At 46.2% G+C, this 72,089-nt stretch overlaps 1 protein-coding gene across 1 annotated transcript; it reads right to left on the reverse strand.

The window, feature by feature from the left end:
• Nucleotides 1-27,201: 27,201 nt before the first annotated feature.
• On the reverse strand, nucleotides 27,202-47,486 carry LOC144143380 (uncharacterized). The gene is made up of 5 exons (XM_077675145.1): nucleotides 47,324-47,486; nucleotides 40,796-40,935; nucleotides 40,651-40,730; nucleotides 28,677-28,766; nucleotides 27,202-27,347 (listed from the first exon to the last, which is right to left on the reverse strand). The coding sequence occupies exons 1-5, from the start codon at nucleotides 47,426-47,428 to the stop codon at nucleotides 27,202-27,204; spliced, it is 561 nt and encodes a 186-aa protein (XP_077531271.1). The 5' UTR covers nucleotides 47,429-47,486.
• Between the last annotated feature and the right edge of the window lie 24,603 nt (nucleotides 47,487-72,089).

Consider the following 72,089-nt stretch of genomic DNA (forward strand, 5'->3'; position numbering starts at 1 on the left):
TCTCTCGCGTGTGCCCTTCTTTCACGAGCAGCGTTTGACTCTATTTCCAACCATTTTCCCAGCTCAGCACCCGCCAGTCCTAGCCCTTTCCCGATATTCAGCAAATATTCTAATTCCATGTCGGCCGCCAAATGCTCGCCTTTCCGACACACCTTGCCTCCTCAACTCTCTGATAATATTTCAGAGGGTCCTGTCGCGGACGCCATTTTTGTGATGCAGGTTGTTTTTCTGAATGAGGAGGATAAAGTTTATCGGGCGGAGAAGAAGCGAGGCCGTTGGCTGCGGACAAGGACAACGTGTACTCACGGGACAAATAACTGACAAAAAAGATAAATCAACATTAACCTAATCAAGACAAGACAGTGAATGTCCTACGCAACCAAGTTCACGCCCCAAAATAGTTCGCGCTCACGTGTTGGTCTCTGTCGGTGAGCGGTCCCGGTGCGCCGGGCTCGGTGCGCTGCTACGGTGTTCCTGTTGAGGTCGGTACTCCGGCCGATAGAAGACACGTCGGCTTCGGTTGAAAGTTTCTGGTAGTCAACGGGGAAGGTGCGGCTCGAAGCGGAGTTCCCCCGAACGTTAGCGTCCGGCAGGTCGCTCCCCGAACCTCGTTCTTCATACTCGTTCGTACCACAACCGTCTTCTTCTTCACTCCCAAATGATGACACGGCGCTGTTGCCGGTGCGCTGCCAGTCCACAAGGCCAGGAGGGAAATGTGGCTTGGCTCTGAGTCTCCTGGGCGTTCGCGTCCAGCAGAGAACTCGCCGAGAGCCGCGTTCCTCCTGCCTTCAACTTGCTATCTCCGTTCCGCCTTCTGTTCCTCTTCTTTCTCCTCCTTCCCGCCGTGCTCTTTTTTTCTTTCGAAGCGCCCCCAGCACGAGCGCTTCGTTGTCTTCACTTCTCATTCCGGCTCCTGGCTCTTAAACGCGCCTCCTCACAGCTGGCTTTTATGGATTGATTAAGCTGCCGAGAATGTGAATACACCATGCGAGAGACTAGGAGTTGTTTAATAAGGCAGAAAATGTCAAAAACGTAAAAAACAGGTGACGACGCCTCTTTCACTTTTGAAACTACAGCTTGTGATGTTATAAAAGTTGTGAACAGAGAGAGCCTAAAATAAATTTAAATGGAAACTTGAAAACAACAAATGGAAATTTAAACTTTTATGAGGTGGTCGTATTTACAAAACACAGAATACTGATTGATAATGGCGAGACTGTCTTCTTTATTCATGCTTGAAAGTCGGCCATCATGGTTTTATGCTCGTTTTGGAAAAGCAGGTGTGTACGATTAGCGAAGTACATAAAATTCCGCGGTATACGCTCGAGCTTCTGCAAGCAATAAGGCCCACAGGAAGCGCAACAAAAAGGCAAGATCTAGCATGGATGGTTTCCGATATGTCTGAGCTTCTAATCCGTTCTTCACACGCGGATGTTGCTATCGGTAAAGCATGACCGCGCCTCCTTCGAACCTTATCGCATCTAAAAGGCCAGGGTACTTACTGCGGTGGTTATACGATCGAGACCAAAATTGCGCTGTTTCGTTAGCGACGACCATTGCCCATCCGTAAGTGTCGCGTCGCCTGCCTGTATCCTGTAACGTTGTTGCTCGGAACACGTCGGCCATGATGGGTCCTCGGGAGGACTGGCGGAACGGAAATTTAAATTTCAAGCAAGGATCGCGCGAGAGAAAAAAATATGAGATAGACGTTCACGCCGGATGACGGGAAATGAGGGTTTCCGGATGCGCGACGCATAGTTCAGCGTTTATTCGATTGCCTACCAGGACAGGCGAGGTTTGACAGGGCACTTGTCGCTTCTGAAACGGAGTTCGCTCGCGGCTGTGGCTTGATAGGATTAGGGTGCCCCGTGCAAGTGGGCACACCGAAACCTCGGACGTTTAAAACAATTTCTCTTCGAATCGGCCAAAGACCAAGCCAGCCTCCTGGTCCAAGGATACTTCCTTGGCGTTGACATAGCTTGGACACGTACAAGGTACCGCTGCCACCGTGAGAGCGAATAGGGCCCACCCCTTACACTCTCTCCCGTGCCGGTCCTCGCTCCTACCTTGCTCTTACCTAAGTCGCAAAAAATGAAAAGCAGACAATAGAAAGAAATGGCTAATTTTTCAACAAAAATGCATCGTTGCTCCTCAAACAAGAGCTGGGAGTGCTACAAAGAGTAGTATCGTTCAGTAAAAACCAAATTTCGTTGAGCCTTTACTGTCCCTTTAAAGGGATATACGTTGCCGACAATGCTTTGCTCGAAACGCTGCTGGTGATATACGTTGGTACGCTTCTTATTATTTTTCTATGTGTGTGTTTTTAAAACTTTTGTGTCTTATTTTGGTCTTAAATTGTTTTTTCGGTTAATGGTATTTTCGTATCGTAATTTAGGGTTTCTCTTACCCATGCCATTGTGTTTTAGGTCTTCTGCCTTTTATTATTTGCCATCAGTGCAAAAAGTCTTGGCAAATCACTGTTTTTATCTCTACATACGAGGAACTACTGTAAACGTCCTTTTAAGCTTGTGTGATGAGAGCGCTGAAACTGCTCTTGTAGGCCGCAGCTAGCTAAATTGTGTCCAATCAATAGCGTTCACAAGGTCGGTTGTATTTGCGTTATTTTTTCGTTTTTTATTCAACTTGGTTCGTTTCTCCATTAGGCATTAGTGAGTGTGAAGAGGGTGACAGTTGTCTTTTCTTTTGTTTTGTTTAGTCTTGCAGGCGTCAACGCACGTCTAAAACGCGTCTCCCCTTTTGCGGTCACCACAAATTTACTTGGTTTACATGTTAGTTAAAGCCACCACTATACGATGTGGCGGAAAGGTCTTGTTTAACTTTCATTTTTAGTACCTGGACTTGAACTAAAATTCCAAATTGTTTTTTTTTCTGAGCTTCTGTTTATGTTTTCGCGCAGTCTAAAACCGTAATTCAGTATTTTCTTCACTGTATTTCGGTATTTGATTCACATATAATTTCAATTACATTGCATTGAACTTTATTTGTAGGTGATCTCTTACTATTCCCTCTGGGGATGTCTCAAGTAGAAAGGAAGTTAATTACGCGCTTTTATTTTTTTATCTGTATGTAAGCGAGCCATTTTCTAGCAGTGTTACAGACGTCTTCAGAGCCTACACAAAAAACGCAGTATGGGTGGTGGCGGATTTTTTTACACGTCATCTGTGCAGGGCCGGATAAATATATACTCTTGGTGTGTAGAATAAAATTCCTGAGTGCCCCTTGGCAGATACAATTTCTTGCAAAAATTTCTACCTCACTTTGCAGCATCCGTCCAAAAAAAAGCCATAAGTTTGCAGTTCATCAAACAGCGTTTTATTTGGGTGCAATACCTCTAAATCTACATGCAGCATTCCTTGGATGTAGCAATGCAGCCCTGTATATGTGTTTTCTAATGATTCCAGTATATGCAAAAACCAGTGTTGTGCTTTTTGAACCACGTGGTACGATCGAAAGTGCATCACTTGTGGTTACCAAGCCAGAGCCGAATTGTGAGCCCTACTATTTTCCTGTTGTAATTTTGTAGTTTTGTTCGCGAATGTCGTTTGTGCCCGAATCCCCGAAAGACATAAGAAAGCATTAGTATTATTCTCCAAAAGTGTCTAAATTCCGACATTGTTAGCGGGAGCCGCTTTAACTGGCTACGATTATGTACGGGCATACGTATCTTTTCCTTTTGTCCAGTTTAATGTGGAACCTCATTAAAGAAAGCTTGTTAGCGACTTCGCGCTCTTTGCAATCTAATAAACGAAGTTGGCACAGTGAAGTATTACACATAATAAACCTTGACATTCAGTATCTTTTCACCTCGCTTTTTTACACTGTTCTGTGAAATGCTGGTTTACGGTGTCGTTTTCAAAAAACAATTTATTAAGTGCGCTATCACAACTTTCTTTGTAACGAAAGCCCCTCAGTTTGTCAACGTGTTCAAGAATGCTGTGCTTTTCTCGCACAGAACTTTCGGTAAGTTCAGTTTAACCCTCGTCCTTACCCCAATTATCTACAACAGTCCATTATCAGAATAAAAACCGTCAAAGAGCGCTGATTTGGCCAGCACGGCGCTTCGAATATAGGTTTTTTTAGTAGTTGACAGTTCGGCGAGACCCTTTATGGATGATTTTATTTAACCGAAAATTTAGTGCGAAAACCAAAACACATACTTAAATGGGCTATTTCACCGTTGACACAATGGTAAATATGAGCTTCCTTTAAACAAAATAGACTCCCAGAAAACTAATTGAAGTCTCGTGTGTAGGGGCACGTATAAGGAAGCTTCAAAGAAAGAGATCATTTTGCTGCAGGTGCCTTGTAAGTTGGCTGTAAACGACCTCCTAAAATTTCAAGAAAACGGCCTTCTCAAACCTACCAAATTGATTAGTTGCATTGTGTAATCAGCTCTTGTCGTTGTAAACCATCACGACATGCTAGTATGTTCCTATTGTCAGACAGAAGTAATGGTTTTGAAGGGCCCGTATCTTGGCTTATAAGCAACCTGCGCACTGAGCAGGGAGCCAGAAAGATGGACTCTTTCCATTTTTTTTAATGTTGCTTGGGCTTTTGCAGGTTTTAGCAACTGTATAAAACCGTCTGAATAAACCTTTGCTCGTCATTGCGTTACAACTTCAGGCCTTACTCCAGACTTTGAAAAGTGTAAGGTCGATGCCAAAGAACTGTCTCAAAAGGGAAGAGAAAAGGCCCAGAAGCCAAAACTATGGTAAAACAGTAGTTACAACCCTGACTCGAGAAGCTAGCGTCTATTTTACTATGAAAATTTGCTTGAAATGTATGCAGCTAGAAAACTAGGTGGTTTAATTCATACTGGCTTCACCCCTGAACGTGAATTGAACGGGTAATATAAAGCCTCAGGGACACTTGCAGTATGGGGCGGTTTGTCTCTCTGAGAGTTTGAACTAATACCGAGTAAGGGGTATATCGCGCAATCGAGGTGGCTGTGGCAAAGAGAACATTATTAGGGTCTTCATGATTTTTTGTCACATTGCATCAAATGTACGTTTACCTGCCCCTTCCTCTTTACGATTGCAGTTTGGTTTAGATTAGGTACACATGTGACTTATCTTCACATATTTACGTAGAGCTGAAATTTATTACTCGATGCAGGGGTCACTCCTCTGCATTCATGATGATGATCAAGCACTAGTGTAGGCTACATTCTTTAAGCATCATGTGGACAATGAGGCTGAGTTTGTTTACAGAACTTCACCGAAGATTTCTTCTGTTCGGAAGAAGGTTAAACTTCTGGGCTTTGTGCGTGAGCGATTGTGTAGTACATGCACAATAAATCTCGTCAAAGCCGTACGGGAACAGGGACACTGCAGACCAGCCCACACACCACTCATCAGTCACTCCGTGTGGTGAAACAGCACATAGCCGGCAGAGAGTCAGCAAGACACAAGAAATGGACATGCAGTACGCGTATTAGCTACTGGTGATACGCCATAACCTGGCACGAAAGGAGTGGTCGCTTTGGCTCCGACAGAGAGCGGAACTTTTGCATAAGTCCTGTATGAAAGGCATGCGCACACCCTTGGCTGCAGTAATTAAGAGACATACGGCTATATATATGGTGATATCTTACCACAAAAGAGAAACATTCCAAATATTTTGTAGGTATTTAAATAAAAATTCCAGGACATTTTTAATTCCAGGAAATGTATTTAGGAGAAAGCTGGATAACGAATAAAGTGTGAATTTCTGAGTAGCCTGAAGTTTTGGACCACAATAGTTCCAGGACAAACCACTATATACTTCCTACATACAGTCGGAAAGCTTGGCCGCTTGAATGGTAAGTCACAAATACACTTGTAATGAAAACACGGGGCACCCTTTTCAGCCAAGGTAGAATATAACTAGCTTAGAATATCAGTAGCTTACACGCGTTGCCAGCGCTGGTATCAAACACACATGGGAATTAGGCTGTGGTATAGGCATCGGCTGAGGTGCACTCAGAAAGAACTAGAAATGATAAACATTTGCTGGGGTCACCCTGGTTACATAGGTCACCCTGCACTGTTTGATGAGAAAGCCTTGCTGGGGGTCAATATTATCATATCTGCACGAATGACAAGCGAAGAAGGCATATTCGAGGCGAACTTGGGCTCAATACAAGACTTCACAAACAAGCGTACAAGCGTACCGTTCATGTTGCGAAACGCTGGCAACTACGACCGCGTGATCTTGTTTTTTTTCTTTTAGGAGAAGATAATGATGATACCCTCAAATTTTTTGGTTCCTACCGAAAGCATCACTGGTTAGTGCTAAATATCTTAGCATTTAACATCTATAGCATTGAACAGCTATTTGCATCACACAGGAGCTCAAGCAACATGGAGCAGAAACTTAGGCTTGAATATAAATAAATACATACACACATATATATATATATACTTATATATACATAAATATATATGTATTATATATATTATTTTTTCCATACCCCATATTTGTTGCGCCAAGAGATCATATGAGTAGAAGCGATAGGCTCAGCCCAAACCTATCAAATAAGTCCTTCAAAAGCAGTTGTCTAGCTGCCGCGAAGCGGCTACCTTCGACATAATGACTTTGATTGTTTCTAGGACCTGGCACTGCACACAGCTCCGAAGGGAAAATTCGCGTTCAAAAAAGATATAAATTAGCTATACAATCCTGCAGCGCAGCTCGTTGAAGGTCAGTTTGCACTGCCGCGAACCACAAAATTGAACAGCGCACCTGAACACTATATGGTGGTACTCTTTAAACCTTAGCAGTGCTTGTGTAAGAGCAGCGTCTTAATGCCAATATCGTCTTAATTGTGACGATGCAAAAAAAGACAGTTTAGGTATACCGAGTTGCAAGGGCGCTGTGATAGCGGGAGTAGCTAAATGGACCGCTATCTTGTTGCGCCTGATGTTCGTATGTCCAGAGACCGGGGCCAAACGTATTTCATTCACGTGCCTTGGACCAAAAGCAATAAGGTACACTTGCAAGAAGTTTATGCCAATACAACTGACATTCATTCCAATAATATGATGATGTCTCGTATACGCTGCACTACTTCCCGCCGAGCAAGAGCTATTGCTAAAAAATGAGCCATAAATTAGGTCTGTAGTCCTTGTTTAGTAGCAAATAACTCTAATCTAGATATTGCAAAACAAAAAAATTACACCATCTTCCTGTGGGAAACCCTGATGAGGATGCCAACCATCGTGAGGGTTCCGTGTGGTTCCATTGTGTTGCCGTTATGTTGAGTGGTCTGATTTTCACTAGCGCCAGAGGGAATTCCGCGTCCGGGTCCACACCGGTGGCAAAGGCACGCAAGTGCTGTTGTGTTACGGTGAGTAGGCGGTGGTTCTCGAGGCGCCGAAACTTGTTCATCATGTTCTTGTCGATGTTGTCTCTATGGTATTATGGGTAGTCTCCGTCGGTGTTCATGAGATAAAGGTGTTTGACATTGGTGCACCGGCTGAGAGCAATGTACACGCCCTCCTTTCCGCAGCTTTGTCTTTTCCTTCTTCTTCTTCGGTGGTTGCCCTACGGGAAGATGGCGACGGTGGTTGAACGCGAACCGATCTCGTGATGGATTCTTTGGTTGGCCAATCCCTACGGGCATCCTGCCACAATCAGCATCAGAGGCGCTGTGTACGGCGCAGGTTGAGCTGCAAGGCGCATAGCGCTTCTCGCCACAGCTTTCCCACGGGAAATTCAACATCCTCCTTTTAAAGTTTTCACTTCGTCGTTTCTATTGACGTTCACCTTCGCGTGCCTTCGTTCCATCACTAGCTTCTTGACGTAGCTTGAATGAGTCAAGGACATAAGGCGAGTTCGTAACACTTGCTCCTGTCCCGGATTGGTAGCGTAGTGGGAAGATCACCGTGTACCTCCCATTGCGGCCAGAATCGTGGGATCGAAACGGGGCGCCGCTAACTATTTCTTTTTTTAAAACTGTAGCCTCGCGCAGGTGTGGGTGTAAGGAGGAAAGTTGCGCATACGGGAGTGTAAGTGTGGACGCGGGACATGCCGAGACTATAAGATGCTTTCGCATCTAAAAAATTTATCTTTCTCAACGTTTTTCAACAAAACGGCACACTATCCGTGCTCGCGCGACCCCCTTCGTCTGATATCGCTTGCGAACCTGCTTCCAGAGTACGGGTGAACGTACCGACTCCACTCGCATTGCACAAGTGCACGTGTCAATATGACAAATATTTGGCTGCTGCAGGGTAATTGGTGGTCTTTCTTTAAATAAGAAAAGTTACCCTTTTATTTGGGGTCCGGAGCAGTACTCTGTACTTTGAAAACTGCACTTCGCAAACACTACCCAGCTAGAGCTGCCTTTCTTAAATGGGAGTTGTAAAATAAACGGATGCATGTGACTTGGGCTTGGGAGCACCTCGGGTTAGGAACACAAAGGTGCAGTTTGTCGGTTTGTTCGTTCCCGGCGGAAGAGCGTAACTAGCCGGTGAGAGAGATAGAGTGTCTTGCGATGGTTGTTGCTCTGCGGTTTTGACTACTATGTCGCCAGAGCGCCCTTTGTTATCGAAACGAATCGCACTCCGTTCACCTCAACAACAAGCGGCGTTGCTAATTAGCGGGTTGGGTGTTGTTTAGGGCATAAGGGCATGTAAAGAACCCTCGTTCTTTACAGCATGCTCGAGACCCTGCTTAATATACTTCGTACGTCAGCTTTCCTATGGCCATTGATTAACTTGCAAAGCTTTGAATAGTTCTATTCTATCAGCTGGGCTGGAATTTGTTGTGCTTTGCAATATCTTAAATAAATCTAAGGTCTCCTGGCAAAGTTTACAGAATCCTGTCGTGGCAATCTCGCCGGCGATTTCTACTGCATACTCCGTGATAATGCGCATAAGATTATTTCTGGCTTCCTGTGTTGTAAACTCCGCTTCCTCGGTGAGAGCGCAATATCGGTTCTGCAGCGCAATCTGTATTTCCTCAACTATGCGTGTTACAGTCAGTTCAGTGACCGGCTTCTTCTCTACTAGCTTGCAACGGTCCCTCCTCTAATGTAGCCCAATTCCAGATCTTGCCATAGGATGGTCACACAGCTTAGCTTTCCGAGCGCTTCCACATTGTGCGTGAGGCAAGGGTTATTGCATAAAATAAAGTATCTGTCATTTTTATGCTTCCCATTTGGGACCCTCCACGTCCACTTTCGGCTCTCCCGTTTAAGAAAAAAGGTATTATAAAGCGTACATTATTCCGTTCTGTGAATTCCCCCTGTTACTTCTGCAGCCCAGATCATAGTTCCCAACTGCGTTGTCTCAAGCTTGATTCTCGTCCACTTTAGCATTGAAGTCTCTGTATACTCTGTATGCTCTGCATATACTGTTTGCAACGATATACTGTGTTTTTACTTTAGTCATTGCCGAATAAACATTTTCATAGAAGTGTTCAGCTAGCTGGTTGTCGCCGCTCAATGTAGGCGCGTAGCCCTGTACCACTTGGAATTTGCAACTCTTATGAAGCCTAAATTCAAGACCGGCTACCCATTCGTTTTTTTCTTTAGTATTCGTCTATGTTTCGAGCTATGCTTTGACTAGAACTCCCATTCCCAGTTCTCCTCTCTCCACTAGACCACGGCAACATAGGTCGGGTCACTTTTTCAGCACCGAAAAGCATTCAACTTTCCTCCTGACCTCACAAACCTAAGAAAATAAATAATGACACCTAATTCCTCGAACAACACCTCCATACTCGCCTCGCTAAATAAAGTTCTCGTGTTAAAGATTGCCTTGTTCCGATTCCAATGATGGTCTCTCCGGCTCCAGGTATTCTCAGTACCCTCTGCTACGTCGCAGGTCTGACCGACGTCGTGGTCAGTGCTTCGCAGCCACTGGAGACTGAGCGCCGTGGGTTAATTGACGTTCTCATGGGAGACTGCGGCCATTACTACACCAGGGCGGCCGATGCTGCCCTATATAAATGAAAATGAATTGGTAGCTAATCAGGTTCCACCTGATAGCAAAAAAGTCGTGCTTACATTGGCAATTGGCCTAACAATAAAATCAAAGTGACTAATTGAGGTTGAGTATGACGCCAAAAAATAGCAATGATAAAAAGAGCCACTCAAAACATGCACCGTAGGTGCCATTTTGCTGTTATCGTGCTGAAAAAGGACAGGCTGCCCGCAACGGAAAAGTGCAAATTTAATCAATGCTTGTATGTCACGAATGGCTCCCAAGAATCTAGAACAACAATATCTGTGAAGTTTTGTGACCGACATAAGTTTTGCATATATGTTCGAAAATAAACCCATGCTTTCGTATTCAGTTATTTGTAGGGATCGCTTGTTTTTGTGCAATCATTGCACTTTTTACTGTTTGATTTGCCCATATTCAGAACAATTACACTTGTTTTTTCGAACTACATCTAGCATTTTTACACAAACTCTATAAGTGCAATAAAAAGAGAGGATACCGATAATGGTTTGTCAACTTTAGACTTGAGGTACCTTCCAGTTGGGCGTCCGCTTTTTTTTCTTCTCAAAATGGACAATGAATTTCTCGTAATACCTGTAACAAACACACCGGCTCCGTAAATCATTATCATATTGAACAACTACTTTTTTTCACACGGGTTCGTACTTCTGTGGGTGGTTCTGCTACCAGCGGTGGAAGACACGTATAGTCCCCTGTACCATCTTACGGAAAAAGATATCTGCATCGGGAGAGGATTTGTAAAGCTTGTAAATGGGTGCACCCTCGTCTTGCTCACCAATTTCTCCAACGAGCGCCGACATCTCGCTAAAAATACCGCCATTGCATTCATCGAAGAGGTCGCCAACGTAACGCATCTGACTCCATTCTGCATGACAGCGGCAGATTCTCATACCCAAGGCGTCATTCCGCCTGTCGAAGTTAAAAATAACCTTCCCGCAAAAGGATGAAAGCTTGAGTGAGTCTCGTTCCAGAATTTTCTGACAGCGTCTTCACGACGTCCATAGTCCGCCAGACTATGTGACTAAGCGCCGCATCCTAACTGACAAATACGCCCGACCTGTTCGCTACCACCCTTACAGAGTGTCCCCGAAGGAGTGTGAAGCAAGAAAACAGCAAGACAAAGAAATGCTAAGCGATGATGTCATTCAGCCTTCAAATAGCGCATGGGCCTCTCCCGTCGTACTTGTGCAAAAGAAAGACAACACGTTTGCTTCTGCATTGACTACCGCCGATTAAACAGCATGACGAAGTGCAATATTTATCCGCTCCCAAATATTGACGACACGTTGTACCGGTTTCATGATACCAAATTCTTCTCGTCCCTAGATGAGAAATAGGGATATTGGCAGATCGAAGACGACGAGCGCGACCGCGAGAAGACAGCATTCGTGACATCGAACGGTCTTTATGAATTCAAGGTTCTACCCTTCGGCCTATGCTCTGCGCCGGCTACATGCCTGCACATTATGGATACTGTCTTCGCTGGGCTAAAATGGCAGACCTGTCTTGTGTTCCTGGAGGACGTGGTCGTTTTCTCCAGTTCATTTGACGAGCACTTGCCACGGCTCAGAAGTGTCAAGGAGGCTATTCGCTATGCAGATTAAACCATTCAACCAGAAAAGTGTCCTCTGGGGTTTGAAGAACTCAAATTTCTTGGTCATATTCTAAGTGCTGCTGGGATTAGTCCGGATCCAGGGAAAACGACTGCCTTCGCGTCATTTCCACGCCCGAACGACAAGAAGGCTGTGCGACGCTATCTGGGCCTCTGTGTCTATTATAGACTATTTATGGAGGGATTTTTGAATATCGCCGATCCTCTGACCTAACTTATGAAAGATGTGCCGTTCTCCTGAAGCAACGAAAAACATCAGGCCTTAAAACATTGCGTAGACGCCTAGAAAGTGCTCCATTTCTAGTCCACTTCAATAACGCCGCCGACACAGAAATCCACACGGAACACAGATGCCAGCAATGTGGGGACTAGCGCTATTGCACAATGGCTGGCTTGAGGTATAAAAGGTTAAAGCCTACGCTGGTCGCTTCCTTTCCAAAGCGGAAAGCAATTATTTGGCGACAGAAAAAGAATCCCTTGCCGTCATCTAGGCCATCAGAATGTTCCGTCCATACCTGTATGGTAGGCCATCCACAGCAGTCAGCGACCACCATGCGCTCTGCTGGCTCACGAACCTCATGGACCCTTCGGGACGGCTTGCTTGATGGAGTGTAAGGCGACCAGAGTACGACGTTACGGTCGTGTACAAGTCGGGCAGCAAGCGCAGCGATGCTGATTGTTTGTCCTGAACACCAATTTCCACCGATTTCCCTGAAGCCGGCGAGGAGGACTTCCCGTTTGTCGGGATTATCCAAGCTGCAGATATGGCTGCCTGCCAACTGGCCAACGTGCAGATCAGACCACTCATTGAATACCTGCGGGTTAAAAGCGCTAAGCCTTCCCGTGCTTTTCTCAGAGGAATCAGCTCGTTCTGCCTACGTGACAACGTACTTTACAAGCGAAATTACAATCAGACTACAGAGAAGTTTCTTCTTGTCGTACCGGCCGAATTACACACGGAAATTTTACAAGCATGCCATGAGGAGCCTGCAGCTGGACATCTAGGGGTCACTCGCACATTCGCAAGAATTCATAAGAAGTATTACTGTCAAACCAGTTATCCTCAGTACAACAGTACGTGAAGACCTGTTGGGACTGCCAGCGCCGGAAGACACCACCCGTGAATCCTGCAGGGTACTTCACCCACTAGACCCTCCTGACGCCCCCTTTAAGCAAATCGGCGTGGATATACAGGGCCCCTTCTACAAGTCAGCCTCAAGGAACACGTGGATCATTGTGGAAACGGATTACTTAACGCTATATGAAGAGACGCACGCTCTTCCTCGGGGACAACCGCAGCCGAGGTAACGAAGTTCTTTCTTCACAAACTTGTTCTGTGACATGGAGCGCCTGCTGTAGTACTGACTCACCGGGGGACAGCTTTCACATCTTACTTCATGCGTGAAATACTGCGCTTGATGCACAGTACTCACCGCATAACTACTCCTTACCACCCCGAAACAAACGGCCTCATGGAAAGACCTAATAGAACCTTGGCTGACATGTCTATGTACATCGACCTCAACCACAACACAAGGGATGAAATTGTTCCTTATGCCACTTCCGCCAATAAAACTGTCATGCAGGAAACGAGCCGGCTCACACCGTTTGAGCTTGTTTTTGCCGCCAAGTGACGACAACCCTCGACGCAATGCTCCCTGTGGGTAACGACGGGGTAGCAAGGACTGAAGTTGACGAAATAACGCAAACCGATGAAGAAACTCGTCAGCGTGCAAGATTTCGCATCCCAGGTAACAAGAAATCGACGTCCGACCTTATAACCTCAGACGACGGAATGTGGAGTGTCGTCCCGGGAGACCTTGTTTGCGTATGGACGCCTATCCGCCGCCGTAAACTGTCGGGGGAGCTGCTTCGCCGCTACTTCGGTCCCTACAAGGTTATCCGACGTATCTCCGACTTGAACTACGAGGTGTTACCTGAGAGCAACTCCAATGTTTCTTCTCCACTTCGATCGCTCTCTGAAGTTGTGTACGTGGTGCGCCTAAAGATTTATAAAGAACGGGCATTAGACCCTCCCGTTTCACCTACTGTGCTTTTACTTTTTTCCTGGTTACTGCTGCCCTCTTGCAGCCTTGTGTTTCATCTAATATTTAGTTTGTTTTGTGTATTCTTTTCTTTCTGTTGCCCCTTCGCGTACGCGTTCTAGTGGCATCGGGTCGATGCCACCCCGGAGAGGGGAGCAATGCAGCAGCTCCCGTGGTACAGTGGGAACTTTCCACCACGTCCATAGTGGTGTACCTTCCCGTGTGGCCGTTAGGCGTTGCTGGAAAGCAAGGAAGAGGACGAGGATTGGAATCCGAACAAAGAGAAAATGGAAGAAGACGGGACGATGGAGGCTAGTGAGAGCTCGTTGCTTGTGGGCACAATTTCGCCTTGTCCAATAAACACATTGTGCGTTTTATTTGTACCCATCGTTACATAAGTGGGGATGTGCGGGGTACATGATACCCCAATAATCCAGGCCAGTGCATGTCGAAGTATCGCCCGTTCACCAGCGGATCAGCCGTCGCCTACTCGGAATGCCAGTGGAGTGCGGCCTTCTACCTGATTGGGCAACCAGGAAGACTGGAGGCAACAGCGGCACTGTGAACACGAACATGACTTACGCCACTCTCCAGTACGTGGTGCAACAGCCACGTACACCTTAAGTCTTCTACGGCAAGCCTTATAAAGACGTGGAAGACTGGCCGGACAACTTCGAACGGGTCGCCACGTTCAACCGCTGGGACAAATAGCATAAGCGGCGACAGGTGGTGGTGGTGGTGGTGGTGGTGTTAAAAACATTTATTCAACAGATTTGCGCTTGAAAGCGGGAGAAGCCCTCAGTCCAGAGCCCCTGCGGCGGCTGCGGTCCTGCGTGCCCGGTCCACCAACTGTCGCTGGTCCTCAGGTGTACTACTCTCTTGAGGAAGCCGCGCGAACGTGGTTTGAGAAATATGAATCCACACTTCCGTCGTGGGAGGCGATTTGTCAGCGCTTACTAGCCACTTTCACCGGCAGCGACAGCAAAAAAACGGCTGAGGCTGCCCTTCAAACACAAAATCAGCGGCAGAAGGAGAGGGTTATTATGTACACTAGGATATCGTCCGTCTTGGTAGGCGCACAGATCCCGCCTTGACGGACGACAAGAAGGTACGGTACCTCATGCGCGGCGTCAAGCAGGACATCTTCGCGTGGGTGATGCGGAAGCCCCCAAGAACGCTTGGCGAATTCTTCGGTGAGGCAATGACAATTGAGGGCTCGCTTCAGCGTAGAGCGAAGCGGTACTGCCAAACCGAAGCCATCGTCTACAATGCCAGCTGCATGACAGGGTTGGAGAACTGTCTCTGTTGGCTGGAACTGGTGAGGGAAATCTTGCAAGAGAAGCTCCACGCACTGCGCCAGCAGCAGTCTTTGGCACCGTCGGTTTCCAGCGCCGAAATGATACGCGTAGAAGTTCTGCAAGCGGTGCGTATCCCTGAGCCAACAGAGGAGCCACAGCGGGAGGACCGAAAATTCTCATACTCAGCTGCTGCTCAGCAATACCACCACCGCTCGCCGCCGACCGTCGCAACCCCTGCGCCGACACCACCGCTCAACCCCAGGCCTCTCAGAAGCCTGCCATATCCGCCGGAAACAACCTAGAAAAAGTGATCTGTGGCGCACTCCTGACCACAGACGACTCTGTTTCCACTGTGAAGAAGACGGACATGTCTACCCCGCATGCCCCTATAGCTGTATCGGCTTGCCAGGATATGCACCAATTGCTCCGCGTTCAAGGAATGGTGAGCGCTCGCAAGAGATTGAATACTACCTCGCCGAACACCGAAACCTTTTCGCACCGTGACGCCCAGAGTCCCATTCACCATCGCCCATGCAACACCGATCCTAGAGTCCACGCTTCGCCCCCAGTTGTTCTGACCGTCCATCTCGCAGCCCTGAAAGCTGGGGAAACTGAATTCAGCGGCCCCGGGAGGCGAGGCCGCTGGTGTTGACTATTACGAAGAACCTCCACTACGATAACGATGAGTACGGCGAGAGGCAAGCGACGAGGCGGAGGCGGGTAGCTGTACCACCCAACATGTAGCGTGCGATGTCGTCGTGGAAATCGAGATGACTGCATTGGCTGACACTGGGGCGGACCATTTCGCCCTAAGTCTTTCGCCACCGCACTGAACAAGGATCTGATGCCTTGGACTAGCTTCCAGATTCGCACATCCACAGTTAACCTGATTAGCCGTGTGGGTATGTGCACTGCTCGAATTAAAATCAAAAGGTTCACTTACATCGGCACCTTCGTTGTCCTACCCAAATGCTCCAAAGACCTAATCCTTGGGATGGACTTTTTACAAGAAACTGTGCAGTTATTCACTTGCAGAAATTGACGATCACATTTTCCACGAAGCTATCCATCTAAAAAATTACATTGAACACCAACGCGACACGGGGCTGCGCTTCATTGACGACCACGCTAACAGTTCCCGCTCGCACAAATGTATTCGTCAACGTCATGAACGATACATTTCAGGACTACGAAGGGAGAGCAGAAAGCAACCTGCTGTACTGCCAGACAAATGTATCTGCATCGCGAGACGATTTGTAAAGGTTGTAAATGGGTGCACGCCCGTTTTACTTATCAATTGTTCCAACGAGCGCCGATACTTCGCGGAAGATACCGACATTTTATTCATCAAACTGGTGGCCGACGTAACGCATGTGACCACACTAGGCATGATAGCGGCACATTCTCATAAGCAAGGCGTCATTCAGTGTGTCCAAATTAACAAGAACATTTTCGCCACACAGAAGAAGGCTTTAGCGCGTGTCGTGCGCGAATTTTCTGACTGCTTCGAAACGACGTCCAAAGTCCGCCAGACTATGTGACAAAGCACCGCATACTAACTGACGAATCCGCCCGACATGTTCACCAGCATCCTTACAGAGTGTCCCCAAAGGAGTGTCAAGCAAGAAAACACCAAGTCAAAAAATGCTAAGCAATGATCTCATTCATCCTTCAAGAGTGCATGGGCTTCTCCCGTCGTACTTGTGCGGAAGAAAGACAACACGTTTCGCTTCTGCATTGACTACAGCCGATTAAACAGCATGATGAAGCGCAATGTTTATCCGCTCCCATGAATTGACGACACGTTGGACCGATTTTGTGATGCCAAATTATTCTCGTCATTAGATTTGAAATAGGGATATTGGCACATCGATGTCGATGAGCGCGACCACGAGAAGACCGCATTCGTGACACCGAACGGTCTTTATGAATTCAAGGTTCTACCCATCAGCCTATGCTCTGCGTCGGCTACATGCCAACGCATGATGGATACTGTCCTCGCTGGGCTAAAATGGCAGACCTGTCTTGTGTACCTGGACGACGAGGTCGTTTTCTCCAGTTCGATTGACGAGCACTTGTCACGGCTCACAAGTGTCCTGGAGGCTTTTTGCTCGGCAGATTTGACCATTGAGCCAGAAAACTGCCTTCTGGGGTTTGACGTACTCCCATTTCTTGGTCATATTCTAAGTGCTGCTGGGGTTACTCCACGTCCCGAGAAAACGACTGCCTTCGCGTCATTGCCGCGCCCAAACGACAACAAGGCTGTGCGACGCTTTCTGGGCTTCTGTGGCTATTACAGATGATTTGTGGAGGGATTTTCAAATATCGGCGAGCCACTGACCCGACCTATGAAAGAAGATAAGCCATTCTCCTAGGGCAAAGACCAACAACACGCCTTCGAAACATTGCTTAAACGCCTAGAAAGTGCCCCAGTTCTAGCCCACTTCGATGATGCCGCCGACACAGAAATCCGCACGGATGTCAGCAATTTGGGAATTGGCGCTATTCTTGTACAATGGCTGGCTGGGTGGGAAAGGTTATAGCCTAGGGTAGTCGTACCCTTTCCAAAGCGGAAAGGAAATATTCGGCGACAGAAAAAGTATGCCTTGCCGTCATCTGGACCATCAGCAGGTTCCGTCAATTCCTGTATAGTAGGCGATTCAGAGCGGACAGCGACCACCGTGCCCGCTGGTGGCTGCCGAACCTCCAGGACCATTCAGGATGGCTTGCTCGATGGAGTTTAAGGCTACAAGAGTAAGATGTTACGGTCCTGAACAAGTCGGGCAGCAAGCGCAGAAATGCTGATTATTTGTCCTGGGCACCAATTTCCACCCATTATCCTGAAGCCGGCGAGGACGACTTCCCCTTTGTCGGGATGATCCCAGCTGCAGATATGGCTGCCCGCCAACTGGCCGACGTGGAACTCAAACCACTCATTGACTACCAGCGGGATAAAAACTAAGGGCCTCCCGGTTCTTTTTTTTTTGAGAGATCAACTCGTTCTGCCTACGCGACAAAGTACTTTACAAGCGAAATTACGATCAGAGTACAGAGAAATTTCTTCTTGTCGTACCGCCCGAATTACACACGGAAATTTTACAAGCATGCCATGAGGAGCCTGCAGCTGGGCATCTAGGTGTCACTGGTATTTTCGGAAGAATTCATAACAAGTATTACTGGCAAACCTGTTAGAGTCAATGCAACAGTACGTGAAGACCTGTTGGGACTGCCAGAGCCGGAAGACACCACCCGTGAAACCTGCAGGGCTAGTTCACCAACTAGACCGTCCTGACGCACCGTTTAAGCAAACCGGCATAGATATACTGGACACCTTTCCCAAGTCAGCCTCAAGGAACAAGTTGCTCATTGTGGCAATGGATCACTTTACCGGATATGCAGAGCCACACGCCGTTCCTCGGTGAACCGCAGCCGAGGTAGCGAAGTTCTTTCTTCACAAACTTGTCCTCAGAGATGCAGCGCCCGCTGCAGTACTCACTGACCAGAGGACGGCTTTCAAATCTAAATTAATGCGTGAAATGCTGCGCTTGACTCACAGTACTCACCGCAAGACTACTCCATACCACCCCCAAACAAACGGGCTCATGGGGAGACCTAATAGAACTTTTGCTGACATGTTCTCTGTGTACATCGACCTCAACCACAAGACATAGGGTGAAATTCTCCCTTATGCCACTTTCGCCAAAATTACAGTCATGCAGGAAACGACCCGACGCACAACTTTTGAGCTATTTTGGCCGCCCAGTGACGACAACACTCGACGCAATGCTCCCTGTGGATAACGACGTGGTAGCCGGCACTGAAGTTGACGAATTCACGCAAACCGCTGTAGAAGATCGTCAGCATGCAACATTTTTAATCCGCTGGCGACAAGAAATTGACGCCCGGCATTATAACCTGAGACGCCGGAATGCGGAGTATCGTCCCGGCGACCTTGTTTGTGTATGGACGACCATCCGCCGCCGTGGACTGTCGGAGTAGCTGCTTCGCCGGTACTTATATCCCCACAATGTTATCTGACGTATATCCGACCTGAACTACGAGGTGTTACCTGAGAGCAACTCCAACGTTTCTTTTCCACTTCGACCGAGCTCTGAAGTTGTGCGCGTGGTATGCCTAAAGCCTTATTAAGAACGGCCATTGGACACTCCCGTTTCAGCTACTGTGCTTTTACTTTTTTCCTGGGTACTGCTGCTCTCTTGCAGCCTTGTGTTTCAGCTAATATTTATTTTATTTTGTGTATTCTGTGTGTTCTGTTGTTTTGTGTATTCTGTTATTTTGTTTTGTGTATTACCTCTTGGCGTACGCGTTCTAGTGGCATCGGGTCGAGGCCACCCCGGAGAGGGGACCAATGCAGCAGCTCCCGTGGTACAGTGAGAACTTTCCGCCAGGTTCATAGTGGTGTACCTTCCCGGGTGGCCGTGAGGCGTTTCTCCAAAGCAAGGAGGAGGACGAAAGCAGGGAATATTCTGCGAGATAGAAAAATTGACGGCGAAAATATTCACGTGCATGGCAAAAACAGCTAGCAAAAATGAGAAATTTTAAACCGGAAATAGAGAAGAGCCCCACCGTCATGCTTAGGTTAAAGAGACGTTGCTCACTGCGAGCGACTGGCCAGTGGGCTGGTGAAGGTTGGGGTAAAAATGGAAGAACTGGTAAAATTCACTGGAGAAATGTTCGCTTTAAATTTGATCACAGTTAAGAAAACTGCGGAGTGACTACACGCGTTTATGGCACATTCACCACTATCATAGCCGTCGTGCTGAAAACAACGCCGAAATGTTTGCTGGGACACCACGTGCAGTTTGAGAGTAGAAAGGTGATGAACATGGTTCTGTTGAAGACGTCGCATCAATGATCGGCACTGTTATAGATATCAACTAGGTCTGACCTGCGAAGGAAGCTAAGGAAAGTCTTCCTCACAAGTTAGGCCATCTTTGCACATAACCAGGGGTCAAGCACATCATGCTATGTAGGAAGCAATGAGGGTAGCCCGCCCAAAGTCTATAGGCCAAGAGGCCTGTAGTCGATACACCAATGTAAGCAAGGGAAGTCGGCTAAACGGATGCGTAACCTTTTGGAAAAGGACTTGTACTGAGTGCTGCGCCGGTTAAGCTGGGGTACATAAGCAGGAATGGCAGTACCCTACCAATGGCTGAGGCTTGGAGCTGTAACATGTTCTTGCTGTTTTCTAGCCGCCATATTCCAGGGAGGCTATTTCCCGCACAAGCCGGGTGAACATCCCAATAGTTTTAGACCCACAGCAGGAACGAGCGTCAGGCAAGGAAGTCGGTTAACCTTTTGGGCCGGTAGCTACCTGGCGCCACCGAGGCGTACGAACGCATATGTTGCCTTCGGCAGCCACGGTAGACGCTCACCTGAAGGCAATCAGAAAACTTCAGCCCTTTATTAGGGCTGCGTAATTTGCGCTCTGGTAGGAGACGTACATTTCCACCAAACTGCGACGGATAAAAGAAATGTTTTGGTCGCACTTTAAAAGGCGTATTTCATGTTAGTGATAGACGTCTTCAGACCAATTGCATTCGCGCAGGGCTTTCCGCAAAAAATCGATGCAGCACGTTTTATATGAAAAAAATGGCCAAATTAACGCAGTGAAGGTTTGTATAGCACGAATTTTCCACGCAAGGTCACTTGAATTTCCACACGTGGCTCTACCAAGAGTGAAACCCAAGATTCCGCAGCCGTTACCTGGACTTCGCGGGGGCGGCGTCCCGAATGCAGATGCAGCGTCGGCTAACACCGGGCTACAACGGCGGACGACGCCGCCGCTGTAGGCCGGTCGTGAGTCGAAAGTGAGAGAAAATGGACTGGAACGTCTTCCTAAGGGTGATACAGCGGCACACAGACATCCTGATGTGCTACCTGGGAGCTACACCACGGCGTGACACAAGCGTAGACAACCAAAACAATTCGGAAAGTGAGCTTAGTGATTTCCCTTTATACCGATTTAAACTAGTTTGCTGAGTTCCCAGGCAGCACACAACAGTTCGGCCTCAATCAAGCCGGTGCACTTTGGCCGGTGATTTTCTGTCCGGCCTTTTTCCGGCAGCCATGTTCGGCCCGTGTCCAAATGCGGCCCTTTTGGCCGTATAAGGCCGTACTCCCATGTCTGTCCAACGGTCAGTCGACCGGCTTACGGTCATAGGGCCAGATTCCAGCTGTTGTGCTACGGCCATTCAAAACCAACCCGTGTACGTCCAAAGTACGGCCACCGGAGGACAGCCGAGATGCGGTCGTCGGACTCCAGCTGGACTAAAGCTGCGAGAAATATGGCCGTGTTAGTGGCATTGGAGTTCAGCCACAGTACGTCAACTGTACTGAGGCCGGTCATTGCATGTCGCGCAAGTAGGTGACTCAGTCGCGTTGTGCGGCAGCACAAACCCAGCATTTTGGATCCAATGCAGCCACATTAAAGTGAGCCCGCGCGCAACCACCAGCCGCCCAGCCTTCAGCGGAGCCTTGCATAAATATCAGCGTCAGTTGACACCAAAATTTATTTGTAAAACAATGCTCCCAAATCGTCGTTCCTTTAATAGCTGTGCCTCTTTTACTGTCAAATAGAGAAAATATTCTGTTCTTCCTAGAGCTGGGATAGATGTATTGTCCATGTCCTGATATCTTCTGTGGTGCTGCTTACCTGCAATAAACAAGCTAGGGGAAGGGGTACGGAGCATGTTGAATTTCAGAAAGATGAAAGTGCCGCTTTTAGCCAATTTCATTTTGGACAATCCTCCGGACCACATTTATGCTCTGACTGAATCAAATATTTTGACAACAGTTGCTTGACCAGTTTTGTTTTATATAAAACCGGCGCGAATGGTTTTACGAAGTGTTTTGGTACTCCACTAAAACTGAGGAGCATCAATATAAATTCATGCAGACCAAAACGTCGCCTCCGGTGTTTGCCCATTTTTTTGCAAAGAACTTTTCTACTCGATATACTTGTCTGATCATCTTTCAGAGGGCTGATCCTAGGAGAGATCGACTAAGTGCTTTTATTTTCGCTCTGTATTCTATGTTGTTTTAACGAGTTACGTGACCATCTATTAATAGCCCATAGAACATAATTTTCCTGTAATGTCGTACTACGGAAAAAAAATTCTAGACGCGTTGCGTATGACGGCTTACTTCAAGGGGCTGCAGTTGTATCCCTCTATGTTCACGCAAGGAAAGGCGTAAGGCTAGTGTTTCATAATTTGTTGCAAACCAATAACATAGCAATGGTAGTATTCCTACAGCAAACCTGCCATACTCTAACGAATAAAGCAATAAATATTTCATTGGTCGAGTTTGAATGAATGAGGTTCTCAACCCGTCGGAGGAGAACTTGCAGCTCCGCAAGTTTATTTATTTATTTATTTGGTACCCGATTGCCGTTCATGCGGTTGTATCCATCTGTGTTTACGCAAGGAAAGGAGTAAGACTAGAAGGCAGATATATAATACTAAGCATAAAATATGAGACCAAATAACAAAATATTTCAACAAAGCGCGGTGAAAATCGTCATTATAACCAGTTGGTACAATCATACGTGGAAGATAATCGCCGTCTCGTATTGATCTCAGGTAAAATGAATCGCGCAAGGCGTCACCTTTAAAGGAAAGTTAATAACTTGCTTTGAACTAGCGGTCTCACATTGGGATTTGTAGAATGGCGCTCTGATATACTTCTCCCCTTCAATTCCAGTTATAGAATGATATATAATACAAAAAAATTTCATCCTGAGGTTTCGTCTCTGATATTTCTTGTCTTACCATTCAAGTTTAGTTTCACTTTCCCTCATGCTAAGTCACAGTGCCAATTACCTGATGCAAATCGCACAGCCCTATTCTGTATATTTTCAAGCGTATCAACCAGCACTTTGGTGTAGGGATCCCGGAAAACACATTCGTACTCCCACATTGAGCGCACATTAGTAAAATACGGTTGTTCTTTTAGGGTAGATAGAGGTTCGCTGAAATTTTATCTCGTTGTCAAAAACACGTGCAGCCGTAACTTTTGTGTTGCGTACGTGCCTATTTAACCTCTAACCTCTGGTTAAATAAACTCCAAGTTATTTATAGTCAGGTTATTCTTAATGCCGTCTAATTTAAGGTATACGTATTCAATTGGAATGAAGGTTTTCTTGTAAAGTTGTCATTAACACACCTTGTGAACATTCAGCGACTTTTCTGAGTCAGCCCACCAGGATGTTACTAAATTAAAATCCTGCTGCAGGTATTCGGAATCCCATTCACTTGCTATGGTCCTGTAAACTACTGAGTCATTCGCGAACATTTTGAACAAAGATTTGAGGTCAATAGAAATAACATTTATATAAAACAGAAACAAAAGAAGGCCCGCAACTGACCCTTGGGGAATTTCTGAGGTGAGGGAACATATCCGGACGAACAACCATTGAGAGCGACCGACTGCTGTCTTAGAGAGGTATACTCGGCTATCCATGCAATAACCAAATCATTCATTTTATAGCCCGCAATGTGCTAACAAGAAGCTGATATGGGACACCTCGAAATGCTGTTTTTGCAGTAGAAGAAAATAGAGTCAACACCTTTAAGCTTATCTATTGCTAGAGCCAAATCGCGCTTGAAATCAACAAGCTGCATTGAGCAAGAAAAACCCGACGAAATTCGTGTTTGCTAGGATGCTGGCGATTATGTTTAAACGAATGAGTCATTTCCGAACTGTGGCTAAGCTCACCTTCAAACACCGCAACTAAATTAACATGCAGTCTTCGTCCTTCACAAGGCTCTGTTATTGCAAATTTAAAATGGCAGGTGTTTCTAATAGACAGTCATAAAATCCTATAAAGCAGGGCATGAAGTTGAGCTTAACAATGCACGACCATAGCCTATTCAACGTGTATCACCAAGAAAATAGTGCAATATTGTTTTTCGCAGTATTATAAAAAGAAGAATAGCCGAAAACTAGCGCCTTTGCGCGCCCTTGCCTTTCTTTGGTGGGGAGTCCTTGACATGGCGCTGGTTCAGCTCCTGCGTGGCGGTCGCTTGACGGACGCCCTTTAAGGCCACCTATTTTGGTGAACAACTGCCACTCGGGTCACAAATCTCTGGCGGGTCGATGTCTCCAATGGTATTCAGGTCTTGAGGGGGCGAATAGCCTCGAGCTGATGCATTGAAGAAGCCGGCGGGCTAGGCGTGTCAGCGGCTATGACTGGCGAGGCTTAGCTCCCCCATCGGTGTGGCACAATCTTCTTGTGGCAATAAATGGCATTTCGATGGCCCAAAAAGTTCCCGGGTAACGTCCAGTGATTCCTTGCACCTTGCCCATTAACCTAGAACACTCAATACTGTTTGACAAACGAAGTTCGTTCATTTAAAGCGTAGAAAAAGCGAGCAAATAAAAAATGCATCTGCGTTATTTGGCTCCCTTACGGCTCTTTCTTCACCCAGAGAAAAAGTGGTCCTACACCGGCGGGTTTACTTCCAAACACGTCTGCGCATGAATTCTCGGCACCCAGACCAATGCCCTGGTTCGGCTCTACGCCGCTTACCGAAAGAATGACTTATAAACTGAGACCTTGCGTAGGCTGGTTTCCTCTTGAACACCGGTTGAAAAGAATTCTGTGGCCGTTAGATTGCCGTAATTCGGCCGAAGACCACTAACCGAATGATAAATGTACATTCTGGGGCCGTGCGTCGGCCGGTCTCCTGTATAACACCGTTTTCCGGAAGAAAACGTATATTCTGCCGCCGAACGCGCGGTTCACCATAGAGAGAGTGAATGCGAGGCTGCCGCGCTCCGGCCGGTCTTCTTTCGAACACCAACTGTCGCATGAACAAGGATATTCTGTTGCCGGTCGCCTGCCGTGCTTCGGCGGAAGACCGCTTCCCGAAGGAGAAACGGATGCCCGAAAGCCGTGCTTCGGCCGTTCCATTTCTCAAAATCGGCAGCCGAAACTGAACTGTATATCTGGCAGCCGGGTAGCTGCCGTTGTGCGTCTGAAAACGGGCGGCTGGAGAAACACCGAAGTGCTGGTGGCCGAATGTTTACCACTCATCGTATGATCAGTGGCTACCAGAAGCTGGATGCTGCCCGGACATGCAAGAAAGCGGCCATAGACAGGCCGGTCTTGGGTCACACTTTCTCTGCCGCTGGGTAAGCTTTATAGTTGCGAGAAAGCTGAAGGAACGTTTTATTAGCTATTTATCAGAACGAGTTGCTACTTTCACCTTTTGTAATGTTGTTATGTTATGAATGTTGTTTGCCTTTTGTTATGAATCTTGTATGGTGAAAATATATTTTGCGGATGCGCATAGGTTCTGCATTCTGCCTTAGGATTTTTTTTTGTGAGTACTACAAACTGTAGCAACTCATTGGTACGCGTCGCGTCCGTATGGCCGGATATCTTTGGTTGCTGTTTCCACCATGTACTGCCCTGATTTTATTGGGTTCAGTTTTTATTCTTGTGCGTAGATTTTATGTGTGTGCAGTATGCAATTGAATTTTCCTGTTTTATTGTCTCACCACTCGTGGTCATCATTTGTTCTGCTATGTTGTGTAACGCGTAAAAAAATTCTGTAAGATCTGCAATACCTGAGCTTTTTACCACCTCACGCAACGCCCTGTAAAAGGCCCTATAAGGTATTTTTAAAAAAATAAATAAATAAATACACCTGGTAAACCATAACAGAATTGGTATTCACGTATTTAGAAAACAGAGTCCCTTTCGTGGCAAGCAGTGCGCAAGACGTAGCGTTTCTCCAGCGGCTAGATGTCTCTATCTAGTTTGTACATTTTGTTTTCCCGCCCTGCAAACCAATTCTTAACGGATGTCTGCCGTACGCCCACTTAATTCCGTCGGACACGCGTCCCCTGGAGGTGCTGTCGAACAAGTTAATCAAGCCGTGCGAAGGCAGCGCGCAAAAAACACGAAGATGCGCCAAAATAAGTTCAAAACAACCATCGCCTAAGTAGGCGACAAAGCTGTACAGCCGACGCCGCCGACTCCGAGCAGGCACTCCCGCACGAGAAACGCTGGGTAATTTAACGCGCTACCTCCAGGAGTGCTCTGTGAGTGAAACCCTCCGCTTCACTGCCTCCCACCCCCCACCGCCGCCTTCGCTGCGTTGTGAGTTTGTTTTCCTGCACACCACGAAAGAATCCTTTTGTGGTAGAGCAAGAAAGCTTTGCTTTAAAAGGCTGTTCCAAGAAGTTACGATGATGCATGGAGGCGACAAAAGGGTGCGGGCAAGTCGCGTCGCCACGCAGATGTTCCCTTTTGCGGCCTCGCAGAACGTCCATCTAAACTCGTCGCCGTAATTATGAAAAGATTAAAATGGTAGGGCAATAAGTATGAGGGGAAGTGCTTTTAGGCAATGGCAGACGAGAAGGTGTGCGGAGTGCGTCACAGCGCGTTTGTTCGCGTGGGGGGCAAGACGTCGGGGGTTGGCTGGACCTAGTGATGACATGAGCTTGAAGGTGCAGGTGTTCTCTTTGTTGCGATACACGGCGCGTGTTCAGCGCAATCGGTGTTCGATCTATTAGTCAGTATGACCGACTTTAGACAGCCCAGTTAAAGATTGTAGAGGCTACAACCTCCGCTGTTTCCTCTGTTTTCTAATCTTGATAGCGAAGCTGGCGAATTTTTTTAATTATCTGGGAGAGCGAAGCTACAAAAGTCTATGCCCATGCTGAAACCAAGCTGTCTGAGTTTCAGTATGTAAACCGTAATTGACGGCTTGTGTTTTCGAAGAGCCAAACATCCACCCGGGTTGCCGACCCGCCATGACTGTATGCGCACAGCCCATCCTACAATACTGCAACCTTTCGCTGGCAGCCACCTTCTACCCCGAGGCAGCGGCACAAAATTCACACGGACAATTAACTTAGTACAATTTCAATCTCGTATATAGACAGCAAATTTATCCTTTCTTATTTTCCACTTTGTAATGTTTTTTGTTTTTTGAAACCATCGCTTGTACTACTTGTGTAACTCTTCACTCTGTTACTATTCGAATATTATGTTTTTATTGTATGTTTTCTTATTTTACTTTTACACTGTCCTTACTGTTGATATATAAATCTCGCTTTGTGACTTTTTTCTTTAATTCACCTGTCTTAATCTCTTCCCTGTTGCTGGCGAAATCCGCGCATATAAATGCCATGATCTCGTGACTGGCTATTCGCGCTGTAAACGTTTTTTTGTGTGTTTTCTCGGTAGCACCACTCGAAATTGTGACAAAGGTACCAATAAGATCTTGAGATTTGGATCTTTATTTTTCGGGGCAGGTGTCTGCGTAAAGTTTTATGTATGGTCGTCGACGACATTTCACTTCAAAGGCATAGTGGCAGTCCTTGGTTGCTACCGGCGGACGTTTGTTAGACCTCACTCGTAGCTCGCACACTTTATTCTTTCTTCCTGAAAGACCGTGAAGAGATGTAAAAAGACAAAATAATATCACTCGGGATTCTTGTATACTATGAGAGAGAGAGAGAGAGAGAGAAGGCTCTTTAATGTAAACTGGTGAGGTGAGCCCTGCTAGGGATAAGGCTTTCTACACCAGATGGTGGGTGACTACGTTGATGAGTGGTGAATAATATGAAATCCAATTTTTATTTTGAAATTATATACTATAAAATCCCAAAAACTCTTTCTCTTCCCCCTTCAGCCTAAAAAGGATTATAAAGGCTGTCTTTTTAAAATTCTACGCGTTGATGTTACCAAAATATTTATCCTGATAATATCATCCTACTAGGGATACGGTGGGTAGCTAGCAAGGTCAAAAATCTATGTTCTTTACAAGGCTTCACGCCTCGTGGGTTCGAGCTGTGTTTCCTCAATGGAATATATGTGCACTTGTTACAAAGTATAAAAGAATTACGAGGGCCAATACATCACATGTAGCAAAAAAACCGAAAGGCCCTACATAATTTCTTACTAAATTCGTACGCATTTTGCTACCAATCAACGATGGCCTAAACTTGCTATATAGTCGCAAAAAATGCCACACATCTGATTGCTTTCTCTAGGAAACCTTAATTTAAATCAGCACTTGATGGGGCATATTTGAAGAACTGCACAATTTGTTCATACCGCCGGACACACTATAGCGATAGAAAGAAGAATTTAAAACACGGTATTTACGCCTCCTTTAGAAAAAAAAACATGTTCCCGGCATCAAATCAGTATTCCGTTGTCGGCAAGATTTGAGTAGGAAGTGTCTTTAGTGTATGCGGTGCTTCATCCAAAACAAGTAGAGATACACCTAACCTGGTTCAGAAGCAGTTAAATACTAGCATTAGCAGATAGTACCCTGGGGCTTTATTGGGCCACGATACATAATGGTAGGACACCTCGCTAGCCGCAATAGGGTTTGTTGCAATGTACATAGAAAGATATTTTAACACTTTGCTATTTCAGGGGTAACCACACAAAAAGGCGTGGTTAAATTATTTATTTTGTCCTGGTGCTATTACAGAACCATCTTTATAAATCTATGAATCACGTTACCAGAGATGCCACAGGTTCCCGGTTTTCCTAAACGTTTGCTCAGTGTGTTTGATATGCAGACATTTGGAACCTGATAAATAGATACAACGACTTGCAATAGTGTGTGCATGGTGTTATTTCTACTCTGTGTTTCAATAAATGAAAAAATAAAATAAATATTTGTGTCTCGTTAAATCTTTTCTGCGCCTATGTGGTGAACGAAGGAAATATTCCAGTTGTATTACACATCGAACTTACGTAAACGCTTTTTTACAGTAAGGAAGATTACTGCGCACGTGTATTGTTCATCTTGATATAGTACTTTCTCATAAATCGTGACTGTTCCGTCTGTGAAAAAAAAGCATTTTACAGGATCAGTACATCACAGCTCTTGTGTTTGTCAAACCAAAATTATGTCTGGGACACATTTTCAGAGCGAAGCTTTCAGACACTTAGTGATGTCGTCTTTTGTCCACATAAAACCCACATCACGGAATCAATATTTTCACGGTTATGATTATCGTAGGTGAAGCGAAGAAACAATGTGCTCTTCGGGCTGTCCGAATGGAAACTGGCTCCCTGCCACTATGAAGCCAATTGCACCATTCCCGGAAGGTCGAAGCAGTTCAGATAAGGAGAGGATTGCGTGAAAGAGAAAAATTCAGAAGAAAATGTATTTATCTCTTTACGGGGGAGTATGGTTGAACGCTACTGAAAGCCATGGAATGCTCGTATCTTTGAAGGAGTAGGGAGCACAACCGCAGTCTAGTAAACGCGTCCCGATATGCAACAGGTGCTCGCTTTTCCGTTGGTGCGTTTCTCATTTAACTTAATTGAAAAAGCTTCCAGTTGGCCCATCGTTGTCTTTCCACATAGCGGTAGCGGATTTTTGCGCCAGTGCTCAAGCAATAAAATCTAGTGCCCTTCCACTCTGTGAAGAAGGACGACCTGCCAAGGTGGAAGCAGTCCGCTAAGTGCAGAAAATTATAAACATGTGCTTGTAATGTGCGGTTGAGCTTACGTCTTAACCAATTAGATAAATGAAACTGAAAGACGCGACCTTTATTCGAGTGGACAACCATACAGCGGTATGTTTCCATCCCGCGTCATGGGAATTTTGTTGTCGGTGTAACACCCAGTCTATCCACCTGACCAAAGAGGACACCGAACGGGTCGAATTCGGCTGTTTGACGAACCCGCTAAGATCTCCGACCTACCAAGCGGACATGTTATCAGTAACACCACGACGCCTAGGGCTTGCGCGGTACATCCACCTCCCCCCCAAACACCCAACCCGTTTTTGGTCCACTTCCAACCCCTGCACGGATAAACCGGCAACCGGTTCTCTGCGCTCGCTGAGCTCAGTAACTAATCTTGACTCACAGCGTCGTTCCAAGCGGGAAAGTTTGTCTCCATCTATAAGGGATTAGCAGCCACTGGGGGAGGTCGAATGTGAGACGGAAACAAGGGCGGCTCCCTGTAGGCGGCGGTGGGATTGTTTTCTATAGTGCAAGCAATTTGCCGCCCATGACTGCAGTTTAGCGGTCGCCATGGCGACAGCGTCAGCGTCGTAAACAAGCGGGCGGAGGAAGGAAGTAAATGGCGACGGGAAATGTGGCAAAACTGTGCGGGGAGGGAGCATGCAGGGACCGCACGACACGCTCGTCATTGAATCTGGCTCGTCGGAGCAGCTGGCGTCGGAGTATTTGGCGCTATGTATATCGCGGCCTCCCTCTCAAACTTTCGGTGGACGCTTATACTCCGTGCTTACTCATCCAAACCGTGTGACCTTTTCGCGGGGGGTTCCAACGCGGTTTGCAACAACATGGTGGCCGGCGGCGATGACAACCTGCAAGATAGTAGCAGGGTAGCGCATGCTGCCGTGTGTTCGCTGATGGCGCGATCACTTCATGACACGAGGCAGATATGTGCCGTTACCAAGAAGACTGCAGTTTGCGCTGTGCAGTAATTTAGGATTACCTGGAATCATAATAACGATTGCATTCTTTGCGCCCCTTCCCCTTTCTGTTGCCTTTCCGCAATCATCTGATAACGGCGCTACCGCCATGATCAGCCGATTTTACAACTTTTGAAAGAGGCATGGGGGTGGCTAGGGGAGAAACAGTTGTGATAGCAGTAGTGAAAGGGGGGTCGGCGGTTGCGAAAACGAACGCCCTTGTGGTGCCAATTAAAGTGGCCTCAATGGGATGTCATCTGTGGGGAGGGCGGGGTGTCCGACGTACCAGGCGGTTTTGTTTCGAAATGAGCCAAATTCAAACACCGGCACTAAGTCACCTAAAACTGCAGTGGCAAGCGAAACAAGGCAACTTTCGCCTAGAAAAAGATGGCAAGAAAATAGAGGAGATAACGCCTTTTAAACGTGTACGCAGACTTTAGAATCCAAACAGAACCAGGTCCTGCAGCACCACGGATAAAAATAGGCCAAAGTCGTTTGCTCAATCAGACTTGGCTTTGTGTGAACCTTCGGACGGTTTCGTGGGCGCAATTGCACTATTTATTTTTCAGAGCAGGCTTAATATGACTTCACACGGCAATTAAGTGATCGGAGAAAGATCTGTCCCTAGTCGTTGACAAAAAAGTGGACACAAGAAGAAGTAAACGAAATGCAACTTAGAGATATAGAAGAATGATTTTGATGATGATGATGATGATGATAGTTGGGGTTTATTGGCGCAAGGCCGACTATGTGCAAAGAGCGCAAAAAAGAAGTTACTGAATTGTGATGAGACCGTAAATACTAGAACGTGTTACTAAAAGTAAAAATGATGCAAAACAAAAGACAAGGAAGATGGTTGGTGTATATGGCCAGGATGATTACACGTGATATGACAAGAGCTGGAGAAAGTTCACATCAGCTAAAAACTTAAAAACACGCTCACTAGAAAACATTGGTTCGTCGGCTAAAAAATATGATGGGTGCAAAGGAATGTGTCGTCTGTATATTTCAGGGAAATGTTTGTGCCGTGTTGTGTCAAGTGCTCTGCATGTGATTAGTATGTGGACTACGGATATGCCCTTTCCACACCTGCTATACGTGGGTCCCGAAGTTCCAATGAGCAGGTGGGAGTGCGTCGCATATCGGTGGCCTATACACAGCCTAGCCGGGGCGACTTCAGTGTATCTGTTGGGCGAGTCAGTTATGTAGCGTCCCATTTGGGGCTTTATTACGTGTAGTTTGTTGTCTGTTTGTTGAATCTAGTGTAGTTGCCATGTGTTACGAAGCTGTCATCTGATATGTGTCTTTAGGTCGGTGTAAGGTACTGTTATGTCAACTGTGGTCATGATAGCAGCAGCACCAGCCTTTTGATCAGCGGTCTCATTGCCGGGAATCCCACAGTGACCTGGTACCCAGCTTATGGTTTTTTCTAAATCTGAAGCATATGTAGTCATTATGACCTTTAAAAGAACATTGATTACATAGTTTTTTGACGACCTTCCTGATGACAATGCCTTCACAACGCTTAGAGAGTCTGTGTGGACGATGGACTTTGGAATCCTATGTTCGAGGTTGTAATTTGACACGAGTTAAATTCCATACGCTTCTGCCGTGTAAATACTGCTGTAAAAATTCATAGTTTTGAAAACTCTAAAATTTGGTCCGTGCGCTGCACAAGAGACAGTAGAACCAGTTTTGGACGCGTCGCTATAGAATTCTGCGCACCTGTACTTGTCCTGCAGGAACAGTAAGTGCTGCAGAATTGCATTCCTGGGTACCCTTTTTTTTCTACAAGAGTGAATGACAGGTCGCATGTTACAGGACGAAGATGCCATGGTGCGATGAAATTATGAATGGGTGTCTTGTGCGTGTCTGAAAGGGGAACTTTGAGTGTAGAAGCCTCCTCCCTAACTCTGGGAGAGAACGGTAAGAGAATAGATGGCCTGTTTAAAAAGAGTTGTAAATTTGATGTATCATTCATGATGGGATTAAAAGGATGGTTGGTCAGAGACACGATCTTGGATGTATACAACAGGTCAACATACTCCCGACGATGCCCTAGGTACCATTTGTCGCACTCGACATAAAGACTTTCAACAGGGCTAGTGCGGAATGCGCCACATGAGAGGCGAAGGCCAAGATGCAGCACTGGGTCGAGCATTTTCAGTGCTGTTTTTGTAGCCGAGCCATACACGACACTGCCGCAGTCGAGCCGAGACCCCACCAACGCTGTGTACAGGCGCAGCAGGAGTTGTTTGTCGGCCCCATAAGATTGATGTGAGAGGACCTTAAGAATATTCATTGTTTTTAGGCATTTGCATTTGACCTGGCTGATATGTGAGATGAATGTAAGTTTTTCGTCAAATAAAATACCTAAAAACTTGTGCTCCTTGTTCACCGGAATTGACACAATCGCAAGAGTGATTTCTGGGTCCGGGTGGACGCCACGCCTCCTGGAGAACAGAACACAAGAGCTCTCCGCGGGATTAAGATTAAAGCCATTCTTGTCAGCCCAGCCGGCAAGTTTCTTGACGCCGAGCTGGGCTTGACGTTCGCAGATGGACAGGTTACACGATTTAAAGGCTATCTGCACGTCATCTACGTACATGGAAGAAGAGATTGTAGGTGGCAGTGCCTTTCCAAGAGAGTTCATTTTTACTAAGAAGAGAGTGCAGATCAACACTCCACCTTGCGGCACGCCATTCTATTGCACGTGAACATTTGACAGTGCACAACCAACTCTGACGCGAAAGGTTCTCTCCCATATATAACTACAAAGGATGTTCAACATGTTTCCCGCAACACCGATTGTCTTTAGGTCACTGAGGATACCGTACCGCCAAGTGGTGTCATAGGCTTTCTCTATGTCGAAAAACACTGTAAGACAAAATTGTTTAAGCACAAAGGCATACTTTATATATGTTTAAAGAGCTACGAGTTGATTGTTGGTTGATCCCCCGCCCTGAAGCCTGCCTGGCAGCTCTCGAGAAGACCGTTGTACTCAAGGAAGTACACGAGCCTGCGATTTATCATCTTCTCGAGAAGCTTGCACAGGCAGCTGGTCAGGGCAATGGGTCGATAGCTAGAAGGAGAGGAAGGGACGCTCCCTTCTTTTAATAATGCTACAACTATGGCCTCCTTCCAAGACTTTGGAATGTGCCCCGAAAGAAATATCTTGTTGAAAAGGTGAAGAAGTGTTACAAGAGTGTGTGCGTGTAAGTTCGGTATCATTGTATATGTAATGTTGTCTGGGCCTGGAGCTGAGGGTTTACACGTGCTCAGGGCACCCCTCAGCTCATGAAGCGTGAACTCCGAGTTATAAGCAGTGGCTGACGTGTCATTGTCATGTAAAGGCTTCTTTTCGGCCACGAGTTTGTGTTTCATGAAAGTGTTTGTGTAGTGTGCAGAGCTTGACACGTGTTGAAAGTGTTGTGCAAGTGTTTTAGCCTGATCTTCTAGTGTGTCCCCAGTCATGCTGACCAAGGGCAGGCTATGTGTATGTTGTCCTTTAAGTGTACGTATTCGTGTCCATACCTTGCGTGTGTCTGTGTATGAATTTAGGGATGTTATGAAGGAGCGCCAACTATCCCGTTTTGCCTCACGACGCACGCGCTTTCCCAACGCCTTTGCTCTTTTAAAAGAAATAAGTTAGCCGACGTGGGGTACCGGCGAAGGACCCCACGCCTTGTTCTGGGCCACTCGCCTGCAGTCCTCGTTCCACCAGGGCCTCCTTGGGTTGCGTGGGGCACCCGAGGCCTGGGGAATGGACTTTTCGGCAGCGTGGAGGACGTGTGCCGTGAGCAGTTGGGTCGCCTCTTCTACGTGTAGGTGTTTTATGGATGTGTAGTGCAGTTTAGATGTTTCTGTGAATGTACTCCCGTTTGCTCTTTCCCCATTGAACCTTTTATGAGAGGGGAAAGTGTTTGTGCCTATGCCTATGTATGTCAATTTGGTGGGGAAGTGGTCACTACTATATAGGTTTGTGTCCACATGCCACTCAAGAAATGGGAAAAGAACTGCAGAGCCAAGAGCCAAGTCAAGATGTGAATAACTGTTTTGTCCTATGTTATAATATGTATCTTGCTTTTTGTTAAAAAGGCATGCTCCGTATGATGTTAGAAATGTTTCAATTAGGCGACCTCGGGCATCTGTGCGGGAAGAGCCCCAGATTGAATTATGTGCATTGAGTTCGCCTAAGACTAAGTACGGTTCAGGTAGTTGATCTATCAGGGCCTCAAAATCAGTGTTCAATAGTTGGTAATCCGGAGGGATGCAGAGGGGGCATACCGTAATCAACCTATCATAAATAATTGTTCGAATCGCGACAGCTTCAAGCATGATGTTTAGGTGGATGGTGTGACACGCTAAGGATTTTCGGGCTACTATGGCCACACCACCTGAAGAATAAGTGCAAGTGTGCCTGTCTTTTCGAAAAACCAAGTAGCTATTCAAGAAGTTAGTATGTTTACTATTTAGGTGTGTTTCCTGAAGACACATGAGACTTGGCTGATGTGAATGAAGTATCTCGTACACATCATCTAGATTGTTGATAACGCCTCTACAGTTCCATTGAATGATGTTGTCAGTTCCCATTATTTACATTTACGAATGACTGGAGTGTGTGTGTGTGTTCATGTGTCGTCTTTTGGGGCTGTGACTCTTGGATTGGGCTTTTTGGGCGGCCTATCTGTAGGCTTGGACGTAGGAGGCCGCTCCTCTCGCTGCGTTGCAGGCAGGAACGGCCCGACATCCATTTCGTCGTCGGATGTCCGAGGGGTGCCCGACGGACCAGCCCCCCGGACTTGGCCCCCCCCCCCCCTCGGGAGCCCTTCGTTTGAGCCGCCACCGCCGAGGGCGTCCGGGGCGCCAGAGGTGGCACCGGCGGTTCGGTGGTGGTGTGAGCCGGTGCGGGGCCCGTGGTGTCCATCACCTCGGTACCCTCCAACGCACTGGAGGATGGGGAGACAGAGGCGGGAGCGGCACCAGTCCCGACGGAAGACGTTGCCACCACAACCGCTGCTGCCTCAGCAAGCGGCGTGGTGGTGGGTTGGGCTGCCAAAGGCAACCCGGGGGGGGGGGGGGGTGGAGAGGGACCAGGTCAGACTCGCTGAACTGGGTCCACCTTGGAAACCAGATGCCGCTCCGCCTCCCGGCGAGCTGCGTCGGCGTACCTCCCCAGAGGGAAAGAGGCGAACCTCTTTAGCGCATCTGGGAAAAAAATGTTTTCTGTTACCTTGAGATGAATTATTTTCTTTTCTATTTGGAACCTTTCGCATTTCCTGGAGTGGGCCGCATGTGGGCCCCTGCAGTTTGCACAAGTGAGGATGTCAGAATTACAGTTTTCGGTGGGGTGGTCCTGCGCGGCGCATTTTGCACACGTTGTTTTGCCGCGGCAAGAGGTTGTACTGTGCCCGAACCGCTGGCACTTGAAGCAGCGGCGCGGGTTCGGAATATAAGGACGAATGGAGCATCGAACGAAGCGTGCGTTGATATGTCCAGGAAGTGAGGAACGGTTAAAGGTCAGGATAATATATTTCGTGGGGATTATGTTATCATCCCTGCGCATCGTGATGCGGCGCACAGCTGTGACGCCCTCATCCTTTAAACCTTCAAGCAAGTCGGCATCTGTTTCCGTAAGAAGATCTGCCTCAGAAATCCCACCCTGGGAGCTGTTGATGCTCCGGTGGGGTGTGACCCTGATGTCCAGATCATGGATGCGGGTTTGTTCAAGAAGAGTGCGAGCTGGTTGTTCGGCATAGAGTTCTACAAGGATTTCTCCCATCCTAAGCTTTTTAGCTTGATACTTTCCCCCTATTGTGTTTTGCAGGAATTTCGAAACCAGGAATACAGACAGGGAAGCGACAAGTCTTGCTGAGTCAGCTGACTCTATCACAAGGAAACGAGCATAGTTATTCATGGTTGTTGAATAGGCAATTGTTGGAAGGGGTGGGAATAAAACTTCGGTGCGGCCCCTTTCAGGGACACATCACGTTTAGGGGGGGGGGGGCGGCGGGGTTTGAAAATGCCATATAGCATAGTATAAAATCAGGGAAACGGGGGTAATTTCTTCTTTGACCTTACACTGGTAGTCAAAGAGGTCCCGGAGCTCCCTGCCTGGTGAACAGACAGGGAGCCCACCCGCCGGAGCTTGACCTGGGCTCCGACGGCCACCGTTCGTGGTTTCTAACCCTCCACCTATAAACACATCGCCACGGTTGGATCCAGCTTATGTTCGGGGGCTCGGGGTCCGCGGTATCACCAGTACCGTCACCAAGATTGCTCAAGGTGCCCCGTGCGGGGAACAATGATTTTGTCTCATCTTCGCGGTCCCTACGAAACATATCTGGTTATTTTATATTTTTACCTCCCATATTTTCAATTTTAGTACAAGCTAGATGCCGCCTATATTTCCGACCGAATCCCCTCTCCCCTCTACCTGTGGTTACGAGACACTTCAATAATGTGAGAAGATATGAGCAGCCTTCTTATGAAGCAATTGAGAAATTCGTGGCAAGGCAATTAAAAATTTTCACTTCAGCAATTCCTTCCGACGTGGCCAAGGAAATGACCCTGAGGAAGAATTTGAAGGGTCGCGTTCATGCTGCCTCCTCTGTTCATGTTCTGTTTCAGATTTTTTGAAACCTTCTTCCGTGTGTCTGATGGCGTTTCCACCAGAAATCTATTGTACCAGTCCTAAATGTCAATTTCAATAAAGTTACCGTACAAGTGCGGCATCCAATTCAGTGTATCGATCCAATATGGACCAAATCCAAACTTGTCATCCTCATGCTGCTCAAATTCACTGCAAAATTTTTTACTACTTTACCATGAACTCCCTCTAGCGGCCATGAAAAACGTATCATATAAAGCCTTTGGCAATGTTGCCTTAGGTCTGGCAAAAAACGCTTGCATTTGTGTCTATTACGCTTTAGGTGGAATTGGCTCGTTTGGAAAAAGCGCCACTCATATACTGCATCGCAGTAAAGCTTCTGCTGAAATATACCCTGGTTTATTACTTGAGGGGGGAATATGTGGGAATCAGATGCAGTTACTTCCCACCATACAAACGCAATAATTCAGCGAAGGCGCTTATACACAATTTACTGAAATTCGATTAGTATTGCATTTTTGTACCATGAGCTCATTTCCATAGTGACGTTACTCTACCTTATTCCTATCAATGCGTAAAACACCGTTAGAAAGTCGTAAGAAAAGGAAATATTGCCCAGCTTATATTCACCATACGTTCTTGTTAACCCAGTACCCTATCAAAAAATACAAGTTTGTGAAGTATGTATCCAATCAATTATTGTTCAATAGCAATATATATATATATTGTAATATCCACCTTGATAATTTCAAAGTGCGCTTTTGAGTCAGCATCAAAAGTGGCGATGTCAAGACAGCAATGAAACGTTGGCATATCTGGTTCGCAAAAAAGGACAATAAGTACGCTGTGTGATCGCCTGTCACATGGGACAGCCGACTACCCATTTTCATATGAATTTTAAACTCACACCACCACGAAACGTTCCCGCGTCGTGTTGAAATATTTTGGGTTGAAGTGAAGGAGTCGCGATCACCTGTTACTCATCGGTGCCTCCACTATCTACAACGGAGCTTCTACATATGCGCTGCATCGGTTGTGCAACCAACCTGCCTATTCAGAGAAGAATCGGATGGCACTCTTGATCTTCCTGTTTCATTATCCTGGATCTGGTGGTTTCTTCCCCAGAGATGATGTCGTTGTGTACATGTGGTTATATATACATATATATATATATATATATATATATATATATATTTTTTTTTATATATATTGAGGGGCTCTGGGAGTAGCCAGACGGGAGACTTTATTCGTGCGGTCAGAGCGCCAGGAAGGCCCAGCAAGAAAGGCGATGTCGATGACACTGTCGCCGCCGAGATGAGGATGATGCGATGATGATAGGGTGCACACCCAGAAGAGGGCGATTGTCCACATGCTAACACATAGCCTGTACCGCTGCTCACAATATATATTGTCACGGCCCTTTTGACATTTGACATGGCAATACACTGGACCACCTGGTGGTCAATCCATCGTTCCATGGTACATTTCATCTATGGGTACGTGCGGCATCACTGGGTCGTTCAAGGCAAGCCGAAGCGAACACGAAGAGGTCGCCCGGAGACCGACTGGGTCAAGCTACGCTGGTATCCTCGGCTTCGGAATTGTTTGAGAATAGATGGCTTTTATGCACAGCGTGTAAATAGTTCGCATCTGCCTCGTAACATGATTTTGGTAGATTTTGTGGTTTCCCTCCCTGTACCTGTCAACAGCGCAGCAACACCACACCACGGATCTTCGGAGACACAGTCGACGACGCACGATGCCTCATGCCAACGAGACCGCACCCGTTGCGCCACTCATGATCGTTTCTCAGTCTGTGACCCAGACTTTCTCCCCGGTGAGGACGACACGACATGGAAGAATGGATACGCATATTCGAACGTGCCAGCGCGCATATCAGGTGGGATGGTGCAATAATGCTGGCTAACCTACCTTACCATGCTAGAAACACTGCCAAATCCTGGTATGAGACCAATGACCACAATTTGACCAGCTGGGACGTTAGCAAAGAAAAGATGCGCAAATTGGAGAATAAGCACTCTGTAGGCCATACTTCGAATTCTTTTAAATGTTAAGATTTAAATTGCTCCCAATCGACGTGATTTGAAGCGTACCAACACTATTCATATCTTAGCCAATAGCCGTGATGAGTTTTGTCACCTTAGACACACAGGTAACCGCGTCTGAGTGGACGCAAACGAGGATTTTTTTTGTATGGTGTAGCGGAGATGAGGTGGGGCTGGCGTTGAGCGATCGCTAGCTGAGTGTTTTTAGTCTCCCTGACGGAAGCGCCACGGAGGCGATCGCGGCGTTGCCTTTTGTAAAAGCTGCCGGGGCTGGGTCAGGCCCACGCGGAAGCGCCGTCAAAGCCACTGGGCGAGGATGTATGGTCGGTGATTGATCACGCTATGTCTGCGCGAAAAGAACTGTGTTTAGCAGGTTCGTGAAGCACTCCGGAGCATCACCACGGCGTCAGGCGGCCCACGGCGGTGCACGGTATCCCGGCCGCATGTAATTCCAATTCCTTGGTCGCTTTCCTTCGAAGACGGGCCATCTCCTTCAGAACCTGGCTTTGAGCATCGGTTAGGAACGAAATTCTCTCCGACGCGTTGACGAGATGTTCATTCTTCCCGCACAGTTGGCTGCCAAGGTGGTCCAAGTAGGGGGCGAATGCCATGTGGCCGGGAGCCAGGCGGAACGAGGCAGAACCTGTTGCAGCAGCCACCTCGACGGAGTTCTCGTCTGTTCTGGCGGGTGGTGCCCCTGTCCTACAAATGTTGCAGTGTAATGCGTGCACGCTTTGTGTGCACGCATTTGCCGCATGAAGCACCGAGTAACGTTTGTTGCTTTACTGTGACAGACTGCCCTCAAGATATTGAATTTTGCTCTACCCAGCCTATTGGTGACCTCTATTCTGCAGCCGCCGGCAGCCCTCGATTCCACAAACAGGAACACAGATTATAAACACGGAGGGCGGATGGTAGAACACTGCTCACTCACTCGTTGAATTGGGTGCGTACGGGTCGATTGGAAGTGTATTTAACGTTTTTTTTTCGAATATTTTCTGGTGATTTGGCGAATATTCGTAGGAGCGAGGAGAGTGCTACTTCTTGCATGCGCCACCTAGCGCCACATTTGTTTTTTGCATTCTCAGGAAATACCTTCAGTAGTTCTCATTCCATTGGAAGGGACATTAAGGTTCAGTAGTAAGCTGCAGGTTTCCCCTCTGAAGGCACAAACAGCAAGGTTAGAACAGAGAATAACCTATGGTACGGGACATGCACGGGACAATCCGCGACCTTCACGGAACAATGATTAATTAGTAGAAACCAGCGGCAAGCAGGGAACAATTGTCCGGCGACATGCTCGGAAAAATGGTAAAATAAAAACCACGGAAATTGTTGTTATAGTGTAGCGAAACTTACAGACTCATAGGATATATAAGAGGGTTTTTTGTTTACAAATTCGGCAAAAAGCGAATATAGTGTTATATCATAGCTCAAAATGCGTTGCCGTTTTGCCATGTTGTTGGGGCTAGGTTTTCAATATAAATTATCAAGTACTTTTTCAGCAAACTTAGATATTTTTCGTAATAATATAATATGAGGTTTGTGTCATTTATAATGCAATTGAATAAAATTAGGTAATGAGAAACTTTTGTGTACCTTTTGATTTTAGGCTCATCGCTCTTGGGTGGTTGTTTGCATCGTATTCTTCAAACGACCCTGTGAGAGTTTCATAGCGCCTGCAGAAATTTTGGTTATTATTTGAGCAAATTAGTGAATAAAATACTTAACCATGCAAACTTACTTTTCAGTTGCTTTCGTAAACATGCGGAGAAATGTAAGCTGCGTGTTTTTTACTTCTTTCTGACTGTCAACCTTGCATCTTATCTTAGCATCTCCCGCTCCGCCACGAAGTGTCCAAATGGGGCCCCTTCCACTGTAAAACTGCAAAACGGCGATCCATCCATCATTTAACAAGGTTATATGATCAACTTAATCATTCATAAAATAATGCCACATATCATTCTCCCCATCTAATGAGAAAGTGATGCAGTCTGTTCTATTCACAGTTTTTGCTGTTTCCTATACAATACAAGCCGGCAATGCAATAAAATTTCTGGAACTGTGACTGGTTCGTTGATCTTGTAAAACAATAATATAAAGTTCAGAAGGAAACAAATTACACGTAAATAGCATGGTCCTATAAAGCACGCTTGTAAAAAGAATACTTATTAAAGCGGCATTTTTTGTTACAGTTTATAAACTATATATAAACAGTTCATATTACAGGTGGAAGCGCCCACAGAACAGAAACAAAATCTGGAGAAACATAGACGAAGCGGTACCAACGCAAAACTAGTTGTTTATTGAAAAAAAAACACAAATATATACTTGCAACATCTCATGTGGTGCGTTTTTCTCGCCCAAGATAAAACTATGCAAGCCACTTTTTACAGGACATATCACAGGCCGTGGTACACGTGAAAAACGAATAAAAATAGCGAAACCATAACACACCGTGAGACTGCTACGAACGCAGTGAGTGGAACAGATATAAATATTCTTCATAATAAAAATTGATGGGGCACTGATACCTCCATCTCTGGAAGTTTTAATGTAAAACGCTTCTATCACCGCTCGAGTAGTTTTCTCTCTATGCTGAGGCAGAACGGTGGTATCGCAGAAGATGGGTGAACACTCAAGCGGGGTGCCGTGTTCCCATAGTGTGTAGCCCTGCTTTGATTTTGGAGTATTTTTCGTTCGTGTAGACGTACGTTTAGGCATCACCCACTTCTTCCTCCCTATTTGTGTGGCCGCGCGACATCGATACCAGGTAAACAATACAACTTGCCCAACACACAAAAGGGGAAGGATGTTTAACGTGGCATGCTCGTATCCTTGACGGCTTATCACAAAGAGATGACATTCTGTCTATTTTCCATCAAAACTGGATCAGTTGGTTTGAGGCCGAGAAAACTACGTCGACGTCATAACTGTTAGCAATATATTTTTATCCTGCATGACATCTCGTGCCCATATAGAATGGCCGCATGTTTTTTACGCATATTTGCCTTTTCTCGTTCCCCACAATCGGATTTCACGCCTGGATCATCTGTCGAATTACAGAGTGTAAAAAACCAGACATTTAGCCTTTCTATCTGGCTTGCTAAACTGCTGAATATATTTTCAGAGCAGCATTTCCTTGCACGAAATAGGGCTGGAGTTTTACAATCTTTCACATTTCGTAAGTTATTATTAGGCGGGAAAACAGATTTGGGGGAATGAGAAAAAGAAAAGAAGTGTAAAAATCTGTACTCATTCCGTACATGCACAAGCTGCCGCCCTTACCCTTCTTTTGTCGCGTGTACCCCGCTATGTACTTAATCTCTGTAAAAAGTGGCTTTCATGGTTTTATCTTGTGCGAGATTTGCGCACTACGCGAGATGTGCAAGTATATATCTGTGTTTCTTAAAAAACCAATAGTTGTGATTTAGCGCCACATCGGCTCTGTTTTTTTTTTACTTTCATCGCTGTTGTTTCGGCGCTTCGACCTTCAAGATGAACAGCTGTCAACTAGCCCAATTGTCCGTTCTAAACTGTTTCTTTTTTTGGTAGTGATTTTTTCAAAAACAAAAATAAGTATTCTATCACGTAGAACAACTGCAGCCAGTCGAATGCTTGAAATTGATTTTTTTCATCTTTGGTAGAGAACGCCGATTAATGGTTTTTTATTCAGGAAACGGAGGCCCTTCGTCAGACACGAAAACGCAATGCAGTAATGATATTGCTCCTGACACATAGCTGGATCCAGTAAACATAGCCAGGTTGGTCATAATAAAAAAAATCACGCCACGCTAACCAAGTTAACCTATTTTGGGAAATAAAATTGATAATAACGCTACGATTGCGCGGATCACAGACAATTGTAGCCTGTGTTCCGACTCGGAAAAAAAACGCTCGCTAAAGCACATGATGGGAGAAGTCACGCAAAACAGAGACTGAGAACAAAGCTGCACAAACTCAGGAGGACAAAACTATAAATGTGAACACAGTCACAACAGCGCAGTGCCACTCAGACCATCGAAAAAACAGCAAATCGTAAGAAGGTACAACCCGATAAGTTCGCGCACAGGAAGCAAACAAATTCTAACGCTGGAAAATGGACTTAAACAGTGGGGTGGAGTGCGGTGGCTTTGCAGTAGGCGACATTTATTTGTGTGGAATAAAGAAATAGCTTAAAGCCTCCTGCCTATTTCGTTTTTTTTTTGAGCGTAAAGGATCAGCATGAATGAACACAGATTTTAGAATCGCCACTTTTTTATGCGAGGTTTCTATACGTCTTAAGTAGAGCAAATTCACTCCTTACTTTCTTCTAGAAACTTCGAGTTGAAGAGGTAAAAGTTTGAATTTATTACAGACATAGACAGCCTGTCGCCACTTTTTATACTGGTTTTTAGGTGCTAGCTTTCCGATACAATGCAATAAAGGGACTACAGAACTTTTATTCTGTGCATGTCTTTGTATAGTTATTCAGTAGCAGTACCATTCGATGCCATTCTTTTATGCTTTCTGGTGCTGTTCGGCAAATGCCGTTCGGCAAAAGCAGCCTTGGAACTCAAGAAGACGTTTTATGATGCAATGTTAAAGCATTTTAGCGTTCGTGTTACTAATATCCTGGAAAACGAAAAAAACATAATATTTTTGTTTGTAGTCGTATTCAGGAATTTAAGTGCGGTCTTTTATCAGGGACCGCTTAGCACTGGACGCTAAGGTCACCTAATCTATCATAAAATAAACCAACCTAATCCGACTCAACCAAACCTATTCAAACAAAACTGCCCTTCACACCTCCCATTCTACACCTAACCCAGTAGAAATCAATGAAGTAATTTTGAAATAACCGTATGTGTACCCTGGCTCAAGGAGAAGGAAAATATGTAACGAAAACTGGGATCAAGGCAACTCCAAATTCTCAACTAAGCTAAAACGTGAACTTGCCCTTTTCCCGAGGAGAAACCATAACCGGCCAGTCTCAAAACGGGGGCCATACCACCAAGTGTGGATGAGCCTGTAAAGCGTACTTTACGGAGTGTTTCTTCTAATGACGCATGGTGTGGCATGCTTAGTCAATCACTACCACTTGACAGCAGAAATTTGTCATGGTTTCTAATGAGCTAGTGGTAGAATAGACACTGTTTTATGTAGTTTTTCGGAATGGGTGCTCGTAATTGCTACCAAGTTATGGCCATCTTACTTTATTAAGTGCAGGGTAGTTGCACGGCTTCCTCTCCAGGAGAGGTTGTTATGCGTCGCCTTTTGCCCGCTCCAGCAGTTATTTTCGTTTTCGTTTTTTTTTTCGTTCTCGGGACAAACATGTGTCGTGCTGGAAACACCGCCCAGCATTCATTTAGGCCATGTTTCTGGGCGGTGTGACAGGAAGTGAGGAAAGTTTCGATCCAATTGCCCTTAGCATGGCAACGTGTGTTCCAATCATTGCGCATGCTGCTGATTCCGATAAGCACGCATGCCTAAAATTTGTCTACTCTTCTGGTATTCGGAGTGTTTGCATGTCACTGGAAGAAGCGCGGTTAACAAGTCTTTAGCGGGTCAATACATTTGGGTCGGCGTGACGAGCTCGACGGATACAGGACCTTTTTTATCATCGTCTACGACCGAAAGCTCATCTTGGCTTTGTAGACGGGTCCCAAAAGCCTGACAAAGCTGCCCGCCGAACCTGACTCGTATTATTAGAGAACTTTTGTTGTCGAACTGGACGGTCAAGGACATTCCGAGTATTAGCATTTGATGGGTACTTTATTAGACCTTGGTCTATTCAGTTCCTGCCCGTTATGCAGTGAACCAAACTGTTGAGATACAGAATACCGGATAGGGCCGTTTTTTGTCCATTTCGTGTGTTTTATGTGTGTCTGAGTGCGCTAGCAGCGTTGCTAGCAAGTATTACTGCTTTTTCTCTCTTCACGCGTCCAGTGCCACAGCGCAGGGGCGCCTATTTATTAAAAATGTGGTCTCCCTGCCTGTATGTTTGATTCCTTTAACACGGTTTGTCTCTTTAACACAACTTTCAGTACGCGTGAATTTTCTCTAAGTCCACCACCTTCCAGGCTTATGCATACGTACGGGCCGACCAACCCTGCAATAACAAATAGGTGGTTGCTTCAAGCATAGTTGGCACAATCGGAAACGTGTGAGAGGTATACCAGAAAGTTGATCTTTTTTTTTCTATACTCACCAACGCGAGGCCTATAGGAAGCGTAAGGTTTCAAATGATGCGCGCGTTTTATTTCAGAGTGGCTGTTCTTAAGCTACGCTTCGTGTTACTTGTGATTGCGTTGGTTTAAGGGACAACAATGCATGCAACACCAGAAATGTCTAAAATAAACCGAAATGTTAATTCTAACCGTAAACGCAGCTATGAAAATTTGCTTTTAAACAGTAAAGAAGCATGTGTTCGGGGTACTGTCGCACAGGCCAAGTCGGAATTGAACCATTCTGACGCCCTCCAAATAGCGGTGCAATTTATGTTAGAACTGCGAGATTGCGCTTGGGAAAGGGAAGGGAAGAAGCGCAGAAACCGCGTCTGTATCAGCGGTGGTTTCTTAAATGTAAGTCAGAATAATTTTGTGGAAAGTTTTTTAACACGAAAGTTTTTTATGCCGGGGTACATCAAGACCTCAGTGACGTCATATCCGTCATGGAAACGACATATCCGGATAAAGTTCTAGTGACGCCGTGGCGCCAGGACTGGAGCACACGACTACTGGCGCCACAACGGGGAGTGTAAAACACTCTAGCAACTGGGCTGTGAATTCGAGCCGGCATATCGTTACGAAAGCGCCTTATACCCTTCTCTATTTAGATGGTGCTCCCGTTTGAGAGAGCTGAAGCGAAGTAGTGCGTTATGACGCTTATGAGCGCCGATAGTTGGCTCCTCGATGGGGCACCGTATAGCCGCCCTTTTAAATGGTGCGGGTATGATGCCCTCATTAACGGGTGGATGAATACATCCTCCACCATGGTCCCGTGCAAAAAACTTGTTGCATTGAGGCAGAAAGGCAACAACGCCGACTGGCGAATGTCACCCGCCTGACTGATTTGTTGTGATGACGGATGCCAGCGTGAAGCGGAACCGCGTTGAGGCATTCGCGGTCCAAGCTATGAACCCTTATTCTCGCGTTCGACAAGCTGAGCTCATCGCGGCGCAGGTGTCTGCCATACACGCTACAGAGCAGGGCAGAAGTGGTCGCACGTTTGCCGAAGCGATCCACCAGCAGGACGTCGCTCGCCAAGCACACCCACAGAACTTCTGCAGAATCGCAAATTATGCTCCTTTCGCCGAAGCTGAACGGGACCTCACCAAAGGATTCGCTCACAACCAGTTCGGTATCGTACGCACGTTTTGCGAATGCATGGGGTGTCCATCGTATCAACGCAATGTTCCGGCGCGTGGAATCCAGTCTCCAACGTTGATGTCTCTAACGGTCCCATGCTGACAAAATATAAATGGCGATGTGCAAGTTCATTTTCATGCACAATCAACAATCAACTGCTCCTTTAAAGGCACATTTCACTTGCGTATTTCACCGATTCCTATAAAAGGCGGATCGACCACATTTTTTCACCTAGTAAGAGGAGCGGATTGAGCCGGATAGCGCCCATACTATTAGAAAATGCGGTCAACAATTCGCCACAATAATGCAGTGCCTCTCTCCACCTAAGTACGTATATCTACGTACCGTGTGTGTGGGATCTGTATATTTTGAGATAAACCTGATTCTCGTGTCCATCCTGCGTAATTAAACCAAACAACGCCAAGATCCGTTCACGCAACTTCAAAGATTCGACTTCTTGAACATCAACCTTCTTGCACTATAAACATATGCTTTGCTTAGCCACGACCACAGCAGGGAATATGATGTTGAGACAGCTGTACTAACATCAGTATTTGTGATGTTGAATAGATCACGCCTTAACCGCGCTCTTATCTTGATTGTCGCTCAATGTGAAGCCTTCGCTTGATTCGGAGTTTTAAAACTTACTGAAATATTAATTGTTTAGGCTTATATTCTGAAAATACCAACAATATATAATCAGGATACACAGAGAAAACATGTTTGCGCGAAAAATCAGAGACTTCAGTAAAATACTGGAAACGCATGTCCCAAAATGTCACATTCAAAGAAAACTACTGAAGCCAACCTTAAAACAGTACCTTGTACCCTTAGTGTAAAATTCTGGCAAAGGTTTACAACATAGTCGAACGCTGCAGTGTTACATTAGCGTTAAATGTCTGAAGCGAATAAAGTAAACTTACCTTTTTAATGTCAAGAGGGGCAACACCGTCCTTCGAACCTTTGGCAAAGCTTCCAAAAGGTGCACAGTGAAACATCAAGGCGACCTGCAACAATGATATGTACATTTCGTGGATCCGGAGACTGCTGTTGCCAGGCAGATGCCACTGAGGGAATAAAGCATGGAAAAACTGAACTGGAAAATGGTCTGTTGAGGGGAAGATTTTCAATTTGATGATGACTGAATTTTTCCAATTTGTTTCCCGAAATACAAAAACGCATTATATCATAGAAAATATGCCCGACTATCTGAGGGTAACAGCTTCTATTCAAAGTTTTGAAAAGTTTAGAGGCCTGAATTTACCAAGGACTTTATATACAGTGAGAACGACGGTATAATGGTTTAGACAGAAATGCGATGGGAAATAGGGGTTTATTGCGCAGATTTTTTATTCATCATTATATCCTCGTGATGGGTTTTTATTAGAAGCGATGTGTTTGGCCTAATAAGCGAAAATCGCCTTCCACAAACGATTCAATTGTTCTGTGAAAAATCCGTGCTTAAGTAATAAAATATTTTCGAATTTGTCATTGCACGGATGAACGTAGTTGCATACGACGTGGACGATGTGTGTTAAAAGCGCTTTTTTGAAAATTTGAACTTACATGGCGTTTTTCAAAGAAAATATTCGTTAATGCAAACGCCCTATATGCTTCTTAATCATTGATTGACAATGATTCAGCAACGGCTGTGAGCGCACGCCTAGGCGATCAAACAACGCCTGGCCTGCCCAGCGCGTTTCTCGGTCGATTGCGGGGGCAGGTTCTGTTTCTGCCACATCGTCGGCTGTGGTGCTGGTCCTCTGCAAAAGAACAACTGCAGTGACCACCCGGGGAAGCTTCTTCTATGCATTGGGAGGTTTTGGAGTGGACGACAGGCCTAGTTGAGAAAATTCTAACTTTTAAAATTATGCAATGATTCTTGATCATCGCACCATAGCCGGTATTTTTGAAATAGAAAACTGTTGAAAGTCTTTCCTGTTAGCGCGACTCGTCAGCATGCGGCATATTGAAGACGTCTCGGAATACAAGGATCGTTAAACATCTTTAAATGGTTGTGTAATGTGTGGAAGAAAATTGGTGTTATTTATTTCAACTCTGACAATTTGTTGTTATGTTTATGCTTCACCTAGTTAAGACACATCCCACTACCAACGGGAAAAACCCCCGCATTTATGTTATTTACAAGATCTAAATGCGGCACATTGCTGACATCGTAACACGCTTTCGGAAACTGTATGTGGATTGTTCTACAACTTCCTCATATCCCATTTTTTCAGAATTTCCCACATGGCATATTGGACTGGTTGGTATAAAATTTCCCGGATTGACTGCCTAAAGTTAGGATGCAAAGAATTGAACAAGACTTTCTTGTTCGAAATAAAAAGCGGGTAAAATCAGGTGACATTACAAAGTGTTTCTCACGAGTTCGAACTAACTTAGGTATTGTGAGACCTCTTTGAAGGACTTCCGTTATCGCTGAACGAATAGTCTATTGAAGAAGAAAACCTTGTTGCCGAAAACACCTGTAAGCAGTCGACTGCCAATTAACAGTTTCTGTGTATTAACGGTTTGTATATTTTGCCAGGCGGTTCATCTGCATGGAATTCCAAGTAGAAAAACTTGCGGAAAAAGGCTGCCGCGACCGGTTCAGTTCATTAACAGGGGAGTTTTTCACATCGCAAGAGAAGGTTACGAGCAGATGCTTTAGTAGCTTTGTTATCTATCCCTGCATACCAGATAGCTTTGATATGGGTCGCTGGAATTGGCTCACCCCATTACCTGGCAGTGCGGGGGCATGAAAATAACAAGTAAAAAAAAACGCACACACACACCGCACACACACACGCACACACATATGCACACAAGAAAACACGCAAACACGTTCGCACACAAGCGTACACACACACACACACACACAATGCGCAGGCCGATTCACGCGCGCGCGCACACACACGCACAGACATGCACACACACACGAACACACGCACACACACGTACACAAACGCACGCACACGCACGCACACAAACACAAACGCGCACACACACAACCACACATCCGCACACACACGCACACACACACACCCGTACACAGGCGTACATACTCGCACAGATGCGCGCGTACATACAGACACACACTGTGACACACATGCACATACACACCCACGCACGATCAAACGCACACACGCACACGCACGCGCATGCTCAAGCGCACGCGAGACCGCACACACACGCGCACGCATGCACACGCCACAAACGCATGCACGCACACGCAGATGCACGCACACACACACACACGCATGGACACACCCGCACACGTGCGCACGCCCACATACACTCGTAAGCACACTCGTGCCCACGGACACGCACGCGCACGCGCAGACACACACACGCACCCACTAAGATACATCCAAGCACACACACGCATATATGCACAAACGCACATACACCCACCAAACATACACACACTCATACACAAACACACACACTCCGCGCGCACACACACGCAGAAAGGCACACACACCCGCCACTCACGCGTTCACACACACGCACAAACGCATGTATGACCCACGACACTCACACACACGCACAAACACGCATACACACAGGTACCTAAGCATGCACACACGCCCAAACACACACAGACAGACACGCCACGCACACAAGCAAAAGCGCACGCGTTCGCGTGCGCGTTTGCTTGTGCGCGCATGTCAGCTTTACGGACGAGCGCACACACCCACACGCACGCATGCATGCTCACACACACCACACACACACGCATGCACGCACGCACATACACACGCACGCACACACGCGCGCAGACACACAAACATACACATGAACGCATACACACGCACACCCTAGGACAGACGCGCGCACGCACACACATACGCATGCATGCACGCACACACTCACGCACGCACATACATACTAACGCACGCATGCACACGCACCCACGCACAAACATTTACACACGCAACTCGTGCTACGTATGTATTTAAACTCAATTTTCCTTTCAGTAGGCGTACTGTTAGGGTTTGTATTTTGCAGATTTGTTAAGTAGTTTAGTAAACATAGTTTCTTCCCATCCGCTTAAACAAGACACTATGTGGGCGTGATGTATTGGAATATGGTGCTGCTGGTGGCAGGCAAACCCTCCACACATAGCAACTGGCAGCATTTGGCACGAAAAAATTACCGAACCACCTTTATAGAGAGAAGAGGTGCTCCAGATTTTCGCAGAAAAAAAAAGGTTGCAATACTGTTTTGTGCAATCATGCGTGCAATGGAACAAAGAGGCAGGCGTGCAGAGGCCCCAAACTCGCACTATTCTTCCGCGACATCTCCTAACGTCCATTAAAGTGTACTTGGCTAGTCGTTGATAAGCAGAGGGACGCGTAAGAGTTTTGCGGACAATTACTTACTAAGGCAGAGGAAATAAAATGAACGGCGCACTTTAAAAAAATCGCGCCAATCCACCCCGTGAATGTGGTTGGAAAGCAAAGCTGTAAACGGCACCCATAATGATTACTCATGCGACGCCACTTAAAATCACTCACATCGCACTACAAATAGTAAAACCAGAGAGAAGTGAAATGCACTTAAATACACCATTTATTACTTCAAAGAGATATTCTTGGTAAGGTTAAATCAATGCATGATGCATGAACGGTGTTTGGTTGAGTTGTATTGGTGTAGCACAAGAGTGGAAACTTTTTGTTATAAAATCAAAGTAAGCTCCAACCCGGTGTTAGACGATCTGACTTCTCCGTCTCTGCACCGTGGACGGAGGCGACGAGACTTGCGGCTGAGAAGGAGGAGGAAGAAATACTTCTGTTCAGATTTCTGAACGGCCCAGAGTGCAGCCCTGGGGAGTGATTCCTTTTTCCTTGAGGCCTATATGGTGTCCGCGCGGCCTGTGTTCTGTCCACCCGCTGAAGCTGGGTAGGTAGAGAGGGCCTGGACAGCAGCATCTCCCATTGCTCTTGTTGGGTAGTTGACGGAAAGAGAGGAGGGTGCTCACGGCTAAAGTCGCACACCCCGATTACGGGGTGGAGTATTCCTACTTCTGAGAAAATTTACATTCAGCGTCGTAGCGATTCGGATGCATTACGTGAAGACGCGTAGGCTGTGGGAAGGAGCCCGGATTGTATGAGCCGTAGGGTAGTTTGTTGTTCTCTGGAAAGGTCAGGGTAAGGCTAAGGTACGGTATGTGTCAGAAGGCGATAATGCTGGATTATCTCCCTGGACGTGACAAGCGGGTGACTGTCCTTGTGCAGCTCCATAGCACGGGAGGTAAAAGCGCAGGCTTGCTGGGTGGGCGTATTTGTTGCCCTCCATTGAAGCGTGCGGCGGTGTCCAGATGAGTTGAATGGAACCGTTTGGGGAGTGGTTTTTTAGCACGCACAGTGCAGGTCACGACACCAAACCCGACTGGTAATTCCAGTAGGCTTGCTGGGAATGGGTGACTACCCTCCGAACCCCTGGTTGAGTGAGAGCCAAAATGATGGCTGCCTCTTCTGCTGCCGTCATTTGTTGGGTCTTAAGCGAGGTACACGCAAGGAGGTTGGTTCTGGAGGTAGCCACGATGATGGCGTGTTGCTGCCCCCGATGTTTGGAGAAGTCTCTGTAGATAACTGCATGACCCCCACCGAGGGTGCTGTTTAGCGCTTGAACCCGTGCTTTTCGTTGACCCTCGTCCTTTGAGGGGTTCATAGTTCTAAGCAAAGGGGGCATATTTAGTTTTAGTCGCCAAGAGTCTGGGAGTACGTCAAGCGGAGTGACATTCTGGGCTTCCCAGCCAATCTGGTGAAGCATGAGGTTACCCACCGCAGTTCTGAGTCGGAGCTTCTGGTTAGAAAGATGGACTTCTATCAGCTCTTCCACCGTCTTGTGGAGCCTGTGCTAAGCAGCCTCAGTGTGGACGCACTCAGGAGAAGACCAATGGCCTGGTCAACCGCCTTTGTAATCATTATATAAAGCATCTCTATGTCTTCCTCGTCGAGAAGAAGGTAGGGGTTTGTCGTAAGTAACTCTCGAGAGAACAAAAGCTTCAATTAATCAAAAGGTACCGGATTCTTTTAGGCCTCGCTTCTTGGTGGCAACTCGCCTGATCATGTGTATGATTAGATTAATGCTCTTTTTGAGGCGCTGCAAGGAGACGTCACTCTTGGTGTTGTCCTGGAAATGTAGGCCCAGGATGTTGATTCTGGGGTTTGGAGTGATGGCCTGGTCACCAAGGAGTATTTGAATGTATTCCTTGATTTGGCGTGAGGGTGGACGACAAGGAGCTGTGATTTTTTACGTGAACACTGGAGGCCACACGCTTTAGCACATTGGCGTACTAAAAGTGAGATTCGATGAATTAGTGTGAGCTTCCTTTAATTCTTGTAACTCTTAGCACATGAGCAAGGTGCGCACAGGGCCGCTAGACGGGCGTGAGTGGTCGTGTGACGCTTTCACGTGGCATTCAGCGAGAAGGCAGGGGGTAAACACGTAGATGTGCTTGGTGAGTACACCATTTGTCTTCCCGTGTTCGCGTGGGCACGTAGCTAAATCGGTAAAACAACGGGCTCTCGCTTTGTTAGTCTATTAGTTTCAGGTTCGATTCCCGGCGGTGCCAGTAAATTCTTTTATTTGTTCGCTGGAGTTTTCTGGTGACACCAACGGTCGCGAAAGAACCCTTGAGGAGTAGAGGTAGAAAGCTTTGCTTTAAAACAGCCCCTGTGACGTACCATGCACCCCTAAGGCTGCTTTTTGTTACGGTTATTATTTGCAACCTATCGGAGTAACGAAATATAATAATGCAACAGCCTTTTTACGCGCGTGCAAGGCGTGACCGCAACACGACCAAGCTCGACATCAGTGCTAACGATCGGATATTGAAACAATATTTGAATTGCAGTTGATTCGTACCCCGTGTGCGTGCTCATTATAAAATATTTTGAGGCGATTCTTCAGTCTTATAATCACATATTTTAGACTCTCATGAAAGTACCGACATGTCGACGCTGCGAACGCAAGGTGACAGGGTCGTTCTCTATTCGGTTGAACTTTCGGCGTGGTGTGGAAGCGTACAACTGCATCCCTGTTCCTTCCATTAGTTTTCCCAGCCGTGAGTGGAGCGCAGGATAAGGAAAACGATAAAAAATGACCCATATGGAGCCCATAAAGCCATATGGCCCCGTCCCGGAGTGACACTTCAGTGCGGAATATCGCGTAGCAGACGACGCCCGCAACCGGATGTTCTCGCAGACATCACCCAGAAGCGAGGTGTCTCGGGCAGTTCAGCTCGCATGCTGCCTGGAGTTGGAAGACACGAGGGAGAACCGCAACGCGGTCGAAAAGGCGATGTTTTTACTTGAAATACATACACTAATTTTTTAATATTTAATAAAGGTTTATAAAGATGTAATTACTAGAACATTTATTTACCTGAAAATGCGAGCACCCGTGTATCCGCCTAACCTCTTTCGGGGCCCCCTTTATAGTTGCGATATGATTTAAAGTAGAAAAAGCTTTTCTATGTCCGGCCCGTTCCGAAGAATATAAAGTACACAACACAAATTCATCCCGGTAGGCCCCAAATATTAAAAAAGACTGGAAGTGAAGGACAAGAACTGGTAATCATTGTCTTAAGCCTAACTTTTTTCGTCATGTCCTTCGTCTAAAAAAATTCGTGGAAACAGGTATTGAAAATGAACAACCACTGCCTCGAGGAAATATGTAGTTTAGTAATACAGAACAAAAATGCATAGGTTCTTGCTTATTTTGAGAATTGCGAAATATTCAGAGCAAACAAAAATAAAACAAAGAAGTAAAAGCCAAAATGGCACAAATGGGCGAGTACAAGATTCAGTGCACCTGGGTGCTTGCTGGAGCAGCGTGGCGTAACTTTTGGGTTCTCCATGTTGCTCTTGCATACTGCCCGACGACGAATATTCAAACAATAAATACTATCGTTTTCGACGCACATAGATATTACTTCGGGCTGAAGCTTTCTCCTCTAGGACGCCGCTGTTTCATGTAGGGTGCGGTGTCGACGTTTTAAAGCGAAAGCTTTTTAGTGAGGCCGGTGGCTTCCTGACCGAAACTCATGAATTAACCCATAGACTGATTGGTTGACTGAAAGGACCGCTAGTATCTTCTACACACGGCGTGTGCCTCAAACTGGACATCAATCGTGTCAGAAGGTTGCACGAAAGATGATAAAAATCGATGGTTGTAATCAACACAATGCGCGCTTTCACACTCAGGAGGGAGCGCAATTGTATTTCTTTTTCTTATAAACCGCCTATTACTATGCAGTTAAATCGTTCCAAGGGGCGTTTACATAGCGCGCTAAAAATCTTCGCTTGTATTTGTTCTTCGTTTTGCGATTGGGGCCTTCGAAAGTTTTATGATCAATTAACCCCCCTTTCAATCATATTTAGAGAAACTTTTAGAGATATTTAAGGCGCTCTTCGCGCAGTTTTTTATGTATGAAAGCTTTTGCGATTATCACTATTCTTCATAAAGGTATGGGAAAGTTTTTATCCAGATGCTCATGGAGGTTAATAAGCATTACCACTGAGGAGAGCATAAGGCCGAGAAAAGTTAATAGAATAATTTCCTCGTGGTATGTAAACTGTCAAATGTGCGCTTTTTGCCAGAGCGTTACTATAGGCACCGCGATGCTTCAAAGTTGTATGCTACAGATTCCAATTTCCCCTTTTCTGAAAGCTACCCTAAAAGCTGCTTTCTGCATTTGGGTAATTTCTCTAATATACTTAATAATGAAGGTAAGTAAACTACAAGATGATTGCTTATTTCGTTTACAATGATATTACACTCCTTCAGTTAAATATCTTGTGTACGATTTTTTCAGCTGTTTAAAACAACTCCTTCTGGTATTAGAATTCTGGGATTCTGGCCACATTCTGGGAATAGACATATCGTCTCCAAGTGTTCCTTCTTGTTTATGCAAAATGTCTATCAAAATATTTCAGCTTTCTCGAACAATAATTACCTTTGTCGTAAGTTAGGCGTGTCACTCACGTATTATTCGGTTCTGTTGCAAAAATGTTGTTTTTAAAAGGCTCTTCACGTTCTCTTCCAGAAAACTTTGCACTGGCTGCGTGTACTCAAAACTCAAAGCACCATTTAAATATAACTAGCAGCCGGAGTTAGAGCAATGTGCAGAAACAGTGACAGCAGCATTTATTACATCACAGATTATAGGTATCAATTACACGAAGAGCCTTGTGCGAAGGTTAATGCAGTTGTGGCTCACGCAACACGTCTTTATCTATTCGCCTTTGGCAAGCTTCCTCTTTGTCCTTGATTCGCAGGTAATTTTTTGTTATCGGTGACATGACTCGGACATAACTCTGCTGAACCACTGGATTTCTGCTCCACTTTGAATTCACATTCTTCCCCACTTTACTGTAATGTCAACTGCTTTTGAGTGTACAGTTGGTGTTGAAGAAGTTGCACTTGTTGCCAAAGAACTAAGGGGGTTTTCAGATCGGCCATAGCAGTTCGGTTTTTGTTTTGTCCGGGTGAGCAGATGTTGGACTGCAAGCGGTAATGCTTCGAGACAAACACGCTGCAGGAATTGTGTTTTTTGCGGGGTCGATAACGATTGCCCAGCTTCGGTTGGCGAGAATGTCAGCAACTTGAGACGCACCGATATTTGCCCCATGACTCAGAAAAACGCAGCTGACATTTGATTGATAGTTTCGGTTAAAATTTCATTCATTGTTCTTCACAAACGCATCACAGCCTAGTGCAACAGTCGAGAATAGCTGGAAAACTTTTGCATCCTGCGCATTCTCAGTATATGTCGTACCTAAAGGCACTCAGAGTTCGTGATATAAAGCACCTTTAGTTTCAGTTGAAGCGTTCGAATTGAACTCACGTTTCATCAATACACCGAAAGAAACCCGTGAGAAACTTCAGCAGGCATACGAATATCTTTTGAAAATAAGAACCGTGGCAATTCCCTTTTTATTTTTTGTTACTTTACTCACTTTTATTGAAAGTATCTGAATGAAGAACGTTCCAAGTGATGATCAAGTTGCGGTTTTATCATTTGCACGGTACGTTTAAATATTTATGAAAAAAAACCAGGCCACTAGGACGACCGTGATTTTGTGTTGAAGCATGGTTAGGAGTAGTATAAGTGCTACTTGGCACATGGTAAGCAAAACAGAAAAGCGAACAATAATCTATATGTAAGCACGTTTAATAGTGTTTACGATGTCAGCCATTTTACGAAAGCAGTTTGCTACACTTCTCGCCGTATACCGATATCAAACTGCTCTTTTCTGGAACACAGCATATTCTTTCAAAGTTTCTGTTACAAGCTAGAAAGGGCTAACGCTTTTTGCTAGTAATTCACACCTTAAGTATCCGAGATCTGGAAAAAAGAGAAAACGTTGGCTATTAAAAACACTAGTATTTAAATTGCCTTATCTATATATCTCAGAAAAGCACCATATACGTCCTAAACACTTGTCTAAAATACTCTTGCCGAACAAGCTCTCACGCTTATTTTATAGACAAATTATGACCGGCAATAAACTAAAGGGCAGTTCTGCTAAACCATTTCAGCGTTTAAACTTGCTCTCCAGGATGAATGAAGGGTCAGTAAAACAGCGCACATAGGTAAACATAGACTACCAGACTATATTTCGTTGTATTCTTTAATTTTTGTCGTACCTGGGCCCTCTTTGGGCTAATAGCCCTTGCGCCAATAAACCACATCATCATCATCAATATTTATCGGGCCACCGGGGTAAACACAAAATAAATCTAATTTGCTTTAAACCCATTAGGGGTAGAATGTTAGCATGGCAAGCGCAATGTTTATTTTGGAGCGTTTTTTCAAGTGTGTTTTTGTGTTTGTGTGTGCGTGCATGCGTCCGTGCTTGTGTGCGCGCGCGCATGTGCGTGTCTGCGTGCTTGCGTGTGTGGGCGTGTGTGCGTGTGTGTGTGCGTGCGTGCGTGTGCGTGCGCCTCAGATGATGTTATTCAGTTGTAGTGTTTATTGAGTGGAATTACGTGAAGAAGTGTTTTTTGCATGTGTGTTGTTATTTGTTATTTTATTTTATCGTGCATGTTCCAGCTGAAGTATTTCCTGCGCTGGATCACTTTATAACCAGAGTGCTATGGTCACTGATTTTTATTGCAAAAAAAATCATCATCTGTCCGTAGGGGAACCCTGAGTAGTACGCGAAGCAGCCATAGGGTCGACTCTTGTTTCCATTAGTTTTCGTTTCGATCGCGGCGTTGTGGGAGGAGAATGAGGGGAGCGGAGCATGTGCGCGCGTCACTTATACCGCGGAGCAACAGTGGCGCCCTCAGCGGAGTATGCAGTATCTACCGCCGCGTCTCTAACCCTAAGCTGCTTACTAATTGACGACGGTGGTTGAACGCGAAGTTATCTCGTGATGTATTCTTTGGTTGGCCAATCCCTAGGAGCATCCTGCCACGATCATCATCACCAGTGCCTGGCCAAGCATGCACAGTGGGGGTGTGGTACTCAAGGTTCCCCTATGGGAAGATGACGACGGTGGTTGAACGCGAAGCTATCTCGTCAGTGATTCATTGGTTGGATAATACCTAGGGGCATCCTGCCACAAGCATCATCAGCGATGCCTGTCCAGGCATGCGCAGTGGGGGTGCGGACGGCGGACAGCGACAAGGCAGGGAGGGACACAGTCCCCAGCATGAGATGCTTAGCATAAAAAATTGTAATAAGGATTTTATTCTTTACGAGTAGTAAACTCTAAGAACATACAGCGACTAAACACTAGTAGTAAGGGTGGTATACCATGACCACCACAATAGCTGCCACTTGAGGCGCAGTAACGTGGCGTTTCCAGGTTGTCAGAAGGCGGTTATTGCCGGCGACACCTATCTGCGCTCACCTAGCTCACAGATATCTGAAGGGAAGAAGCCACTGAACTGCGGTTATAGTTTAGCACAGCAAAGTCGGGAGTTTTAGTTTTTAATGAGAACGCCTGTAACGAATCTCTATTTGTTCAAAAAGCAGCAATACCGTGGGTAACAGAGTACAAATATCTGGGTATATGGGAAAACGAACGTCAGGCGTGTGTAAAAACTCATGAGGAGCATTTAAGAATGAAAGGCAGAAGAAACGCCTCTATCATGAAGCACAGACCACTGTGGGGATATAACAGATATGAAGTAGTGAGAGGAATCTCGAAGGGAGTAATGGTACCAGCACTCACCTTTTCAAACGCAGTAGTGCGTGTCAAATTAGAGATTCAATCAGGACAAGAAATAAATCAGAGGGCCGCAGGTTGATTGGCATTAGGAGCACAGAGTAAAACAACAAATGAGGCAGTGCAGGGAGACAAGGGATGGGCATCCTTCGAAGTGAGAGAAGCCCAGAGCAAAATATGTTTTGAAGAACGACTTAGAAATATGGATGATGACAGATGGGTGGCCAAAGTGTTACGGTATCTTTACATAAAAAGCTGGACACAATGAAGGAAAATAAGTAGAAGGACGATGACAAAGTATACGAAACCTAGAAGTTCAGAGGAAACGACCAAGGCAATAAAAATGAAGTGAAAGAAACAGAGACAACGACCAGGACAAAGAAGATGGATGCGAAGAAGTCCTTAGATATCTACAGGATCGGGAAGAAGGACATCACAAGGGAAAAATTATTCGATAATACATAAGGGAGGGCATTGCTTTTTAGGCCGGAGCGGGTTGCTTGCGGACAAAAATGCTTTTGCGCGAGCCGGTACAGGAAGAACTATGCGCAGGCTGCGGAAATGAGCCAGAAACCATGGATATATTGTAACGGAGTGCAAAATTATCCGTCCAGTTCTCAGTGATTGAGCCATCCAGCATCTGGAAGCTTTTTGCTTTAAGGTTAGCTGAAAAGTGAACTGGACAGAAGCAGATGTTGGTAAAATAAGGTTAGAATGTTGGTTGGAAAAGAGCAGAGAACAATCTGGGAAGGCATGGGAACAAAGAAGTCAGACAAGCAAAAAAAGTTCGTAAAAGTAATTTTTTTTATTCTGATTTTTTTTCGTTTGTATTTTTTTTTGGCGAGGTGATTATACAGTGCCGTTGCGACTAAGGCCGCTGTGCAACGCCACCCCGTTACAAAGAGGAAGCCACTAAGCATCATCATCAGCATCATCACCTTGCACCACTGGTAGTGATCTTTTACAACGGCGGTAATGTTCTTAAAGTACAAATAACCCTAGCCTGCTGCTCGGCATCTATGGCATATCGGGAAGCGTGGCAATTTCTAACGCCTTCATTCTGAATTTTTGCCATATAACATGTGCCTTTTTTAACGCGATTCCTGAGGCTACAAGATTAGGTTCTGTATGCTCGAAAAATCCTGCGTTGTTTTTTACCAGCAGAAAAAAAATTGCTGTTGCTCAGAAAATTAAAACAACAAACAAAATAACTTCCATAATCAGGCGGCTTGAAAACTGCGGCTTCGCAGTAGTAGTCCCACGCGCTTCCTCTCGATTATCTTCGCATGTTGGCAGCTGCTACAAAAAAAAAAACCTGTTGCTGTGTTTGTCCCTGTTTGCGCCTTAGAATACCAGTTTGGCGTTGGCCGGGAAATGAAAATTGTGACAGGCTAATGCGCCACCTAAGAAGTAATTACTCTAAGTCGTTGGAACGCAAAAGTTGCAGAATAGCGTGTGCCGCTACTCAAACATAGAAATGAGGCGACCGAGGTAATCTGAACGGATGGAAAAGCACACGAAGTCTATGGTAAACACAGAAATACGATGAGGCAGTGAAACGTTTTAGCAAGTATCGCAGCATATTTGACTTCGATGCAAGTAAGGAGGCGTAAATACCCTGAGAAATTGTATTGCGCAGCCCTAAAGCGCCCATTCTCTGGTTCCATGGTGCTGTCGCGTATTGTTGTAAGCCTGCGAACGAAGTGGATCACGAAGACAGACCAGATACAAAAACAATAAAACAATGAAGGAATGTGTGGCGGTAACAAGCGGTTACGCTCTCGGGGACATGCGAAGGAAGGAGGAGGTAACCAAACATCGAGCGCGAAGAAGAGGAGGATGATGTTATGGCGAAGGTGTGTTGTTGTTGTTAAATCTTTTATTCAAAAAGGGAAGGCAGGAGGCCTTGGGGGGGAGTTGGGAGGGGAGGATTTATGGTTGAAGGGGGCTAGTATGAGTTCGTGGTCTTCGGGAGGCGGCATCAGTTTTTCACAGGACAATTGTTCAGCATTGAATGGTCCATTCACTGGTGTAGACCATCGCTATATAACTCGCGCTAGACCGCTCTTGGTGACGAACCGTATTATAAGGTTAAGGGTGTGTTCATCTAATGTAAGGGGATCGATACGGGTTGAGGGATCTGGGTTTGGGGAAGTGAAATTCCGGTATCGAGAGAATTTGGGGCATATCCAGACTAGGTGGTGCAAATCAGCCATGACGGCTTGCTGACAGTATGGACATTTTGGGTTGATGTGGGGGTAGTACCATTTGCGAATTGTTTCCGGTCAAAATGATGCATCTGTATTGAATTTGTTAATAAATATTTCTTGGGTTCTTGTAAGGAAAGGCCTGCTGGAAACGTGATCCTTCGGAGTAAGTTGCTTGAGTCGGAGTTTCTTTTCGTATTTGTACCGGTGTATGCGAATGGCGGGGGGTACGATGATATTATCGGTCGTGTCGGTCGAGGTCGAGGTCAGCGGTCGAGGTCAGCGGTCGAGGTCAGCGGAGGATAGGAAAGAGCAAGCCTCCTGCGCAGCTTCGTGGGCTGCCTCAATCCCCGGTGCCGCCAAATCATGGCCAGGAGTCCAGTCTATGCGGACTTGAATCCCATGCAGTTGTAGGGTCATTGTTTGCCGGATAATTTGGTTTACGGAAGGGTGCGTTGATAGTGGTCGTCGAAGTTCTTGAAGTGCTTCGTAGCAATCGGTTAATATTCTGATCTTTGTTGGTATAGGTTGATGGTGGTCGTACATCAAGTAGTCAAGAGCATGGGTAATGGCGAGTAGTTCCGCTTCCGTGGGTGTCACAGGAATTTTGGAGTGTCGGGTTGCTATAATGGTTCGGTCATCTGGGGAAACCCAGGCAGTTCCAACATTTGGTGGTGTCAGGCTGGCATCAGTATAAATGTCGATTTCGTCGGGTTGTTTTGGGCTGAATAGCCTCTGACAACGTTTTTGTCTAGGAATGGCCGTTGTGCGGGTGATGGGGTGAGCTGTTGTTGGTTCGGTCAGGAGAGGTCGTTGCCACGGAGGAATAGGTATCGGGAAGTCAGGTAAGGGGATGTGATCTTGCTTATCCCAGGCCGTGAGTATGGCACCTTAATGGGTAAGTTTACGCTTGAAGTTGTATTGGTCGGTTTGCTCTTGAATAATTTTTTCAATTGGTGGAAGGACAGCCGCAGATTGGAGGTTAGAGATTTTTGTATGGCGTGGTAAGCCAGTGATTGTACGAAGAGTCGCATTGTGAAGGACATTAAGAGCGCGTCGTTGGGTACAATTCAATATGTAAGATTGGGCTCCATATGTAAGAATACCGACTGCAACGGCGCGGGCAAGTGTCTGCACTGCTTTTTGCTTTGCTCCTCCATGCTTATTAGATAGTCTTTGTATGGCATATTGAGTTGAATTCCATTTCTGTTTTAATTGGTTCAGCCATATAGTCGGGCTACTTTTGTAACCGACGGGGATGACTAGTAGGCGAATGTGGTCGAGTTTGACGGTGATAGGTGTGGTGTCAACGATGATGCAAGGCGGACTAAAGTCAGGAGCTGGGTTGCGGCCAAAAAGTGACAGAAATTCGGTTTTATTAGGAGCTAAGGAAAGCCCGAGATCCGGTAGGGCAGCTTCAATGCTTTCTACTGCATTTTGCAGGGTCGTAATTATAGTTCGTTCATTCGGGTAGTCCCTTGACTCGGTCAGGGGCAGAGAAGAACGCAGACTATTGCGCGAGACATGGTTTCCTCCGTGCGTTCGATGATGCGGCGATAGGCTAGTGAGACGCAACTCTAAAGTGCCCTCACCGAGAACATGGCAAATCACTCTACGGACAAATCTTGCGTTTGTCTGTGCAGTAAACGTTACCCATCTTTGTCATCTGAACATTTCTCAACTGTATTTGTTCTGACGATAATTTCTTGATTCATTGATTGTGGGGTTTAGCGCGCCGACGCAACGCAGGCGATGAGGCGCGCCGTAGTGGAGGGCTCCGGATTAATTTTGACCACCTGGGGATCTTTATCGTGCGCCGAAATCTCGTACACACGGGCGTTTTATTTCTTAAAGTCTCAATTATATTGTTTTATTCTAAGCCATTAAAAGTTATTAAAAGAAGTTCAGCTCGTGGGAAGGGCTTATTGTTACCATTGCATTCTTTGTAATCTTTTTTCTGCTAACATTCTTTTTAAAAATAAACATTTTATTTTGTAGTTTACCAAGTTCTTTTAGTACTTATAAAATTCCGTAACGCCGCTACTCCACTATTACAATTGCAATATATGGTGGGGTAAACGCATCTCCATATACTGTATGGAGATGTAAACGCATATACTGTAGCAAAAGCCGTGTTTAACGTATTTTTATTCGAATAGGTGGTGTTGTTTATCATTAAAAATTAATTGCTTTGATTTTGATTTTTTGCTTTCTGAAATTGTAGGGAGTATTTTTTGCAAGCACGCTACTATTGAGCAAAGCATTTTGCGCATTATCCAAATGGAGGGCTATCAAAGTAACGGTAAGCGTGAATATTCGTGTTGCTGCTTTGGCACGCTCACCTGCTGCATTTTATTGGAGAAATTCCTCCCCATAAAATCATTACACGGAAGTTTATTAACTGTGTGGTTCTCATTGAGAGTATTGTTCTTGTCCCGGCTTGCACTGCGACGAAACCTCTGCTTGCTGACGTGCTGTTCTGCTACCACCAGCTACAAGCACATAGTACATGACACCAGCATGAAATGGGCTCGTGGCAGTAAGTAGCTTCATGGCACTGCGTCGATGACACCCGGACAGCCTTATCCTGTGTAACTTTTCAGCGCGCCCACAACTAGTCACAAGGACTAAAGCTTTGGATTGAGCTAGTTGGGTACACTTGACACCACAGGAAACAACCCGAAAAAACAGGGACATAGCACAAACAGCCACTAGTGCTGACGAGAAACTGGTGAAGTTTTATTAGAGTTGGCAATAAATAGAAGATGAAAACGACGTACTCATCCGCCAGTGCCCGAAGGAAAAGCGAGATAAACACAGAGCTTATTCAGCGGTGTCGGCAAAAAAAGGCAATAAAACACCCAGAGCTTTCTTTTTTACGGTCATATCCGCACGTCCCCTCGTAAAGAGTTCCACCGAAGGTGAACTCACGCATCCCTCCTTGTAATTTAATGACGAAAGCCACAAATATTTTGCGAGATCTGTCGGCACGATACCGTTGTAAGATGCGGATTTCATTGACAGGCGTCTACAATACCTCCTTCCCTGCCTTGAATAAACGTAAACGTTTCGATATGTTGACCACCACGTTTTGCTTTTCAGTGTATGTATTAACCCGTTAAGCCAAGGACACAAGCTTCTGTATGCATTTTTGTTTCTTTTTACGACCTTCATAGTGACGAGTGAGAGGCCAGGGGATAAGAAGATACGAATCTTGACCTGCAAATAACCATCTAGAGCCACGTGTGCTGGCAGTATTCCCCACGTTCACAAAAAGGGCTCTTTCCACGAAGTTCGGCACTCTCCAATGTGGTAAAACGTAGGATCGTCGTGGCAACCACGCAAAACGCGGTGACTAGGTCCTGTCTTGACATGATGACAAAGAGCATGGGCAGCTAGGTCAGCAGACTCAATTCGGAAGGGTATCCCACGCCATTGTTGGGAAACGGATGAATTTTCAAACGGGCGAATTTTGAAACGGGTGAATTCGAGCATGACGGCAAAAAGTTCGCTAGAGAATGCCAGGGGCTGCCTAAATGTCATCCCCCTCGCACTCATCATTTCACACCTCCCAAAAAAATACACGCGTCAGGAGTGTGGCGTAGTGTTTACAGCGCCTAACAACTATCCAACTTGTGCGCCTTGCTCCGTAATAGAAAGGATCACAGGGCTACATGTAGAACGAAACATGAAAAACAGTATGTTAAATGCGTAGACAATACAGTGTAGGAGATCCCTATTTCTTCACCCGCCGCGGTGGCTCGGTGGCTAAGGCGTTGCGTTGCTGAGCACGAGGTCGTGGGTTCGATTCCCGGCCGCGGCGGCCGCTTTTCTGATGGAGGCAAAAAGCAAAAACGCCCGTTCGTACGAGATTTCGGCGCACGCTAAAGATCCCCAGGTGGTCAAAATTAATCCGGAGCCCTCCACTACGGAGCGCCTCATCGCCTGCGTTGCGTCGGCGCGTTAAACCCTACAATCAATCAATCAAATCCCTATTTCTTCGGCGGGTTAATTTGGACCAGAGTGGCAGGTGCGACAGTGACCGTCTTCGTGAGCACGCATATAACATGCGCACAGGGACCGGAAGCAATCCTGCCTAGCACTACAACAATTGCAATGATTGCAAACCTAAGCTCAATGATACCCGGATCTTAAAACGTTATCTAGACGCCCAAGCTAAAAACATTTTTTAGTCTTGTGTCACTAACATTAGTGGCAGTGATGCATGAGTTCGCCTTCCGTGCAGTCTTTGTGCAAGAGTTTGTACATCTGGCTGTATATAAAGAAAGATTAGTTTGTTTTATCGCCTTTTACGGTCGGCGCCGCTTTTGAAGCTCTTTGTTTATTTCACTTTTCATTCGGGCGCTGGTGTATGATTAAGTTGTTTTATTGTCGTAATATTGGAACTATAAAAAAACATTCACCAGTGTCTCGTCAGCGCTCTCTTCTGCCCTCTCTGCGTTTAGGTTTTTTTTCGCGCTCTTTGCTGAGCTGGTCACTTGGCGTCTACCAGCAGCATTCCAGCAATAATTAGTGTAAGATAAAGACCGGAGGTTCGCCATGCCCGAACTTTGCTAGAGCAACAGCCACAACAACAGCCAACTTCCAGAAAGCTGGGAGGAGAAACAAAGGAAGCGTGGAAAATAAACTCAAAATTTGATTTTCAAAAACTTCTCAAAGGGCCTTTTGCTAGACGTCGGTATTCTTCCTGAACAAATGTGCGTATATCCTTCTTGCGAAGTTAACCTTGCACTTTTTCGGGTACAATGGGTTTGATGGTTTTTCTGTAACTGAAAATTGAATGTTTTTTTTACCATTTTTCGTTTGGTACGTTGTGGCAAAAGGCAGAGGCGTAGCTGACAAAGCTTTTTGTACCGGTACCTTTACAAGAGAACGATAATGAAAGGCTGGGGAATTGCTCGCATGGCGCTAAGCTCCTGTCCTATCAAGATTCGGGCCCTGAAGGTGCTGCTCCACCACATCCACTGCCTGCAGGGCACAGTGGATGGCGCGGCACTCGTCAAAAGCTACAGCCGCCGTCCCATCTCTCGGATGGTCATCCTGCTCATTGCCTACGAGAGCCATATGGCATTGCCGCAGCTGCTCCGCCTTGAGCGACGACCCCTAGGTACGGGGCAGGCTCTACGCATCGCCCCCACATTTCCGGGGGTCCACAGCAAAAGGTCCAGTCCACCCAGGCCATCTGCCAGGAGGTGGCCACTCTGCTGCAGGACGACGCTGCTGGACTTCTGAAGGAGTAAAAGAATGGCTCCATGGGACAGTCAACAGGAGATCCGGAGCCGCCTCCCCGACCATAGAACTTGGCACCAGTTAGGTGTGCAGTCTGACCTTCCCGGCCTGATCCACCCACGCAGAGCTGCCTAGGCTCAACTTGGCCTCGGACCTTCTCCTCCCTCAATCATCCAGCCTCCCGCGACGTGGTGCCATTCGATGCTGCAAGGACTATCCTGGCCCGGGTGGTGGAGGCCCGGCATGCAGATGCCCGAGTGGTCTTTGGTCGAACCGGACGGCTCCTACCCGGACGAATCTGCAGAGACGCCCCTTCGCTCCTGCTTCGCCTGCAGCTTAATTGCTCAAAGTGGGAGCCCGCCTTCAACACCAGGGCCGCCGGGCACTCCCCATGTGCGCCTACTGCCCAGGGACCGAGACGCTTGAGCACTTACTGGGCCCTTGCCACCAGCATGACACCGTGAAGGAGGAACTACGGGCCGTCTTCCCGCGGCTCGGTACACCAAGCCAAAACCTAGAAGACTTCCTTTTCCCATCGGGTCGGGGCACCTTCCTGCGGGAGGTCTTCGGCCCCTACTCGAATACCTGGTTGTTACTCGACTAGTTCATCGTTCGTAGCCATGAAGCCTTGGACGAGATGAACGCTACATTGCTTGTACCCCACTCACCTCCTTTTCCATTTCTCTTTGTCTTCCTATCCTATGAACCCCATTTTCTTTCCCTGGACTGGGTTGTATGAGGGCGAACTCCCCGTTGAGGTAAACAATATCCCCAGTTTTTTTTCTCTTCCCGTGATTCTTAATAAATGCCACCACCACCACCACCAGTTTCTATATGACAGTGGTAAAAATTGGTTGCACGGAATTCTGAAAAGGGTAAGCGGGCGTTGTAAGTGCTCCGAAGAAGCTCACACGTTAGGAACAGCGACGGCGAAAAAAAGAAAGGGTACCATCTTGTGTGCGCATTAACGACGTCGCAGACAGGGCACAACAAATGGTTTTAATGAAGCAGAGTGAGTAACAACCGAAACACGGCCTCACGTCACAGCTTCGCTGGTTAAACGTTCTTACGGGTGGCACGAAAGCATTTTTTCTGTTCATATTTTTCAATGCTGCTGCGTCACAGATAACTATTCGCGTGCTTTCTCATTGAAGTGTGTCATGAATGGTGCTCTGTTTTAAAGCGAAGATTTTCCCCTACCCCCAAGGGGTCTTTCGCGCCAGCAGGTGTCCAAAGAAAATTCGCGCGAACAAATGAAAGAAGTTACTGGCACCGTCAAGATACAAACCTGGAACGAATAGAGAAACGGAGCGAGAGCCCGCTGTCTTTCCAATTGAGCTACGAGATCAGGCGGAGACGGAAGAGATGTACGATGCCCTTACCAAGCAGATCGGCATATTGAACCCCCGAATTTTCGCGCAAGACCATGTAAAACCATCACGCGACCTTTAGCGCTGCTGTGCGCTCTACCCACGCCACATGTAGTGGCAGCGTGCGGGCTTTCCGCGTGCTCTTGAAGTTAGTACAAAATCAGGGCAGCTGACACCCAAGCTTGGAACCTCACTTCTTTGTCTCTGCGTCGATATCGTAGCCTCCGTCGGAGGAGGAGTGAGATCTAACATAAAGCTTCAGCTTCCTTATTTTATAAAATAAAAAGATTTCACTGATGTGTTTCCCCAATAGAACTCCACCATCCACAAATCATGAATGATGCATTCATTTACATTAGGAAAAATTATCTCTTTGAAGTAATAAAGGAGGAAAAATTACCTATTTCCAGAATCAAATGGTACACCATATATTCTCTCTCATGTTACATTTGACGTGTTTCGGCTCCGCTTCGGAAGCAAGAGTCCTCTTTATTGCTCTAGTTGGCCATTCTTCAGTTCCTGGTCCCTCTCTCTCTCGACGTTTCTTTTTGACTTCCTTCACTGCTTCAGTGATTTCATCATTTGCCGCTCCGCAGGCTAAATTTTGCCTACAATTTCAGGTGTACAAACAGTTTTGCTGCACTCTACAGTGAGCTCTTCTGCTACGGCTAACAAGTCAAGTTGCACAATATGTTAAGGTTCATTTCGGCCAGCTACCGTGATGCGGCAAGTATCGTGCAGTTGCTTTCCTATTTCCTGCCTCTGCAAAGACATTACAACACTCGCGCACCAGACGATAAAGCCAAAGCTCCACCAACAGCTGCCTCAGACCTCCAAGGGTACGCCATCCGGCCGCTGCCACCAGCTCTTAAGTTTTGCCCTAGCATGGCTCCAGGCCGGCGGAGAAAGTCGACGCCGGACGCCGAAAACGCCATGTTTATTGCGGATCACTTTCCTACCCTAGAGAGAGAAAAGAACCCAGTGGCCGAGATCGCGTTTGCTTTTAAGCCCCGCCGTCGCGAGAGAGAGCGGGTAACAGCAAAAGCATAGTTTTTCGACGCTTGCTCTACACGAGAGAACGCCGATCACTTCTGCCCGGCGTCTCCCGTTTCTTACACGTGCGCTGGACTGCACACGCTTTGGAGCGATTGGTCTTTCTTCCAGGCTGATTGAACGCACACATACACACACACACACACACCAACACATACACAAACACTCCTCCGCTTCAGCTCCACGGTTATCGGCCGGTTTGGCTGGTTCTAACACGAGCGTTCTACTGCAGACGTTTGGCCAGATTGAAGGTACACTTGAGCTGCTGCGCAACTAGATACGGTAGCCTTACGAAGTTTTTTTCATCTATACTGCTTTTTTATTGTGTACAATGTAAATGAACTTCACCAAATAACGCAACCCTAGAGATAGCTATTGCTCACGTGTTGCGCTAAAAGTCGAATAAGAAGCACGGAGGAAACAATTGCGGTGCGTTTTAAAGTAGTTGTAAACATGCAATAGCGAAGTGAAATGCCCCTCTAGTGTTACTTTAGGCATTATCAGTTAAAAATTGGGAAATTTTCCTACACACCAAAACTATATCTGAATGGCATTCAGGGGAGACCAAGCGAGGCGGGCTCACGCAGAATTCACCGGCGGCGCCGGCTACAACTGCAGTGCAAATAACTCACCCACAGTCATCGAACGTTACCCAGTGCAGTTATAGAACTCTTCATAGACGAGTTTCCCGTCTTAAAACTATATTTATATTTCCTCCATCCTGCCAAAAACAACCTAATATGAGTTCAAAATGCCGTTCAGTATACAACTTGCCTAACGACATCAAATAAAGAACTCTCGTGCCAGGACAACCCTGAAGCTTCCAGCTGTTGAAGCCGTATCCTTAGGGTTGAACTTGTATCACATATTTTCGGTTGAGCGCCACAACAGCGCACCACAAGCATCACGTGCTTTCCAGCAACAATTACCGCATAAAATATATCGTCTTTGATAAAAAACAACAGCACCACACCACAGCCTATCGCAAGCGTAAGTAGAGGTATTCACGCAGCAGCGATCCAAGGACTTTGACTTGAAGCACAACGTCCGGACAGGGCGATGGCATTAGGGATTGCAAACTGAAAAATAATTAGCCGCTTTCAGTTGATATAATTGGAGGAGACAGCTTCTCTTCCGTTAGAATAAAATCTTAACTTGTGGTAACACGAAGCAACATATAGATATTGCGAAATGGGTCGACAAAGAACGGCCGTAAATATCGTCAAGAAACGAAGGGATCACATGCACCTTACCCCTATTTCATTCATACATTATACTGCGCAAGAAGAGGCGGTTCCACACAACGGCCGCTGTGGCCGCTGTTGTTTAGCATTCATCTAATAGGCGCTGCCCACTAGATGTGAAATTACAAATATTTAATCATATGATACTCCGCAATTTCGTATCAGTGACAACTACGTTTGCAACCGCCACAGCGCTGCTTGAAAATGCAAGATGCTACAATGCAACGTGTGTACCAGCTCAGCAATGTATATATTTAGGTCAAGTTTTATTTCTTCAGTGGGTTTCTTCTAGGGTCGCTGCTGCTGTGATGTTGTGGTGTTCCATTACGAGAGAAGAATGGAAGACAATGCAAGATTTCCACACGCAACGCTGCGCGAAGTTTCGAACCTTCAGTCGCTACCATGATACGCTCTCCCTCCCTGATGTTTTCTTCTTCTTGCCCTCTTCCCAACATTGCGCCTGGAAAGGCGTCCGCATGGAGTGGCTTCTTTTTTTTTGTCTCCAGGATTGGTGCCAGGGGTGCTATCACGGTTCTAGGAAGAGATGCGACGGCCACAGCCAATAGGCTGGATCTCATCGGTGGGTGCCGGGGGTTAAACGAGGCCAGCGAAACAAAAAGTGCGACTTTTTCGGTGCTTTGTTCGGTCGGTTGCGGTACACTTTTGTCTTTTATGCTTGCGCTCCCGGCCTCAGCGTGACACCGCAATGAATAGAAAAAAGCGCCTTTTTGGCGACTGGCTCGGTCACTTTTATTATTACTTTGATGACCCGCGCTTGTCGTACTATCCCAAAAGTGCGGCCATGTTTTATTGGTGGGTACTCCTCAGTCAACATAAACAATGCACTATCCATTCCGTTAGCGTCACAACGCGCACGGTAGCGTCACAACGCGCAAAATGCATCTCTTTTATCACTTCCGTTTCTTCGCCTTACGGCGCGAATAACGTCTTCAAGAATATTGGAACACGCAACAGCCTCTCTATAATCAGCATTCTGTGCGCCTGGTGTGTATCTGTGGCCTACCCTAGGGCCATCGCGTTCAGGTGCCACACTGAGGTACAAACAGAGACCGAAGAGCCAACACAGCCAGACTTAGCGACGCGTGCAGCACGCATAAAAAGTTTCCTAAAAGGAACCAGTTTAGCGACCACTTATTGGAGTAAATTTAGCCCACACATTCGTGTAAATATTGCGTAGGTGGTTGATACAAATACAGAAGAACATTCTGCAGCACCACACATTACCTACATCAAGACAATAAGCTCGGGATGCTGGTTAACAATTTTTTTGCCATATACGCTAGTCAAGCCACTGAAAAGAGCGGGATCTTCAAAGTAAGGTGCGATCTTCACCCATATTACTCACACCCGACACCCTTGGCCACACCCCACCCCCTTTTTCACACCACTTAGGGGTGAAGACGCATTGTTTAATAATACCGTGTTAAAACTGTCATGCCCAAGATAACAATACGTAATAACGGAATATTATATTGTTCTGATGAGCCAATGCGGCATTGTAGCTGGGAGAAAATGGGGGAGGAAATGTTTCAGGAAACACACATCAATCGAACTGCGTAATCCATTTGCGCCATGGGTATTTTGAATTGCTGTTATTAAAGTATGCCGTCATTTCCCCATAATGATGCAACACTACGTACCTTCTGACAACTTCACAACCTCGGAACGTTGCGGCTCAAGGAAGGCACCAAAGTAACTGTTTGTCCCGAGAGAATCAATGATTTTTGTGCGCCAAGTAAATGAACATGGTTGGCGCAGTTCCCAGAATTTGCCCTGCTTACTCCTCGAATAAGACAACTACAATGTATTGTTCAGTGCGCCTCATACCGGTAGATTTAGAACCATTCGATATAATTGTAAGAAGGGGTATCGACCGGTGTATTAAACGCTAGTAGTGCATCTTTTGGCAACATCATGTCCAATACCAACCTGTGAAAGAATGAGTGGCTTCTGTTCAGTTGCCTAAAGCTGTTCTGTTTCCCTAACCAAGTAGAACTGACAAAAATATTCTTCAACGAAATGAAAGAAGTTCCTTAATAGCAACAGGCAGACAATTTATCAGCACAAAATTAGGTATGAATGCGCTCATCAAAATGTCATGGAAATAACATAATCTTCTTTAGCCCCTCCCAGGCAACATTCCGCACGAGGCACAGGTGATCGCGCGTCTCCTGAAGAGCGCCCGGCGTCATCCAGGCTAATGTGTGGGCTTGCGCCCCATGAGGAGCTCGAAAAAATACGAACAAAGAAAACCAGGGCCCTTAAGCATATTGCCTCGAGAGGAGCGCCCGACATTCAACAGATCGACCTCCCGGCAACACTCTGACTGCGTTCGATGCGTCACTTCTCACGT

The sequence above is a fragment of the Haemaphysalis longicornis genome, unplaced genomic scaffold, assembly GCF_048455015.1.
Source record: "Haemaphysalis longicornis isolate Haplotype H1 unplaced genomic scaffold, Haemaphysalis longicornis Haplotype H1 scaffold_6, whole genome shotgun sequence".
In the NCBI taxonomy this organism is placed as follows: Eukaryota; Metazoa; Arthropoda; class Arachnida; order Ixodida; family Ixodidae; genus Haemaphysalis; species Haemaphysalis longicornis.

What these genes read in the sequence shown, in the direction of transcription:
- LOC144143380 (XM_077675145.1), bottom strand. Translation starts at nt 47,428, where the DNA reads ATGTACATATCATTGTTGCAGGTCGCCTTGATGTTTCACTGTGCACCT. An exon ending in CCCCTCTTGACATTAAAAAG is followed by an intron (nt 40,936 to 47,323) that starts GTAAGTTTACTT and finishes GCCGTTTTGCAG; the next exon opens with TTTTACAGTGGAAGGGGCCC. An exon ending in TTTACGAAAGCAACTGAAAA is followed by an intron (nt 40,731 to 40,795) that starts GTAAGTTTGCAT and finishes AAATTTCTGCAG; the next exon opens with GCGCTATGAAACTCTCACAG.